Source organism: Leucoraja erinacea, chromosome 9, assembly GCF_028641065.1.
Source record: "Leucoraja erinacea ecotype New England chromosome 9, Leri_hhj_1, whole genome shotgun sequence".
Classification (NCBI taxonomy): Eukaryota; Metazoa; Chordata; class Chondrichthyes; order Rajiformes; family Rajidae; genus Leucoraja; species Leucoraja erinaceus.
This window is the reverse complement of record NC_073385.1, coordinates 20,608,973-20,679,465: the sequence shown is the minus strand read 5'-3', so window position 1 is coordinate 20,679,465 and position 70,493 is coordinate 20,608,973. Positions and strand designations below refer to the sequence as shown.

The window sequence follows — 70,493 nt, the reverse complement described above, 5'->3', positions numbered from 1 at the left end:
TAACATCAACCAGGTTATATAAATAACACATAAAGCTGGAATAACTCAGCGGGTCAGGCAGCGGGTCTTGAGAGAAGCAATAGGTAACATTTCAAGTCGAGATCCTTCTACAGACCCGAACGTCACCCATTCCTTCTCTCCAGAGATGCTGCCTGCCCCGCTTAGTTACTCCAGCCTTTTGTGTCTGCCTTCGGTTTAAACCAGCATCTGCAGTTCCTTCCTACACACGCAAATGACACCCGCGCCGGACCCAGACGGGTTATATTTATAAACCAGCGCAAGTACGACACATTAACGTCGCCTTCCCAAGCTGGGATCAATGAATAAATAACTACCCCCCTCACCCCAAACCAAGTTATAGAAATTAAAAAGATGCTGCCTGACCCGCTGTTACCCCCCCGCAATTACATTTTAAAATATATAAACCCTTCTCCACACCTCGTTCCGAACCTAGCCCGGATTAAATGATTAAAGAGCGCAGGTACGAGAAATAAACGCCGCCTACCCAGAACAGGACAGCACGGGAACAAGCCCTTCATCCCGTAATGTCTGCGCCAAATATAATCCATCTCTCCCCATTCCCTGCATAACCGTGTGATTGTCTAAAAATAGAACTATAAATGCTCGTTTATACCCAGGAATGACACAAAATGCTGGTAATTGCACATTATATTTGTATGTTCATGATTTGGACGAGGGGATTGAAGGCTTTTTGGCCAAGTTTGCGGATGATATGAAAGTAGGTGGAAGGGCAGGTAGTGTAGAGAAAGCAGGGACTCTGCAGAAGGACTTGGACAGGTTGGGAGTGGACAGAGACGCAGGACGTAGGAATAAAGGCATAGACGACTTTCTAAATGGGGAGAGAATCCAGAAATCGGAGGTGCAAAGGGGTTTGGGAGTGCTGGTGTAGGATTCCCCAAAAGTTAATCTGCAAGTCGAATCAGTAGTAAAGAAAGCAAACTCAATGCTAGCATTTATTTCAAGAGGGCTTGGCATTTGGAATATTGTGAGCAATTTTGGGCGCCATATCTGAGGAATAATGTGCTGGCTCTGGAGAGGGCCCATAGAAACATAGCAATATAAAAATAATAGGTGCAGGAGTAGGCCATTCGGCCCTTCAAGCCAGCACCACCATTAAATATGATCATGGCTGATCATTAAAAATCAGTACCCCGTTCTGGCTGTTTCCCCAAATTCCTTGATTCCCTTAGCCCTAAGAGCTAAATCTAACTCTCTTGAAAGAGGAGGTTTACAAGAATGATCCCAGGAATTATTAGGTTAACCTATGATGAGCGTTTGTCGGCACTAGGCCTGTACTCGATGAAGTTTAGAAGAGTGAGAGGGGACCTCATTGAAACATACAGAATAGTGAAAGGCCTGGATAGAGTGGATGTGGAGGGGATGTTTCCATTAGTGGGAGAGTCTAGGACTAGAGGTCACAACCTCAGAATTAAAGGACATTCTTTCAGGAAGGAGATGAGGAGAAATGTATTTAGTCAAAGGTTGGTGAATCTGTGAAATTCTTTGCCTCAGACTGCTGCAGAGGCCAAGTTATTGGCTATTTTTAAGGTAGAGATAGATTTTTGATTAATACAGGTGTCAGGGGTTATGTGGAGAAGGCAGGAGAATGGGGTTAGGAGGGAGAGATAGATCAGCCCTGATTGAATGGCAGAGTAGACTTGCTGGGCTGAATGACCTTGTGTAACTCAGCGGATCTGGCAACATCCCAGGAGACCCTAAACATCACCTATCCATGTTCTCCACAGATGCTGCCTGACCTGCTGAGTTACTCCAGCACTCTGTGAAATGTCACCTACCCATGTTTTCCACGGATGCTGCCTGACCCGCTGAGTTACTCCAGCACTGTGCTTTTCATTGCCTGTCTAAACGTCTCACAAATGCGGCTGTAGTAGCTGCCCCATTCACCACCCTGCTCAGCTTTAAACTGCTCTTCTGACCTCAAACTTATGCCCACTAGTTTTTGACAATTCCAGTGGGGACTGACCCTATGGTCAGAGGGTCATTAGGCAACTGGTCCCAGGGTCAAGGGGCTGACTTGGTACAGACACTGGGATCAGGCGTTATTGGACACTGACCCTGGGTTAAGTAATCCATGAGGCATCTCTACCTCTGACACTCTCTGACATTCAATGTTGCTCTCACTGTAAACATTCTGCTCCAAATTGGTGACAATATCCTCAGACAACAGCAGTCTACTTCCTCTTCTTGCCCACAGCCTAAAGTTGCAGGACAACTCGTTCAATTTGATCTTATTTGATTGTGCACGCCGGGTTGATTGCATTCGTCGAAACAGTGCGGACCACGTGAAGGTTGCAATCCCTCACCCCAACAACAGCAGTGATCCAATCTCTTTGGAGTTGATTGTCACTATGGTGTGTGTTGGTATCCTATGTGGTAGCTACACCGGGCTTATAAAAATGGACAGTGTCGGACCCCCAGTATATTTTTGCACAGTTTGACCCTCAGCCACACATGCATTAACTGATCTCACCAACAGGACCGATGTTCCTCTCCCCAACCTGTAGCAATAACCCCTCCCTTCTGAGTCAGACAGTCTGCAGCCAAAACTCTGACTCTATCCTGGAGCACGACACTCTCCAGGTGCTTCAGCTCACGTCTCCGATTCCTCACAAACTCCATGTTCTGCAGTCCTGTCTGTCTGAAGCAGGATCCCGACCCGAAAGGTCATCTGTCCATTCCCTCCGCAGGTGCTGCCTGACCTGCTGAGTTCCTCCAGCACTCTGGACTTATTTTCCATGCCGACAAACATCAGCTCTAAAACCGAGAATAGCCATCAATTTTCGTCCGTATACCAACAATTAACGACAGACTCCAGAATCTCCACACCTTTGGTACCGATTTCCCCACCACCTCAGATTTCCAGACATTCCATAGCACTATCTACAGCCACACTGTACAGAAGCACAGAGCATTTCCTTTCTGGAGCCACACCCTAGTTACAAGTGCTGACTTTGCTCTCTGGATAGACTGACGAGCTCCCATGAACTGCTCCCAGTGTCTGAGTGAATACTGCGCACCAATTGTACAGATGCCACACCCATAGAACAAATGTACTGGAGTGAACACACACTCCATGTTGTCATACCCCCCCCCACCCCAGGTCAATGTCTCCGATTGTGTGTTCTACTGATAACAGTTCAGCAAGTGTATGCACACTCCCAGTGCCCAGGGCATGTGGTTGTTATACTCCAAGGAAGTATATTTCCCAAATAAGTACATCTTCCTTCAGTGTACACTGTGTATATTCTCACTGAGGGTGTACTCCGATAGTTTTCATTACAATCCAACAGAAATTGGCAATAAGTAGCACTACCGTCGAGCACAATGTCCTGTTGAGTATATTCCTATTACGTGTATATGCTCGATAACTGTGAGGACACAAAGTGCTGGAGTAACTCAGCGGGTCAGGCAGCATCTGTGGAGAACATTGATAGGTGACATTTGGTCGCAAGCTGAAACATCACCTATCCATGTTCTCTACAGATGCTGCCTGACCCGCTGAGTTACTCCAGTACTCTGTCTCTTTTTGTGTATTAACCAGCATCTGCAGTTCCTTGTTTCTACATACTGCCTGATAACTGTATTGCTCCCACCGCACATGTACTCCCAGTGCGTACATGTTCTGAATATACATGATGAGTGTGTACCACTGTGCACACACCTCCCCTGGTACACCCCACAGGAAATCCTCACTCTCAGTGTACACACTCATCACCCATTTTAATTGCATTTGACATACTCTGCCACAGCACAGGCCCCTTAGTGTGTATCCCACTGGTACTCCTACACTAATGCTGCCCGGCCTGCTGAGTTATCCAGCGCTTTGTGCCTTATTTTGTAAACCAGCACCTGCTGTTCCTTGTGTCCACACAGAAGGCTGTGGAGCCAAAGTCATTGGGTATTTTTAAGGCGGATATTGGCAGGTTCTTGATTAATAAGTGTGTTAAAAGAAATGGGGGGAAGGCAGGAGAGTGGAGTTGAGGGGGAAAGATGGATCAGCCACGATTGAATGGCTGAGTAGACTTGATGGGCCGAATGGTCTGATTCCGCAGAGACAGGGAAATAGAGGATGGGTAGGGGATGGGGGGACACTGGGACAATGGGCGGAGAGGGGGGGGGGGGGGGGGAGATGGGTAGGACAGGGGAGGGAGGGGGAGGGGGAGGGATGAAACATCACATCCAGGGGGAAAAGGGGAAGGAGGGGGCTTGGGGGAAGGGGATGGGGAGAGGGGGGTGCATTTCACAGACCATTGTAGGATAGGATCCTTCTGGAACTGGGGGGACGGGGAAAGGGGGGGGGGGGGGGGGGTTGCTTTTGCATGGCTGATTTGCAGAGTTGTGGGTTGCAGTGTGCAGACGTCTGCATTGCATTTGTGTACTGGCTGTCTGGATGTCACGGGGTTCTTTGCCGAATTGATTCCACGCTCTCATCTCACTCCTACCATCGGGCAGGAGGTACAGGAGTCTGAAACCCGTGACCTCCAGGGTCAAGGACAGCTTCTTCACCAGGCCCCTGAACACTGCACAACATGAACTGACTATAAACTCGGCACTGTCTTTGGTTGCCAGAGGACTCTGGGCTTTGGTTCGCAGTGTTGGGGGTAGTAATGTGTTAATGTATTGGATTTGTGGTCATCTGTGTGTGATAGTGTTTACAGGCCTGTTACGCTGCAGCTAGTCACAATCTCATTATTCCATTGTCAGTATTTATGTCAAACACTCCTGGCTATTGAGACTGTCCTCCAAGCTTGCACGTCCACCTTGCACTAATCCACCTTGCACTAATCCACCTGGCACTAATCCACCTGGCACTAGTTCACCTGGCACTAGTTCACCTTGCACCAGTTAATCATACATTAGCTCACCTTGCACTAATTCACTTTGCACTAGTTCTCCTTGCACCAGTTCACCATAACCTTGCACTAATTCACTTTGCACTAATTCGCCTTGCACTAATTTGCCTTGCACTAATTCACTTTGCACTAATCCACTTGCACTAATTCACCTTGCACTAGTACACCATGCACGATTCCACCTTGCACCAGCCCAGCTAGCACGTCCACCTTGCACTAGTGAACCGTGCCCTATTCCACTACACCAGCCAGCTTGTCCACAGGCGAGAGGCAGGGACAGGGCTCTTTAAGGAGTTCCTTGGTCTGGGAAGAGGGTTAGTTCCAGGGAAAGGACGGGGAGGAGGGACCGGGGCTTTGCTGGACAATTGAATGATGCAAGAGTTCCCGTAAAGCGGCCAGTTGCCAGTGTCGGCACTGTGCCTTGGGTTGTGCTGGCTGTTGTTGATTCCAGGGAACAGTCTGGCAGATTGCCAGCCCTCTATCCCAACCAGGGCCTCAGGAACTGCCTTCCCTGACTGACAGCCTTGTGTTTTCTGGGAATCTCTCTCCAGGGGGATCCATAAATAGCCGAGCTGACCACAGAGCTGGCCCTGGTCCCAGGCAGGCGCACACATCAATGCCAACACATTCCAGCACTGTGTTGCTGCTACAAGGCCTGCCTGCCTGCCTGCCTTTTGTCCCGCAGCTGGGAACCATCAGCATTCATCCCACTCGAGCTGGCCACCAGTCCATGCTCACATGTACAGCACTAGCACCAGTTCCGTTTAGTTTATTGTCACGTGTACGGAGCTACAGTAAAAAGCTTTTTTGTAGCATGTTTACCAGTCAACAGCAAGATTATACATGATTACAAGCGAGCTGTCCACAGTGTACAGATACACAATAAGCGGAATAACGTTTAGTGCAAGGTAAACCCAGTACCAGTGAGGTAGCTAGTAGGTCAGGGCTGCTCTCTGGTTGTGGTAGGATGATTCAGTTCCCTGATAACAGCTGGGAAGAAACTGTCTCTGAATCTGGAGGTGTGCGTTTTCACACTTCTATACCTTTTGCCCGATGGGAGAGGGGAAAAGAGGGAGTGGCCGGGGTGCAACTCGTCCTTGATTATGCTGCTGGCCTTGCAGAGGCAGAGCGAGGTATAAATGGAGTTGATGGATAGGAGATTTGTTTGTGTGCTGGTCTGGGCTGCACCACAGACACAACAGGCACCAGGTCAAATCAGTAAATGCTGGACAAGTCACAGTGAAAATGTTCTTCCACTGACAATGAGGCCAGTGTGGTGGGGAAGCAGTCTGTGCCATGCCTCTGATGTGGGCAGCGTGGGCAGTGTGTGTGCACGTGGTATTTACTACAGTGTAGTAGCACTGGAGGGCACAGCCTCTGAATTAAAGGACTTTCCTTTAGGATGAAGAGGAATTTCTTTAGTCAGAGGGGTTATGGGGAGTAAGCAGGAAATGTGATTGAGAGGGAAAGATAGACAAGCCATGATTAAATGGCGGAGTAGACTTGAAGGGCCGAAAGGCCTAAATCTGCTTTTATCACTTATGAACCTATGACACGCTGAGTTACTCTAGCACTTTAAGTACATTTTTTGTATACCAGTACCTGCAGTTACTTGTGTTAGATTATTGTTCATACTGCTGGGTTGTGAGCGACCCAAGCGTAATATGAGGTGCTGTTCCTCCAGTTTGTGTGTGGTCTCACTCAGACTATTCAATCATGTTGACTCGTGTACTGGAGTTTCACTGGTGCAGACCAGGCTGATTCAAAGGTTTCAAAGTTCCTTTATTGTCACGTGTACCAATTAAGGTACAGTGATATGCGAAGTACCATATGGCCATACCAAAAATACACAATACACATTCCTCTCTGTGGATCCAGTGAAGGCCAGACTGATCCAGTGAAGACCAGACTGATCCAGGGAACATCAGACTGACCCAGTGGATGTGGAGGAATTACCAGAGGGTTTTGATAAAGTTTGGCCCCTGCAATTGAGGTGACAGGTTAGCACAGACTGAAAATAAAGAGTAACATTAGATCCCCACCCTCCCCAACACCCTCCTCTCTCTCCTCTCTCCCCCCTCTCCCTCCCCCCTCTCTCTCTCGCTCTCTCCCCTCCCCCCTCTCTCCCCCCCTCTCTCTCTCTCTCCTCTCTCCCCTCTCCTCTCTCTCTCTCTCTCTACCTCTCCTCTCTATCTGTCGCTCTCTCTGCCCTCTCCTCTCTGCTATCTTTCTCTCTCCCTCTCCTCTCTCTCTGTCACCCTCTCTCTCCCTCTCCTGTACTCTATCTCTCCCTCCCTCTCTCTCCCCTCTCTTTCTCTCTGTCCCTCTCTCTCTCTCTCTCCCTCTCTCCCTCTCTCTCTCTCTCTCTCCCTCTCTCTCTCTCTCTCTCTCTCTCCCCCCCTCCCTCTCTCTCCCTCCCTCTCTCTCTCTCCCTCTCTACGCTCTGTCCCCTCTCTCTCTCTCTCTCTGCCCCTCCCCCCCCATGTTTACCGCGCCGTTGCCACGGCGACGGTCAATGCTCGTGATGTTCTCTGACGTCACTCGTTCCCGGACGTCAGCGTTTCCGTGGAAACACGGGGTGACGTCAGCTTCCCCACGTCGGGCGCCCGGTCGCCGTGGCAACGGCGCAGCCGCAGAGCGGCCGCAGGGAGGGGGGCGGAAGCGTCCAGCAATCCCCGCCCCGCCCCGCACCAGGGACCAAAGATGATGGAGCCCAGCTTACCAGGGACAACGTGTACAAACCTGTGGGGTGAAGCAGGAGCGCCCGGAGAGGATGGGAGACAGCTGTATTTCCAAAGGCCTTTGCTGAGCGAGATGTAAACAAGGTTGTAGCACTGTATCTACTGATGGTGAGAGAGGGCCAGATCAACACCTGTCGCTACACCAAAATAGGCGTTCCTGCCTTCTCCCCATATCCCCTGACTCCGCTATCTTTAAGAGCCCTATCTAGCTCTCTCTTGAAAGCATCCAGAGAACCCGCCTCTACTGAGGCAGAGAATTCCACAGACTCACCACTCTCTGTGAGAAAAAGTGTTTCCTCGTCTCCGTTCTAAATGACTTACTCCTTATTCTTAAACTGTGGCCCCTGGTTCTGGACTCCCCCAACATCGGGAACATGTTTCCTGCCTCTAGCGTGTCCAAGCCCTTAACAATCAGGGTACAGGATCTTGGTGAGACCACACCTGGAGTATTACGTACAATTTTGGTCTCCTAATCGGAGGAAAGACATTCTTGCCATAGAGGGAGTACAGATAAGGTTCACCAGACTGATTCCTGGGATGGCAGGACTTTCATATGAAGAAAGACTGGATAGACTCGGCTTGTACACACTAGAATTCAGAAGATTGAGGGGGGAGTCTTATAGAAACTTACAAAATTCTTAAGGGGTTGGACAGGCTAGATGCAGGAAGATTATTCCCGATGTTGGGGAAGTCCAGAACTAGGGGTCACAGTTTAAGGATAAGAGGGAAGTCTTTTAGGACCGAGATGAGAAAATAATTTTTTACACAGAGAGTGGTGAATCTATGGAGTTCTCTGCCACAGAAGGTAGTTGAGGCCAGTTCATTGGCTATATTTAAGAGGGAGTTAGATGTGGCCCTTGTGGCTAAAGGGATCAGGGGGTATGGAGAGGAGGCAGGGATGGGATACTGAGTTGGATGATCAGCCATGATCATATCGAATGGTGGTGTAGGCTCGAAGGGCCGAATGGCCTACTCCTGCACCTATTTTCTATGTTTCTATTATTTTATGTTTCAATAAGATCCCCACTCATCCTTCTAAACTCCAGAGTATACAAGCCCAGCCACTCCATTCTATCAACATATGACAGTCCCGCCAGCTTGGGAATTAACTCCTCCCTCACCTGGCTCCATCCAGGTGAGGCACAGGTCCATGTGCACCTCCATCTGCCTACTCCAAAGACGCTGTCAAGCCTTTTTGTTGTGTGCTATCCAGTCAGCAGAAAGACTGTAGATGGCTACAATCAGGTTGTCCACAGAGTACATGTATAATTTATAACGTTTAGTGAAAGGTCAAGACCAGGGGATTAAGAGGAGCACAGTTCTCATCAACTGTTTCCATTTTCCTCAATGGAGCGAAGGAAATAGGCAACGTAGTTGAGTTTATTGTCACGTGTACCGAGGTACAGTGAAAATCTTTTGTTGCACGCTAACCAGTCAGCGGAAAGACAACACATGATTACTATTGAGCCATTTCCAGTGTAAAGATACATGATTACGGAATAGCGTTTAGTGCAAGGTAAAGCCGGTAAACTGAACCTAGTCCAAAGGGTCACCAAGATAGTGGTTGAGGACCACTCTCTGGTTGCAGTAGGATGATTCAGTTGCCTGTTACCGGTTGGAAGAAACTGTCCCTGAATTTGAAGGTGTGCGTTTTCACTCTTCTGTACCTCTTGCCTGATGGGAGAAGAGGGAGTGGCCAGGGTGACTGGTCCTTGATTATGCTGCTGGCCTTGCCGAGGCAGCATGAGGTATAAATGTGGCCTAATCAAAGTTCTATAAAGCTGCAGCATAACTTCCTGACCCTTGTACTCAATGCCTCCACGTACTCATATGCCTTCTTGGCACTTTGAGGGCGTTATGGACTTGGATCCCACCATCCCTCAGTACATTAATGATCCCTCTGCAGGAAGGTGGACACCTTGGGAGGACAGCGTTGATGACAGAAGGGCCGGGGTGGAAGTGCACATCTCCATGAAAGTGACAAGACGGGTAGACAAGGTGATAAGGGTATTAGTGTGCTTGCCTTCATCAGTCAGGGCACGGTGTTGAAACATTGGAACAGTGTTGCACCTCTGTAAACTGGTCAGGCCACATTTGGAGATTGGCGTGCAGTTCTGGCCGCCCCATTAGAGGAAGGATGTGGAAGGTCTAGAGAGGAGGTTTACCAGGAGATGTGCGGGCAAAGATTTTACACAGTGTGGTGGGTGCCTGGCCAGTGGTGGTGGAGGCAGATACGATAGTGGTGTTTAAGAGACTTTTGGAAAGGTACATGAATATGCAGGGATATGGATCACGTGCAGGCAGAGGAGATTAGTTTAACTTGGCATTATGTTTGGCACAGACATTGTGGGCCGAAAGGTACATGAATATGCACAGGGATATGGATATTCCGTGCTGGGCAGAGGAGATTAGTTCAAACTTGGCGGGGAATGTTTAGATGATCACAGACATTGTGAATGCCGGTGCTGGCCTGTTCCTGTGCTGTGCACCTATTTTTCTATGCTATGGTTAGCACAGACATTGTGGGCCGAAGGGCCTGTTCCTGTGCTGGACTGTTCTGTGTTTATGTCTCAATGACATGGTCACCCATGTAATCATTAAAGCTCTGAGCTCATCTTCCCAGTTGGATTCTTGCAATAGTTTGGCTTTTAATTTGTATTCCCCTCACCTATTTGATATTCGCACTTGGCGAGAAGGTTCTGACTCTACACCTCTTATACTTTTATAAACTTCTATACTTATACTTCCATTCAGATTCTGATGCTCCAGAGATAACAATTCAAGTTTCTACAACCTCGCTCTGTAGCCAATATCCTCTAACCCGGCATCATTCAGGGAAACCTCTTCTGCATCCGCTCCAAAGCCCACACATCCTACTTGTAATCAAAGATCCTATAGCGAGCAAGATAGTCCCATAGCGGAGCAAAGATAACGGTCATGGGCAGATTCGTGGGTAATTTTCGGCCCCATTTCCGTAACTGGCTTCCGTCTCCGCACCAAAGATCCCATAGCGGAGCAAAGATAACCAGTGCGGAGACGGAGACCGGTTACGGACACATCCTCGTAAAAATAAAAGTTATCTGGTAAAAATCGATCATTCTCAGAATTATAATTTATTAACAAAAACTGTTCCCCCGCAACGTTGATTACACCACGAGTCGGGTCGGGTCGGGTCCGGTTACGGAAATGGATGAAAAAAAGGCTCACGTTCTGCTCCGTTGCGTACTACACGTCAGCCCATTGCATTTAGCAGGAGTGGTCTATCTTGCTCCACTATAGGATCTTTGCTTGTAATGTGGTGAACAGAACTGCACGTAATACTCCAAGTACGACCCAACCCAAGTTTCATATGTGTGCAATGTACGTTGCCAACATATCTACTCAACACCGACCGATCAAGACAAACATGTCTCACGTCGCCTTTACCACCCACTCATTCAAGGTGCATCAGCCTGTAATTTGCAAGATTATCGTTATAGTCTTCTTAAACAGAGGATCAACAATGGTTATCACATGGAAACATAGAAAATAGGTGCAGGAGTAGGCCGTTCTGAACCTCAAGCCAGCACCGCCATACAATACAATACAACACAACACAATAATACTTTATTAGCCAAGTATGTTTTGCAACATACGAGGAATTTCATTTGCCAAGTCAGTCATACAAATAAAAAGCAACAGAACATACAAAATACATTTTAACATAAACATCCACCACAGTGACTCCTCCACATTCCTCACTGTGATGGAAGGCGGAAAAAAGGTCAACCTCTTCCCTTCTTTGTTCTCCCGCGATCGGGGGCCTCAAGCCTTCCGTTGACAGGAAGATCTTGAGACTTACCATCAATGGCAGTGCAGTGGAGTCTGTGAAAAGCACCAAGTTCCTGGGAGTGCACATCACAGATGATCAGACATGGTCCACCAACACCATCTCCCTAGTCAAGAAGCCACAGCAACGCCTCCACTTCCTTCGACGGATGAGGAGAGCTGACCCTCCCCCCTTCTGCCCTTACGACTTTTTACAGGGGTGCCATTGAGAGCATTCTTACCAGCAGTCTCTCAGTCTGGTATGGCAGTTGCTCTGCTGCTGACCAGAAGGCCCTACAGAGAGTGGTGAGGACAGCGGAGAAGATCACCAGATCACCCCAACCAGCAATCCAGGACCTATACCCATCTCGCTGTCGCAAGAGAGCAAGCAATATCATCAAAGACATCACCCACCCAGCACACAAACTGTTCACCCTCCTACCTTCCGGTAAGCGCTACCGCAGCATGCGGAGCAATACCACCAGATTCAAAAACAGCTTTTACCCTCAGGCCATCAGACTACTCAACACACTTAAGAAAATTCCATGAACAGTACCCAAACAAAGACAAACAAACTGTGAAAATAACTTTGGCTCAATGTCTCCAGTACGAAATTTGCACTTTTTCTATATTGCACCTTTCATTGTTGCACCCTTTTTAAAATACCTCAAAGTTTTTGCTACATTTTGGCACACTGTGAATATTTTAATATTTTAAATTATGTAATGTCTATTGTCTATTTTTATTGGTATGTTGTCTGTCTGTGTTTTTAATATTACTTGCACATTCGGAGTATGGGGAAACGTAATTTCAATCCTCTGTGTAACTACTGTTGCATAATTGAATTGACAATAAAGTTTACTTTGAACTTTGAACTTGAACTTTGACTCCCATAGCTGATCATCCAAAATCACTATACCGTTCCTGTTTTATCCCCTAATCCCTTCATTCCATTAGCCCTAAGAGCTAAATCTAACTCTCTCTTGAAAACACCCAGTGAATTGGCCTCCACTTCCTACTGTGGCAGAGAATTCCACAGATTCACAACTCTCTGGGTGAAAAGGTTTTTCCTCATCTCAGCCCTAAATGGCCTACACCTTATTTTTAAACTGTGACCCCTGATTCTGGACTCCCCCAACATCAGGAACATTTTTTCAGCACCGACCCTGCCCAATCCTCTAAGAATTTAATATGTTTCTATAAGATCACCTCTCATCTTTCTAAATTCCAGCAAATACAAGCCCAGTCGACCCATTCTTTCATCATACGTCAGTCCTGCTATCATGGGAATTAACCTGGTGAACCTATGCTGCACTCCCTCAATAGCAATAATGTCCTTCATCAATTTACTAAAATTGCACGCAATACCCAGGTGTGGTCTCACCAGGGCCCCGTACAACTGCAGTAGGACCAGCTTGTTCCTAAACTCAAATCCTCTCGCAATGAAGGCCAACATGTCATTAGGTTTCTTCACTGCCTGCTGAATCTACATGCTTACTTTCAGTGACTGATGTACAAGGACACCCAGGTCTCGTTTCGCTTTCCCTTTTCGTAATCTGACATCATTCAGATAATAATCTGCCTTCCTGTTCTTGCCACCAAAGTGGATAACCTCACATTTATCCACATTATACTGCACCTGTCATGCTTCTGCCCACTCACCCAACCTATCCGTCACCCTGCAGCCTCATAGCATCCTCCTTGCAGCTCACACTGCCACCCAGCTTTGTGTCATCCGCAAACTTGGAGATGTTGCATTCCCTCGTCTTAATCGTTAATATATATTGTAAATAACTGGGGTCCCAGCATCGAGTCTTGCGGCACCCCACTAGTCACTGCCTGCCATTCAGAAAATTCTGTTAATTCCTACTCTTTGCTTCCTGTCTGCCAACCAGTTCTCTATCCATGTCCATACCCTACCCCCAATACCATGTGCTCTAATTTTGCACACTAATCTCTTGTGTGGGACCTTGTCAAAGGCTTTTTGAAAGTCCAGATACACCACATCCACTGGCTCTCCCATATCCATTCTACTTGTTACATCCACAAAAAATTCCAGAAGATTAGTCAAGCATGATTTCCCCTTCATAAATCCATGCTGACTTTGACCAATCCCGTAACTACTTTCCAAATGCGCTGCTATAACATCTTTAATAATCAACTCCAGCATCTTCCCCACTACCGATGTAAGGCTAACTGGTCTATAAGTCCCCGTTTTCTTTCTCCCTCCTTTCTTCAAAAGTGGAGTTGCGTTGGATACTCTCCAATCCACAGGAACTGATCCAGAGTCGAGAGAACATTGGAAAATGATCACCAATGCATCCAAGAGTTCTCGGGCCAGTTCCTTGAGTACTCTGGGATGCAGACCATCAGGCCCTGGGGATTTATTTGCCTTCAGTCCCAACAGTTTACCTAACACCATTTTCTGACTAATGTGGATTCCCTTCAGTTCCTCCCTCCCACTAGATCCTCGGTCCCCTAGTATTTCTGGTAGATTGTTTGTGTCTTCCTTAGTGAAGACAGAACCAAAGTACTCGTTTAACTGTTCTGCCATTTCCTTGTTTATCATTATAAATCCACCTGTCTCTGACTGTAAGAGACTTACATTTGTCTTCACTAATCTTTCCCTTTTTACATATCTAAAGAAGCTTTTAGAGTCAGTTTAGATTCCCCACAAGCTTTCTTTCATGCTCTTTTTCTCCCTCTTAATTAACCCCTCTGTCCTCCTCTGTTGAGTTCTAAATTTCTCCCAGTCCTCTGGTTTACTGCTTCCTCTGGCCATTTTATATACCTTTTCCTTGGATTTAACATTATCCTTGATTTCCCTCGTTAGCCACGGTTGAGCCGCCCTCCCCGTTTTATTTTTTGCCAGACAGGGATGAACAATTTTTGGAGTTCATCCAAGTTCAGGACCCTAGTCCCTGAATTAACCATGTCACTCAACATCCTAATGCAGAATTCCACCATATTATGGCCACTGTTGCCCAAGGGGCTTTGCACAACAATCGCTAACTAATCCTTCCTCATTACACAATACTTAGTTTAGGATGGCCTGCCCTCTAGTCGGTTCCTCTACATATTGGTTTAAAAACCCATCCCGTATACATTCCAGGAAATCCTCCTCCTCAGCACAGTTACCAATGTGGTTGGCCCAATCTATATGTAGGTTAAAGTCACCCATGATAACCGCTGTACCTTTGCTACACACATTCCTAATTTCCTACTTGATGCTGTCCCCAACCTCCCTACTGCTGTTTGGTGGTCTGTATACAACGCCAACAAGTGTTTTCTGCCCTTGGCTATTTCGCAGTTCTACCCCTACAGCATCCAAACTAATGTCTCTCCATGCTGTTGCATGAATTTCCTCTTTAACCAGCAATGCAACCCCACCTCCTCTTCCTTTCTGTCTATCCTTCCTGAATATTGAATACCCCTGCATGGTTAGCTCCCAGCCTTGGTCACCCTGGAGCCACATCTCTGTAATTCCAACTATATCATATTCCTTAACTACTAACTGTGCATTCAATTCATCCACCTTATTACAAATGCTCCTCGCATTAAGGCACAAAGCTTTCAGGTTTGTTTTCCTTATCTCCGTTTATACCTTTTACCTCTGTCCTCCTTGTATGACCCTCTGTCTCCCTGCATTGGTTCCCATCCCCTTGTCCTGTTAGTTTAAACATGACCTTTTCCCCGTTATTCTCCAGTCCAGGAACAGAACCATGACTAAGGAGGTCACAGAGATCTCTGCCAAGGTCACAGAGGTCACAGAGATCGCATCTAAGGTCACAGAGATCTCTGCCAAGGCTCCAAGGCTTCATGTCCTGGGACAGATCCCATCCACCAACACCTCCTCCTTCTCAATATCCACCTGCCCTTGAATCTGCCCACACTCAGAGGAATAGATCGGGTAGATGCACAGAGTCTCTTGCCCAGAGTAGGGGAATCGAAGGACCAGAGGACATACATTCAACGTGAAGGGGAAAAGATTTAATAGGAACCTGAGGGGTAACTTTTTCACACAAAGAGTGGTGGGTGTATGGAACAAGCTGCCTGAGGAGGAGGTAGTTGAGGCTGGGACAATCCCATCATTTAAGAAACAGTTAGACAGGTACATGGATAGGACAGGTTTGGAGGGATATGGACCAAGTGCAGGCAGGTGGGACTAGTGTAGCTGGGCATGTTGGCCAGTGTAGGCAAGTAGGGCCAAAGGGCCTGTTTCCACACTGTATCACTCTATGACTGCTCCGTAATGTCACTCTCATCCATTGCTGACCCCCAGCGGGAGAAACGGAGACCGGGCATGGTGAGATGTGGCCCCCGTGCGCGGAGTCAGTGTGGCACTGATGTATGTGGGCAGGCAGCGAGGCCTGGGTGCCGATGTTGCAATTCCCTCTGTGTCCCAGTGCAGGGAGATGAGAGGCGGAAGTGGAAGGCTGGATCGTTGTGCAACTCCCCTGGCACACAGCCACTCGCTGAGGCAATTGTGTAATAAGCTGAAACGCCGCGGGTGGCCGTTCAGAGCCAGCAGAGCGCTGGTGTGGGCACCAGTAATGTGGCTCTCTGATAACCTGCTGGGCAGCGCCCTCCATAAGCTGTGTGTGCAGACACACAGATCACACAACAGTGCTGACACAGAGTGCTGGAGTAACTCAGGGGGTCAGGCAGCATCTGTGGAGAACATGGATAAGTGACCTTTCGGGTCCAGACCCTATCCCTGATCTCCAGATATGCTAACTTGGACTTGCAAGGCAGCGAGTACTCTACCAGCTGCGGCACCGTGCCACAGAGTTGTTCACTAATATTCCAGAGCTTTAGTCACACAGCACGGAAACAGACCCTTTGGCCCAGCTTTCCCACACTAACCAACATGCCCCATCTACACCAGTCTCACCTGCCTGCGTTTGGCCCATATCCCTCTAAACCTTTCTTCTCCACGTACTTGTCCAAGTACCTTTTGAATGTTGTTATAGTCCCTGCCTCAACTACCTCCTCCGGCAGCTCGTTCCACGCACCCATCATCCTCTGTGTGAAGAAGATGGCCCTCAGGTTCCTATTAAATCTTTCCCCTATCACCTTGCAGCTGTGCATTTTCACACTTCTATACATTTTGCCCGATGGGAGAGGGGAGAAGAGGGAGTGGCCAGGGTGCGACTGGTTCTTGATTATGCTGCTGGCCTTGCCGAGGCAGCGTGGTGTGGAGGGGGGAGTCAATGGAAGGGAGGTTGGTTTGTGTGATGGTCTTGGCTGTGTCCACAATTTGCTGCAATTTCTTCAATGGAGCTGTTCTCAAACCAAGCTGTGATGCATCTTGATAAAATGTTTTATTTGGCGCATCTGCATAAGTTGTTGAGAGTTGTTGGGGATATGCTGAACTTCCTGAGGCTTCTAAACAAGTATGTACCTGCACTCCTAGATCCCTCTGCTCTGCCACACTAACCAAGGCCGTGCCGTTCGCTGTGAAGGTCCTGCCCTGGTTTGACTTCCCAAAATACTACAACTTGCACAGAGTTACTTTTGTGCAGTGTTCAAGAGCCTGATGGTTGCTGGGAGGAAGCTGTTCCTGATCTTGGACGTCATGGTTTGCAGGCTCCTATACCTTCTTCCCGATGGTAGCAGCGAGATGAGAGCGTGGCCAGCCAGGGTGGTGTGGGTCCCTGATGATGCTGGCTGCCTTTTTGAGGCAGCGCCTCCTGTAGATCCCTTCGATGGTGGGGAGGTCAGTATCTGTGATGGACCTGCGATTGTGGGGAGGTCAGTATCTGTGATGGACCTTCGATGGTGGGAGGTCAGTATCTGTGATGCACCAGGCAGCGTCCACCACTCTCTGTCATCTCCTTCGTTCCTGGGCGTTCACGTTGCTGAACCAGGCTGTGATGCAACCAGTCAGTGTGCTCTCTACCGTATACCTGCAGAAGTTCAGTAAATTATTTGGTGACATAACAAATCTCCTCAGCCTTCCGAGGAAGAGGAGGTGCCTGAGCTGTGGCTGAGTGCTTCTGGTTCTGATTCTGATTGATTACTGTGCAAACACCTCATCAGTGGTTATGTCGCGCAGGTCAGAGTGAGTAGAGTAGCGATTAAATTTTGAAGTGGGCCTTTTTGACCAAGATGAGGGGATCTAGTTGCTCAATCCCCTTTTTAAATGACTTAACATCAGGAGCAGCGCATGTGTTGGGTGGGAACATATACCATTTTTCCCGATGTTGGGGAGGTCCAGAACACGGGGTCACGGTTTAAGGATAAGGGGGAAGTCTTTTAGGACTGAGATCTGTCACACAGCGAGTGGTGAATCTGTGGAATTCTCTGCCACAGAAGCTTAGTTGAGGCCAGTTCATTGGCTATACTTAAGACGGAGTTAGATGTGGCTCTTGTGGCTAAAGGGATCAGGGGGTATGGAGAGAAGGCAGGTACTGGATACTGAGTTGGATGATCAGCCATGATCATATTGAATGGCGGTGCAAGCTCGCAGGGCCGAATGGCCTACTCCTGCACCTATTTTCTATATTTCTATTCCCTTCTGAACCTTCTGAATGTTGTAGTCGGCAGGGCAGTACTCTACATATCGCCAACTTGGACAATTTAACATTTTATCAAGCCAATTAACCTACAAACCTGTATGGAGTGTGGGAGGAAACCGAAGTTCTCGGAGAAAACCCACGCAGGTCACGGGGAGAACATACAAACTCCAAACAGACAGCACCCGTAGTCGGGATCGAACCCGGGTCTCTGGCGCTGCATTTTGCTGTAAGGCAGCAACTCTACCGCTGTTTCACCGTGACGTCATTGGGCAAAGGGAATATTGCTAGCAAATTTGATTGAAATGTAGCGTTTTTTGTCTTGTTTCTGCTGTGGCTGAGAGACTGCTGTTTGTGTAGGGGCGGTGATGGAGTCACACCCTGTTTACACAGGGACGTGCTTCACGGTAATCTGCTCGATGTGCCAGAGGGGACGTGTGTGAAATGGTGACTGCAGGGAGTGACACAGGCACGGAGTGGAACCACCGCCCTGCCCCACCCCGGGTAACCACTTCCCCCACCCTCCACCCCCCCCAATTGTCCCACACGCTCCCATCCAGGTAACCACCCCGTGTCCACACATGCCCTGCCCCGTGTTCCTCAATAGCCTGCTCCATGTACAACTCCCTCCCACCATGTTACCACCCCGTGTCCCCACACGCCCTGCTCTGCTCCTCAGACGGAGATGCAGGCTGCCTTCACACTGATTGCATCAGGAGCCAGAGACGTATTTCCGGCTGTGGCAGCTGCGTGCATGAGCACATACTGCACAGCAAACATCCTTTAGCTGCACAGGGCAGCATCGCCGTCGGACCGTCACTGCAGCTACGTGCATGAAGACACACTACACAGCAAAGATCCTATAGCGGAGCTCCGCTATTGGATCTTTGCTGCACAGGGCAGTACTGCAGCGAGCACCTCCCGTGCACACCAAAGATCCTATAGCTCTGCTATAGGATCTTTGGTGCACACGGCAGTGTACCCCAAACCTAATCCCCCCCTCCCTGTTCCCTCTCCTGATCCCCGGCAGGCAGACTGTCGCTCTGTGTGAAACCTCACAGCAACTCGCCACTGAACCTCGACCAAAGTTGCAGCCGTCGGAGGAGTCGGCCTCAGCAACATGTGTGGAAAGGAAGCGTAAATCTTCACCAGTGAGACACAGAGGTCGAGGTTAAAAAAGACCTCATAAGATCATAAGTAATAGGAGCAGAATCAGGCCATTCGGCCCATTCAATCGTGGCTGATTTATCTATCCTAACCCCATTCCCCATAACCCCTTACAGTAATCAAGTATCTATCTATCTCTGCTTTTCAGTCTGATTGTAGGATCTCGACCCAAATCGTAACCTATCCATGTTCCCCGGAGATGCTGCCTGGCCCGCTGAGTTACTCCACCACTCTCTGTCTTTTTTGTGTATAAACTAGCATCTGCAGTTCTTTGTGTCTGCAGAGATTTAGGGTCAGCTGTTGCAAACTCCATCTGGTGCCCAGACATAGTAATGACAGTTCACCTCTCTCCCTCCCCCCTCTCCCCATCTGTTTATCTCACGCTCCCCCTCTCTTTTGGGTTAGTCACTTAGTCAAGAGCGTTTTATTGTCATATGTCCCAGGTAGAACAATAACATTCTTACTTGCAGCTATAAACTAGAGAAAAAAAAGTTAAATGTATGTATATATATATATATATACTCACAAATACACACGTGCATATATAGATCATATATATACACACACACATATATATAGATATATATATATATATATATATAAAATATATATATATATATAAATATAGATATATATATAAATATATATATAAATATATATGTGTGTGTGCGTGTGTGTGTATACACACACACACACACACTCTATCCATGTATCCATATCCAAGAGGGAGTTAGACGAGGCCCTTCTGGCTAAGGGGGTCAGGGGGTATGGAGAGAAGGCAGGTACGGGATACTGAGTTGGATGATCAGCCATGATCATATTGAATGGCGGTGCAGGCTCGAAGGGCCGAATGGCCTACTCCTGCACCTAATTTCTATGTGTCTATGTTTCTATGTTCTCCAGAGACCTTATGGCTCCAGTGTTAGTGCGGTCGGCGCTCCTCCGGCCGGCAGGGGGCGGTGCAGGGTCAGGGTGCTGCTGCTCCTCCTCCCCGCCGCGGGCGGGCTCCCGGTGTCGAGGCCGCGCCGGCGGACGGAGTCGGGCCTCGGACTGTAGGCGGAGCGGAGTCGGGAGTAGGGGAGCGCTGGACCGGGGAGCGGGAGCCATGGAGCTGCGTGAGTTCGAGCGGCACCTGGACTCGCTGAGCTCGGAGCTGGGCGGCGAGGACGCGGCGGCTGCGGGCCCGGGGGCGGCGGGGGCGGTCGGAGAGGCTGAGGAGCTGCACTACATCCCGGTGCGGGTGCTGGGCCGCGGCGCCTTCGGGGAAGCCACGCTGTACCGGCGGACCGAGGTCAGTGCGGCGCTCCCTCATTGACCCCCACCCCCACAGTGCGGCGCTCCCTCATTGACCCCCCACCCCACCACAGTGCGGCGCTCCCTCACCCCCCCCCCCCCCCCCCCCCCACAGTGCGGCGCTCCCTCATTGACCCCCCCCCCCCCCACACACAGTGCGGCGCTCCCTCATTGACCCCCCCCCCCCCCCCACAGTGCGGCGCTCCCTTATTGACCCCCCCCCCACCACAGTGCGGCGCTCCCTCATTGACCCCGCCCCCTCAGTGCGGCGCTCCCCCCCCCACACACACAGTGCGGCGCTCCCTCATTGCCCCCCCCCCCCCCACAGTGCGCTCGCCCGCCCCCTCATTGACCCCCCCTGACCCCCCCACAGTGCGGCGCTCCCTCATTGACCCCCCCCCCCTCACAGTGCGGCGCTCCCTCATTGACCCCCCCCCACAGTGCGGCGCTCCCTCATTACCCCCCCCCCCCCCCCCCCCCCCACACACAGTGCGGCGCTCCCTCATTAACCCCCCCACCCCCCCCCACACAATGGGTGTATGGTGTGAGGTGGCATGGAAACAGACCCTTCAGCCCAGACTGGCCAACATGCCCCTTCTACACTGGTAGTCCCAATTTCCTGTCCTGGAGAAACTCAGCGGGTGCAGCAGCATCTTTTAAATGTTGTTATTGTCCCTGCCCCAACAACCTCCTCTGACAGCTTGTTCCATACACCCGCCACACTGTGTGGAAAAGTTACCACTTAGGTTCCTATTAAATCTTGCCCCTCTCACCTTAAACCTACATTTCAGTATTCAGTATTTACTTTAATGTCATTTTAACTGATTACTTACATACACAGAAGAAACGAAAAATTGTTTCTCAATCAGTTCCCGTTAGTGCAGTTAATAAAAACAGAATAAATACATATAGCTTTAAATTAAAAATGAACATATCTAAAATAGGCCTAAAAATTAAATTGAAATAAAAACAGACATTCAGACTGAATAGTGGCTTTGCTTTGTCAGGTGCCTAGCTGTCAAAGTATGGGCGAGGTTAGATGTGTTGGTGTATGATGTATGGGGAGGGGACATAGTTCGTTAACCACTTATTGCCTGTGGAAAGTAGCTGTGGAGCATCCTGCTGGTTTTGCAGCTGATGCTCCTGTACCTCTTCCCAGATGGCAGAATGGAGAAGATGGGGTGTGATGGATGATAGGGGTCCTTAATAATGGAGATGGCTCTGGTTCTTGGTTCCCCTACTCTGGACAGGAGACTGCATTTGCCCGATCTATTCCTCTCATGATTTTATACACCTCTATAAGATCACCCCTCATTCTCCTGCACTCCAAGGAATAGAGTCTCAGCCAGTCTAACCTCCCCCAATAACTCATACCTTCGAGTCCCCAGGGTCCCGGTTTGACTTCCCAAACGCAACACCCTGGATCATCTGCTTTAAACCCCATTAACTATTTATTCTTCTGCCCAGCTGATGAAGATCCTGCAATTTTAGCTGTAATTTTTGACAACCATCTTTAGTATCTACACCACCCACTTTAGTGTCATCTGCAAACTTGCTAATCATGCCTTGTACATTCTTACCTAAATCATTCACATAAACCACAACCAACAATGGTCCCAGCACCGAACCCTGAGGCACAACACTAGCCTCAGGCCTCCAGTCCGAAAAGCAACCTTCACCCTCTTCACTTCCTTCCATGAATACAAACTTAAAGTACACGGCATTGGGGGTTCAGTATTGATGTGGATAGAGAACTGGCTGGCAAACAGGAAGCAAAAAGTAGGAGTAAACGGGTCCTTTTCACAATGGCAGGCAGTGACTAGTGGGGTACCGCAATCTCAGTGCTGGGACCCCAGCTATTTACAATATATATTAATGATCTGGATGAGGGAATTGAAGGCAATATCTCCAAGTTTGCGGATGACACTAAGCTGGGGGGCAGTGTTAGCTGTGAGGAGGATGCTAGGAGACTGCAAGGTGACTTGGATAGGGTGGGTGAGTGGGCAAATGTTTGGCAGATGCAGTATAATGTGGATAAATGTGAGGTTATCCATTTTGGTGGAAAAAACAGGAAAGCAGACTATTATCTAAATGGTGGCCGACTAGGAAAAGGGGAGATGCAGCGAGACCTGGGTGTCATGGTACACCAGTCATTGAAAGTAGGCATGCAGGTGCAGCAGGCAGTGAAGAAAGCGAATGGTATGTTAGCTTTCATAGCAAAAGGATTTGAGTATAGGAGCAGGGAGGTTCTACTGCAGTTGTACAGGGTCTTGGTGAGACCACACCTGGAGTATTGCGTACAGTTTTGGTCTCCAAATCTGAGGAATGACATTATTGCCATAGAGGGAGTGCAGAAAAGGTTCACCAGACTGATTCTTGGGATGTCAGGACTGTCTTATGAAGAAAGACTGGATAGACTTGGTTTATACTCTCTAGAATTTAGGAGATTGGGAGGGGATCTTATAGAAACTTACAAAATTCTTAAGGGGTTGGACAGGCTAGATGCAGGAAGATTGTTCCCGATGTTGGGGAAGTCCAGGACAAGGGGTCACAGCTTAAGGATAAGGGGGAAATCCTTTAAAACCGAGATGAGAAGAACGTTTTTCACACAGAGAGTGGTGAGTCTCTGGAACTCTCTGCCGCAGAGGGTAGTCGAGGCCAGTTCATTGGCTATATTTAAGAGGGAGTTAGATGTGGCCCTTGTGGCTAATGGGATCAGAGGGTATGGAGAGAAGGCAGGTACGGGATACTGAGTTGGATGATCAGCCATGATCATATTGAATGGCGGTGCAGGCTCGAAGGGCCGAATGGCCTACTCCTGCACCTAATTTCTATGTTTCTATGAAGCCAATTTTCTATCCATTCGGCTATCTCCCCTTGGATCCCATGCGATCTAACCTTCCAGAGCAGCCTACCATACAGAGCTTTGTCGAATGCCTAGCTGAAGTCCATATTTTTAACATCTACAGTTCTGCCCTCATCAACCTTCTTGGTTACTTCTTAAAAATACTCAATCAGCTTCGTGAGACACGACCTCCCATGTACAAAACCATGCTGACCATCCCTAATCAGCGCTTGTTGAGAAGCTGCTGGAACTGGGACTGAGCACCGCCTTGTGTGCCTGGGTCATGGACTTTCTTACTGCCAGACACCAGGTGGTCAATATGGGGAGACATACGTCCAACCGCATCACCCTGAACACAGGATCCTTCCAGGGTTATGTCCTCAGCCTCCTACTGTACTCCGTGTACACACATGACTGTGTGACCAGGTTCAGCTCCAACTCCATCATCAAGTTTGCTGATGACACTGTGGTGGTGGGCCTGATCTCCGATAACGATGTAAAGGCCTAACTGCAGGAGGTGGCTGATCTGGCACTCTGGTGTCAGGACATCAGCCTCCTCTTGAATGTCACTAAAACTAAGGAGCTGATTGTGGACTTTAGAAGGGCTCAACATCCGAGGAAGTACACGCCACCGAGGATAAATGGGACTATTGTGGATAGGGTGGATTGCTTTAAATACCTGGGAGTCCACATCACAGAGGATCAGACATGGACAACACACGCTGCTACACTGGTGAGTACGGCAAGGCAGCGCCTTTACCACCTCAGGCAGCTGAGGATATTCAGAGTCTCTCTGAGGATCCTTCAGTGCTTCTACTCTGGGGCAGTAGAAAGTATCTTGTCCAGTAACATCTCGGTCTGGTTTGGCAACAGCTCTGCTCAGGACAGGAAGGCTCTGCAGAGACGCACGAATGGCCGAACGCACCACAGGAACTACACTCACCTCCCTGCAGGACCTATACTCCAGGAGGTGCAGATCCAGAGCCAGCAAGATCATGAAGGACCCCTACCACCCCAGCAACGGACTATTCCAGCTGCTACGGTCAGGCAAGCGCTTCCGCTGTCACGCTGCGAAAACAGAGAGGATGAGACGGCGTTTCTTCCCACAGGCCGTCAGGACTGTAAACTCTGATCTCACCAGGGACTAATTTACTGTTGTATCTTTAAAAAAAATGTAAATACTGGTTCTGTTCTGTTGTTTTGCACAATCCCGCAGGCATTGCCACTTTCATTTCACTGTACATCTTGTATATGTATGTGACAAATAAAGTTGACTTGACTTGTCCATCTAAATGCCTGTATTTCGTTTCCCTCAGAATACTCTCGAGTAACTTTTCGTTCACTGGCCTGGAGTTCGCAGCCTTTTCCCTGCAGCCCTTCTTGAACATTTGCCACCCTCTAGTTTTCCGGTATCTCACCCGACAACTCATAAATCTCAGCCAGGGTTCCTGCAATTTCCTGCCCAGCTTCTCAGCGTCCTCAGATATGTCTGATCAGCCCCGTGCCCTCCTTGTTATTCTCGACCAGAGAGAGCGTCAATGGCTTTTGCATTCCAGGTTTCTTTACGCCCACCTATCTGACTATGCCGCCCCCCCCCCACAGGACAACTGCCTGGTGGTGTGGAAGGAGATCGACCTGGCTCGGCTGTCTGAACGGGAGCGCCGCGACACGCAGAACGAGATCCTGATCCTGTCGGTGCTGCAGCACCACAACATCATCGCCTACTACAATCACTTCCTGGACTGCAGCAAGCTACTTATCGAGGTCGAGTACTGCAATGGTGGGGGGGGGGGGGTGGGGGGGGGGGGGGCAGGGGAAAGGAGAGGGGGGGGGGAGGGGAGGGGAAGGGGAGGGGGAGTGGGGGGAGCACAGGGTCGGGGGTGGGGTGGGGAGCAGAGGCAGAGGCAGTCGGGTGTGGGATGATGGGGGTGCTGGTGCCAGCAGGCTGAGAGGTGTGAGGGGAGGCGTTGGGGGAGGGAGGGGTGCGGTGAGTGACAGGAGGAGAGGGGGCGAGGAGTGAGTGAGTGTAGTGGGAGGGAGGGGTGCAGTGTGTGACGGGAGGGAAGGGGGGGGGGTGCCAGGGGGGGTGAGTGGTGCGGCTGGGGGTGACGGTGTCCCTGACTTGCAGGGGGGAACCTGTACGACAAGATCCTGCAGCAGGGAGGCAAGCTGTTCCTCGAGGAGGTAGGAGGGGAGGGGTAGGGTGGGGGGGGATGGTGGGGGGTGGGGGGGGGAGGGATGAAGGGTGGGGGGTGGAGGATGGGTTGGGGGGGGGAGGGATGAAGGGTGGGAGGGATGAAGGATGGGGGGGGGGGGGGAATGGGGGATGAGGGGTGGGGGGATGAAGGATGGGGTTGGGGTGGGGGGGGGTGGAGGGATGAAGGGTGGGGGGGGGGGGAGGGATGAAGGGTGGTTGGGGGGGAGGGATGAAGGGGATGGGGGGGGGGGGGGATGAAGGGTGGGGGGGGGGGGGGGAGGGATGAAGGGTGGGTTGGGGGGGGGGGGGAGGGAAGGGGTGGGTTGGGGGGGGGGGAGGGATGAAGGGTGGGTTGGGGGGGGGAGGGAGGGAGGTTACCCCGTGCTGCCCCTGTACTGATGTCGCTGCCTCCACAGACGGTACTGTGGTACCTTTACCAGATTCTGTCAGCCGTCGCTCACATTCACAGCTATGGGATCCTGCACAGGTCAGTCACTGCTCCACACACACTCCCCCGCTCCTGCCCTGCCTCTCCCTGTCCCCCCCTCTATCCCCCCACCCCCACCCCCCCCCCCCCACCTCGTCCCCCTGATTCCCAGCGTTTCCTCCATCCCTGTCTTCCCCTTTCCCTCACCCAGTCTCTCTCCCCCCATCTCTCTGCTGATCACATCTATCACCCACTTCCCCCTCGCTGGGTCCCATCTGCCCCCCTTGTTGCCCCTACCCACCCCCCCCCCCCCCCCCCCCCGCCCCATCCTACCTGTTAACCCTCGCACTCCCACCCTGTCTACCTCCCCTCGTGTTGCCCCCCATCACACTGACCCCCCCACCTCACTGACCTCTGACCTGCCCCTCCCCCAGAGACATAAAGACGCTGAACATATTCTTGACTAAGTCGGACCTGCTGAAGCTGGGTGACTACGGACTGGCCAAGCAGCTCAACTCCCCCCAATCCATGGCCGAGACGGTGAGTGTGGCCTGGGTCACCGCCTGGGGTGGGTGGGGTCAGGGCTCACGGGGTGACCGTGTGTGTGCACTCTCCGTAGTGCGTGTTGCTGTGTTTCCATATCACATGTTGCAGTGGTGGTTCTGTGGCGTTTGTCAGAGCGTGCGGAGCTTCAGTTGCGTGTGCAACGTTTCTGTTATGTCGGTGCATGTTGCTGCGGCAGTTCTGCGTGTGTGGTGGTTCGATCCGTGTTACGGCAGTGTTTCTGTTGCGTGTGCGTGTTTGTGTTGCTGCTGTTTCCATTGCATGTGACGGTGTTTATGTTGCGTGTATCGGTGCTTGTAGCTGTGGGGGCTTCATGGCTTGTGGCTGCGGTGGTTCTGTGGCGTGTATCGGTGCATGTTGAGGCGGTGTTTCCGTTGCTGCGGTGGTTCTGTGGCGTGTGTCGGTGCGTGTTGCCACGGTGGTTCTGTGGCGTGTGTCAGTGCGTGTTGCCACGGTGGTTCTGTGGCGTGTGTTGGTGCGTGTTGCCGCGGTGGTTCTGTGGCGTGTGTTGGTGCGTGTTTCCGTTGCGTGTCGGTGCAAGTTGCTGAGTGTTTACGTTGGGTGTGACGCTGCGTCTGTTCTCCCCGCAGTGTGTGGGCACCCCGTACTACATGTCCCCAGAGCTGTGCCAGGGCGAGCGATACAACTTCAAGTCAGACATCTGGGCCCTGGGCTGTGTGTTGTGTGAGCTGCTCACACTCACGCGCACCTTCGACGCCACGGTCAGTCCCCCCCCTCCTCCCCTCCCCCCCCCCCCCCCCCCCCCCCCCCCCCCCCTTCCCCAACCCCTCGCTGTGCCACACCGGGCCCTGGGCTGTGTGAGCACCCCCCCCCCCCCTTCTCTCATCTGTTCTCTCACCCCACTTCTTTTCCCCCACCGTCTCTCTCCCTCTCTCCTCCCCTGACCACTGTGTCCGTGTGTGCAGAACCCGCTGAACCTGTGTGTCAAGATCGTGAAGGGGACACACGCACCATGGAGGTGGACGCCAGCGTGTACAGCGAGGAGGCGAGGGCCGTGGTCGTCCAGTGCCTGCACCTGGTACGTACCCCCTCACTCTGGCTCCCGTATGCCCACATCCACATCGCATCCCCTCCAGTAACCTGCCTGTTTTCCAGGACCCTGAGAAGAGGCCGACGGCCGAGGACATCCTGAACCAGCCGCTCATCAGCAGCCGCCGCACGTGAGCAACTCCCCTCCCCCCCATCACTCCCCCTGCCAGCTCCTCCACTCCCTCCCCCCCTCATCTCTGCTCCCACCCCTCCCCCCATCACCCCAACCCCCCCTCCCCCGTGGTATTGCCCCTCAATGAGCTTGATTTGTTCCACAGGCTGATGGAGGACAGAGTGAACCTGCTCAACGCTCCGGCCCGCAAGACCAGGTCAGTGCCTCCCACCACCCAGGGGTCAAGGGTTGGGGTGTGGAGAGGTCAGGGTCGGGGATGGTGACGGGTGTTCCTGGGTCGGGGCAGGGATAGTGGCGGCTTCACTGCAGCTTGAATGTGGCGGTAGACCTGTCCATCGTGGTGAAGACCAGTCCTTACAGTTATGTCTATTGCTGGTGAGGGGGTCGGTGGGACGGGTGTGAGGGGGCGGGGGGTCAGGTGTGAGGGGGCGGGGGGGGGGGGTGTCGGGGTGAGGGGGCGGGGGGGGGTCGGGTGTGAGGGGGGGGGTCGGGTGTGAGGGGGGGGGTCGGGTGTGAGGGGGGGGGAGGCGGGGTGTGAGGGGGCGGGGGGGGGGGGGGGGGTGTGGGGGGGGGGTCGGGTGTGGGGGGGGTGTGAGGGGGGGGTCGGGTGTGAGGGGGGGGAGGACGGGTGTGAGGGGGCGGGGGGTCGGGTGTGTGTGAGGGGGCGGGAGGACGGGTGAGGGGGCGGGTGTGAGGGGGCGGGGGGATGGGGGCAGGTGTGAGGGGGGGGGTCGGGTCTGAGGGGCGGGGGGTCGGGTGTGAGGGGGGGTGGGGGGGGGGGGGGGGGTCGGGTTGAGGGGGCGGGAGGACGGGTGTGAGGGGGCGGGGGGATGGGGTCGGGTGTGAGGGGGGGGTCGGGTGTGAGGGGGGGGTCGGGTGTGTGAGGGGGGGGTCGGGTGTGGGGGGTGGGGGCGGGGGTGGGGGTGTGAGGGGCGGGGGGACGGGGTGTGAGGGGGCGGGTGTGTGAGGGGGCGGGGGGGTCGGGTATGAGGGGGCGGGGGGGTCGGGTGTGAGGTCACGGGGGTTTGGGCATATGGGGTCGGGGTGGACACTAACTCGGTGCTGTGGGCAGGCTGAATGCGGCGGCAGACCCGTCCATCGCGGTGGTGACGAGTCGTTACAGTGATGTGTATTACTGGGGCGGGGGCAAGGCCACCCCACAGAAGCTGGACCTGTTCAAGAGCGGCCGCAGTGGGCAGCAGGTCTGTGCCAGCAACACACACTTCGCAGTCGTGTCCGTCGAGAAGGAGCTCTACACCTGGGCTGTGAGTGTTGGGGTCCGCACCGCGTCACCCACCCCCTCCTCACACCCCGGTCACCTACCCCTCTCCTCACCCACTGGTCACCTCCCCCTCTCCTCACCCACTGGTCACCTCCCCCTCTCCTTACCCCCACTCCCCCCTCCGTGGGATAAGTGTCTCTACCCCTGGGCTGTGAGTGTTGGCATGCGTGGCATGGACCACGGCGGTGGGCAGGGGTGCAGACACTGACTTGCGTGATTGCAGAACGTACAGGGGGGGCACGATGATTGTGGGGGGTGAGATAGAGGGGGGTGATGGGGGGGGTTGCACCAAACGTACAGCGGGGCACAAAGATGATGGGGCAGGGAGGAGGTGGAGGGGTGCCTGGGGTGAAGGGGGGTAAGGTGGGGCTAGGTGAGCTGGGGGGGAGGGATGTGGGAGGGTGAGGTGGAGGGAGGGGGGGGGAGAGGGGCGCCGTGGGCAGGCACTGAGCTCCCTGTGTTGTACAGAACGTGCAGGGGGGCACGAAGATGGTGGGACAGCTGGGTCACGGTGACCGGGCCTCGTACCGACAGCCACGCTGGGTGGAGAAGCTGCAGGGCAAGGCCATCAATCAGGCTGCCTGTGGAGACGAGTTCACCGTCTGCCTCACCGGTGGGTGCCGGCCAGGAGCGGGGTAACGGTACGGTGTGGGTGGAAGGAAGGAGCTCCTGTGTCTGTCGCTGACGAGGGGGGCTCGGACTATGGGCTGCTGTGGGACTGGCCGGGGGGATGCTGGATGCAGAGTGGGGGGGTCTAGTGTGGACATTGCTGACCCCTCTCTCCTGCGGACAAAGGGCTCAGACTACTGCAGCTGGGGGGGATGTGTGACAGGACGATGTGGGGTGGGGGTGACGATGGTGGGGTCTCGTGGACATTGTTAACCCCTCTCTCTCCCATAGATGAGAGCACCTGTATGCGTTTGGCTCAGACTACTACGACTGGGGCAGTGTGACGGGGGGGGGGATGCAGTGGGGAGGGTGGGGGAGACGGGGGTGTGTGGCGGGGGGGGGGTGACGGGGATGGGGGTAGGGGATGAAGTGTGGCAGGGGTGACGGGGGTGGGGTGGGGGGATGCAGTGGTGGGGGTGGGGGATGCAGTGTAGCGGGGGTGGGGGTGACGGGGGATGGGGGTGGGGGATGCAGTGTGGCGGGGTGGGGGTGACGGGGGGTGGGGGTGACGGGGGTGGGGGGATGCAGTGGGGGGGGGGTGACGGGGGGTGAAGGATGCAGTGTGGTGTGATGGTGGTGGGGGTGACGGTGATGGGGGTCTCGTGTGGACATTGCTGACTCTCTCTCTCTCTCCCCACAGATGAGGGGCACCTGTATGCGTTTGGCTCGGACTACTACGGCTGTATGGGCTGCGGGGGGCAACACGGGCAGGAGGTGCTGGCGCCTGTGCTGGTGGAGTTCTCCCTCGACCACGCGGTGCATCAGGTGTCCTGTGGAGACAACCACGTGGTGGCTCTCACCCGCAACCGGGAGGTGTTTGCCTGGGGCTGTGGGGAGCACGGTCAGTACTGCCGCAGCAGGGGGCACCAAGGGCCAAGGGGCACTGCAAGGGGATGGTGTTTGCCCGAGGCTGTGGGGGGGATCAAGGGCAAAGTTCACCATGAGGACAGGGGAAGGGCAAATACTAAATTTGAGTGAACGGAGACAAGGAAACACTTTTTCGCAGAGAATGGTGAGTCTGTGGAATACTCTGCCTCAGAGGGCGGTGGAGGCCGGTTCTCTGGATACTTTCAAGAGAGAGCTAGATAGGGCTCTTAAAGATGGCGGAGTCAGGGGATATGGGGAGAAGGCAGGAAAGGAGCACTGATTGGGGATGGTCGGCCATGATCACATTGAATGGCGGTGCTGGCTCGAAGGGCTGAATGGCCTACTCCTGCACCTATTGTCTATTGAGTGAGACAATCTAGATGTTGGTTGGGAGGGAGCACTGGAAGTAGATGTTGGGACACGTCGGAGTTGTTTAAAGGGCAGTTAATGAAAGTTGACAACAAGGTTCCAGTGAGGAGGGGGGGCAGGGGGGATAATGCTGGCAGAGTGTGGGAACCACTAGCACTCACTGTGTTTGTTGTTTGCAGGGCGCCTGGGCCTGGACTCAGAGGAGGATTACCCGTACCCCGAGAGGGTGAGTGTGACACGGGAGGTGTGACCCACGTGCATTAAGGTAGTTGTCCCTAGGTGGACCTGCCGGTGAGGCTGAGCGTGGTGTTGGTGCAGTGACGGGGTCGGGCGGTGACCCTGTTGTGGTTAGTGTGTGTTGTGACTGGGTGGGGGTGGAGGGGTTGTTCAGTGACGGGGTGAGGAGGAGTGACTGGGCCGGGGGGAGGGGGGGGGTTGTGGTTAGTGCGGCCAGTGACGGGGTGTGCGGACATCCACAGGTGGATCTGCCGGTGAGCCTGAGCGTGGTGTCAGTGCAGTGCGGCTCGGACGGCACCTTCCTGATCACCCAAAGCGGCAAAGTGCTGGCGTGTGGCAGCAACGAGTACAACAAGCTGGGCCTCAACCACTACCTGCGGGGACTGCGCACGCACCACACCAAGGTCAGTCACCCCTTCCCCGCACCTCCCCAGTCTCCACACCTCACACCCATCTAATACATGGGGGGGTCAATAGACAATAGGTGCACGAGTAGGCTATTTGGCCCTTCAAGCCAGCACCGCCATTCAACGTGATCATGGCTGATCATCCACAATCAGTACCCCGTTCCTGCCTTCTCCCCATATCCCCTGACTCCGCTATTTTTAAGAGCCCTATCTAGCTCCCGCTTGAAAGCATGCAGAGAACCTGCCTCCACCGCCCTTTGAGGCAGAGAATTCCACAGACTCACCACTCTCTGTGAGAAAAAGTGTTTCCTCGTCTCCGTTCTAAATTGTGTTTTAGATCTAAATCTAAATCAATAAAATTTGTGGATGCATTGGTGATAATTTTCTAATGTTCTATAAACTTAGGATCAGTTCCTGTGGATTGGAGGGTAGCTAATGTTATCCCACTTTTTAAGAAAAGCGGGAGAGAGAAAACAAGGAATTATAGACCAGTCAGCCTGACGTCGGTGGTGGGGAAGATGCTGGAGTCAATTATAAAAGATGAGATAGCCGCACATTTGGATAGCAGTAACAGGATCGGTCCGAGTTAGCGTGGATTTACGAAGGGGAAATCATGCTTGACTTATCTTCTGTAATTTTTTGAAGATGTAACTAGGAAAATGGGAGAGCCAGTGGATGTAGTGTACCTGGACTTTCAGAAAGCATTTGATAAGGTCCCACATAGGAGATTAGGGGGCAAAATTAGGGCACATGGTAGATTGCTGACATGGATAGAGAAGTCGTTGGCAGACAGGAAATGACAGGCAGTGACTAGTGGGGTACCGCAAGGCTCGGTACTGGGACCGCAGCTATATATAATATACATCAATGATTTGGATGAAAGGATTCAAAGTAACATTAGCAAATTTGTAGATGACACAAAGCTGGGTGGCAGTGTGAACTGTGAGGAGGATGCTATGAGAATGCAGGGTGACTTGGACAGGTTGGGGGAGTGGGCAGATGCATGGCAGATGAAGTTTAATGCGGATAAATGTGTGGTTATCTACTTTGGTAGCAAAAACAGGAAGGCAGATTACTATCTAAATGGCGTCTAGTTGGAAAAAGGGAAGTACAATGGGATCTGGGGGTCCTTGTACATCAGTCTATGAAAGTAAGCATGCAGGTACAGCAGGCAGTGAAGAAAGCGAATGGCATGTTGGCCTTTATAACAAGTGGAATAGAATATAGGAGCAAAGAGGTCCTTCTGCAGTTGTACAGAGCCTTAGTGAGACCACACCTGGATTATTGTGTGCAATTTTGGTCCCCTAATTTGAGGAAGGACATTCTTGCTATTGAGGGAGTGCAGCGCAGGTTTACAAAGTTAATTCCCAGGATGGCGGGACTGTCATATGCTGAGAGAATGGAGCGGCTGGGCTTGTACACTCTGGCGTTTAGAAGATTGAGAGGAAATCTCATTGAAACATATAAGAATGTTAAGGGCTTGGACACGCTAGAGGCAGGAAACATGTTCCCGATGTTGGGGGAGTCCAGAACCAGGGGCCACAGTTTAAGAATGAGTAAGCCATTTAGAACGGAGTCGAGGAATCACTTTTTCTCACAGAGAGTGGTGAGTGTGGAATTCTCTGCCTCAGAGGGCAGTGGAGGCGGGTTCTCTGGATGCTTTCAAGAGAGAGCTAGATAGGGCTCTTAAAAATAGCGAAGTCAGGGGATATGGGGAGAAGGCAGGAACGGGGTACTGATTGTGGATGATCAGCCATGATCACATTGAATGGTGGTGCTGGCTCGAAGGGCCGAATGGTCTACTCCTGCATCTTTTGTCTATTGTAAATGGCTTACTCCTTATTCTTAAAGGAGTGGGCTGTGAACTAGAAATTAGTGTGGAGTGTGGCCACCCCAGACTACACCCCATCCGAGTCCCACTACCCCCTCGCCCCCCCCGTTGAATGTCACCATGAGGGGCAAATACAAGGGGCCTGGGGTGGCCGGGGGGGGTAGTTGGTGAGCCGGGCAGTGGGGGTGGGGTAAGCATGGGAGTGTTAGCGTGTCAGGGGGGGATCTGCCCGTCTCTTTTGTCCACCCCCATGGTGGAGCAGGAGAGGGAGGGTCTGCCCGTTTCTCAGCCTGTGTTCCCCCCCTCCAGGTGGAACAGGAGGTTCCCTACATGACCACACTGACCCTGTCCAAACAGCTGGCCATCTACAAGGTGAAAACCGTGGCCCCCGGCAAGACCCACACCGCGGCCATCGACGGTGAGCTGGGGGGGGGGAACAACCGGCACCAATTAGCCGCACAAGGAGATGTACGGGGCAGGATTTTTACACGTGAGCGTGGTGGGGGCCTGGAACGTGCTGCCTGGGAGGGGGGAGGCGGGTGGGGGGGGGGTGGGGCAGAGAGAATAGTGGCTTGTGGTTGGCAGTGTCATAGGGGAGGGTGTTGGGCAGGCGGGCTGGCTGGTGGAGAGATATAGTGCCAGTTGTGAGCTCCCCCTCTCCCCTCCCACAGAGCGGGAGTGGTGAGCGATGTGATCCACTCACAGAGAGAGGCTGGTGAAGGGATGGGCACCATGAGGGGTGAGTTCAGGGCCGGTGTGATCCCTGTCTCTCCCCCACAGAGCTTGCCCGGCTGGGGGTGGGGGTGAAATATAGGGGGCGCCGTCCTGTGTATGGTTGCCTTGCCAGCAGCTGTCCGTCTTTTTCACTCTTTTTTTAATTTTTAGTGTTTTGTTTTTAGGAGGTCTAGACTTTTTTATGTGGGGGGAGGGGGAAACTTCTTTCTAGGGTCCCTACCTGGTCGGAGAGGCAGCTTTTCTCCGGGCTGCACCATCGACCCGTCCTCGCGGCCTACCAGCGGGCCTGGACTGGCGTTTTCCTGTCGGGGACCGCCCAGAACCTTGGCTTCGGCGGCGGCACAGCGCTGGAGCACTATCGTGGAACGGGCGATGCCCTGCCCGGGTCGCCGCGCTGGAGCTCCGGTGAGCTAAAGAACCGCAGAGAAAAAACATCGCGGAGCTGCGGGACTGTGGAGCGGCCAGCCGCGGGCGGCGGCGCCGAACTTTACACCGGGAGCCTGGGATCTCGCGACGAGATCGCCAGTGGAAATGCTCCAACTGGCGCTGCCTTGTTGGCTTCGGAAGCCGCGGTCTCCGGTAGGGAGGCGGCCGTTCCAGGTGTCCCAAGCCGCTGAGAGGACTCTCCCAACGCCGGAGCAATAGCACCCGGCGAGAACGGCCTGGAACATCGGGCCTCCGTATAGGCAACTGTGGAGGCCTCAATAGGCCCGACTACGGGTGAACTGGGGATGGGGACTGGACATTGTGCCTTCCCTCATAATGGAAACCATTGTGTGGGGATGTTTTCATGTTAAAGATCTTTATTATTGTTATGTTCTAGCTGAAAGGACGCTGCACGGAGAGGACGCTGGCGCTGTTTGTTCGCCGATTCTCTGTCTGCTATTGCCTCTTGTGTTCTTGTTTGTGTTCTGTTTTTGTTTTGTTTTTTGTTTGCCTTGCCTTGTAAAGCGACTGAGTCCTTGAAAAGTGCTATATAAATTCAGTTTATTATTATTATGAGTGGGAGTTGAGGTGGGGTGGGGGGGGGGTGGTGAGGGAGGGGGTGAGGGGTGATGTGCAGAGCGGGGGGGGGGGAGGGGGGTTTGATGTCGGTGGTGAGGGAGGGGGGGTTGAGGTGGGTGCGGGTGGGATGATGATGAGGAGGGGTGGTGAGGGAGGGGGGGGTTGAGGTGGGTGGGGGAGGGGTGGTTGAGGTGGGTGAGGGTGGGATGTTGAGGTGGGTGGGAGAGGGGCAGTGAGGGGAGGGTTGATGTGGGTAGGGGAGGGATGAGGAGGGGTGGTGAGGGCGGGGGGTTGAGGTGGGTGGGGGAGGGATGGTGAGAAGGGGTGGTGAGGGAGGAATGCGGTGTGATCCCCGTCTCTCTCCCCCACAGAGCGTGCCCGCCTTTTGACGTTTGGCTGCAACAAGTATGGGCAGCTGGGGGTGGGCGACTACCGGAAGCGGGATGGCATCAATGTGCTGGTCGGGGCCCTGGGCGGCAAACAGGTCACCCGCGTCTCCTGTGGTGACGGCTTCACCATTGCCTCCACTGACGGTAGGTCAGGGCCCACCTGCCAACCCCTAGCCCCATAACTGACCACAAACCAAATCGACAACCTCCCACACAATCGCCAACTTCTCACCTCCTTGCCCACTGACCCAATGGCCGACCATTTTACCGTCACCAAACTCAGACTCTGTTAGCCCCTCTGAATCTCACTTACACCCTGACTCCCCCTCTCTGCCCGACTATCCCCACCGCCCTCCCCTGATCCACCCCTCCCTGCCCCCCTCTGACCCAACCCCCCTCTGACCCACCTCTCCCTGTCCCCCCCCTCCCCTGACCACCCTCTCTCCCCTGATCACCCCCTCCCTGCCCCCTCTCCCCTCTCCCCACCCCTCCCCTGCCCCCCTCTCTCCCCTGACCCACCTCTCCCTGTCCCGCCTCTCTCCCCGACCCACCCCCTCCCTGCCCCCCTCTCCCCTGACCCACCCCACTCTGCCCCTGTCCCACCACCCCCCTGGGCCCCCCGTGTCTGTGTGGTGTGTGACCCTGCCTGTGTATGTCCACAGATAACCAGATCTTTGCCTGGGGTAACGGGGGTAATGGACGTCTGGGAATGCCCGCCACTGACCGTGGCTTCGGCACCGACATCTGCACCTCCTGGCCCCGGCCCATCTTCGGCTCCCTGCACAACGTGTCCGATCTGTCGTGCCGTGGCTGGCACACCATCCTCATTGCTGGTAAGTACCCCCCCTCTCCACTCCCTCAACAACCCCCCCCCCCCCCCCCCCACACACAGTGCGACGGTACTTTCTCGGAGCTCGGAAAAGCGACACTATCTTGTGGCTTTAAGCATCCTTTGGGACGTCAGAGGAGGTACAGCAATATTTATGAACATCTAGTGTACCACTGCAACTCTGCAGAGAGTTTTGTGAGGAATTTTCTGTGTTTTGGGCTGTGTGCAGTATTAATATCAAACTGCAGCTCCCACCACTGGGGCTGGCAGCCTGCCAAGAAACTGGCAAAGAAAGGGGGTTGAATATAGTTCCTGCACTTTATATGTTTTCGGATCTACCCAACCCTCCACTTACTGTCTCGCTGTTACTGTCCGGTCTGGTTTTGTGTGGTGTGGGAGAATTTCTGCACTGTCGAGACTCTCGGCGGCCTTGCAACCTGGAGCTGGCGGAGCCTCCATTCTCTCAGCAAGACCAGCGGAGATAAGGGGATTCCAGCAACTACGACTGCACAAATCCCTTTTGTTGCTGCAGGAGCAGCAAAGACCAGCTGAGGTTATCTGCAATTGACTTTGGGGAACTGCGCAGGTGCAATGGCCAGGGTGGTCAAGCCTGTAGGTGTTCTATATGCCGTCAACATGTTTGGGAAGGCCCTGTTCTTACCAGTGAGGGGGCGAGTAAAGGGATCTCAGTGGGGGGAACATTCCTGCAGGTTGAGCCCATAGTGTCCAACGTTAGGCCCGGCTTCCCCACCTTCCGTGTCCATGTAGATGAGTGAGATTTCACCATCCACTGGACATCAGAGCATCAAGGTGCCATGCCTGCAAGGAAGTGGGGCATATTCGGTATTGCCCCAAATCCCGGGCCTCCGGTGCCATTAACAGCCCCCCCCCCCCCCACTGTAGTTGAGTCGGGGGAACCCTGGGGTTGTGCAGAGCGGTGGGGAGAGTCAAAAGAGAGGTGGGGGCGGCAAGGTGGCCAAGAAGATGAGACACCTGGAGAACCAGACCACTGAGGACAAGAAGGTTCCACCTGTCCCTTCAACTCCGAATAGGGAGTCCGCAAGCCCCATAATCCAACCCCGAAGCCTGCAAGCTCCTCAAATCAGAAACAAAAGTATTTTTGGGGGAGAGAGGAAAGGGGACAAACAGGAAGCCCATAGGCTCCTTTGACTTGGTGGATACCTGGAAGAACCTCCACCCTGACTCTAGTGTCTTCTCAAGGAGGTCAGGGCGGTGGATCTCACATTTACTGCTTGTACATTTCACGGGCGTACGTTTCCTGCGTCTCGGCAGCCTCCATGCAGCCGGTGCCGTGTTCAGACCAACACCTGGTGTGGGCGGAATTCATACCGCTGCACACACAGGGAGGGTCCATGTACTGGCACTTTAACAACCGGCTGCTGGAGGATCGCCGATTCCGGGACTCATTCAAAAGGATCATCGAGACGGGAAAACGGGGTGGATTTCACTCCCTGCGGCTATTGTGGGATGTCCACAAGGCCCACATCCGCTGATTTGGCAGGAGTCAAAACATAGAAAAATAGGTACGGGAGTAGGCCATTCGACCCTTTGAGCCAGCACTGCCATTCAATATGATCATGGCTGATCATCTAAAATCAATACTGCAATCCTGTTTTTTCCCCATATCCTTTGATTCCTTTAGCCCCAAGAGTTAAATCTATCTTATCTCTTGAAAACATCCAGTGAATTGGCCTTCACTGCCTTCTGTGGCAGAGAATTCCACAGATTCACAACTATGTTGGTGAAAAAGTTTTTCCTCATTTCAGTCCTACATGGCTTACCCCTTATTCTTAAACTGTGACCCCTGGTTCTGGACTCCCCCAACATCGGGAACATTTTTCCTGCATCTATCTAGCCTGTCCAATCCTTTAAGAATTTTATATGTGCATTTGCACCCAGGTGCTGGTTTTGCACCCAGGCGCAGCACCTTGAGGTACGTGGCTACCGGTGGGCGTTAGCTGTGCTGTCCTGCAGAAGATGCCTGGCTTCTCCAGGGACCTGCTGAGTCTGGAACTTGGTTGCCATCGATCGGGGCCCCCTTTCTCTGTTGGTGGGCGAAGGCCCGGTCACGAGAGCGGCAGGCCCTTGTCCCACCCCACCGGGTGTCATGGAGGTTTGAAGGAGTGGAGTACTCGCGGCTGAGCAAACCCCTGCTTAACTGGAAGTATTTGTCAGACCCAGGCGCCGACAACTCGGGAGCCGGTCCCACAGATGAGCCGCCGTTCCTCAACACCCTTCATCTTCTGGAGACGTAGGGAGGCATCTCCTGTAAGGGCTACACCTCCACTTCCTCACCCTCGTTCACCATCCAGACGCAAAGGGCGGTCGGCGTTGCCCTTTGGTCGCTAGTTCTCTCCAGTGGGGGTCCCTCTATGCAGGGATTCTCCTCCTCTACATCGGGGACCTGGGGTGGAGGGTACTGCACCGAGTAGTCCCCTGCAACCTGTTTCTCTCCCAGTTCACAGACTCACCAGCCGCCTGCCTCTTTTGCGGGCTGGAAGTCTGTGTACCACGTGTATATGGATTGTGTGAGGTTGCAGCCTCTGTTCCAATATCTAAAGCCATTGCTCCTTGCCTTCTGGCTGCACTTCACTCCCACCAGCCTCGGGAGTCGTCAGGGGAGAGGGTTGGGCTGAAGATGTCCTGGTTGGGTTGCTCATAGGCCTGGGCAAGCTGGCCATCCGTGAGTCATTGCGCCAGGCAGAAGAGGGCTCTGCCCGAGCCGGCTGCCTGTCCTTTTCCGGGGTTACGTCCGCACCCGGGTGGTCTTAGAGAGGGACTACGCGCGGTGCACGGGCTCATTAGGGTTAGGGGATTATAGTTGGGTAATAGTTTAATGAAAATTTGTTTTACTTGTATTGTGATGGTGGGTTTGTTTTCCATAATTTAGTATTGTACATATTTGTGTAAATAGTTGAATAAATTATTTTTGGTATATTAAAAAAAAGTGTGTTGTTCCCATAGTACTGAGCTTGTGCCCGGTGTGTGCCGTAAAGCTCTCTCCAATAACCTGTCCTGTGCCGTTACGTTACAGAAATCGTGTTTGTTTCGAAAACCCTTCGCTCAAACAGCAGCGGCCTGTCTATCGGAGCTGGTGAGTACGGCTCAGCTATGGGTAGTAACCAGCTGGGCAGTGTGGTTCAGTGTGTGTCCAGTCGGCCCCCGTGTAACATGGAGTACCGTGTCCCCTACAACGTGTGCACCATGGAGTGTCACATACGATCAGTCATACAGCATGGAAACAGGCCCTTCGGCCCAACGTGCCCACACCAACCTACACTAGTACCACCTGTCTGGGTTTGGCCCGTATCCCTCTAAACCTTTCCTGTCCATGTGCCTGTACAAATGTTAAACGTTACAATAGTACCTACCTCTACTAACTCCCCCAGCAACCTGTTGCAAATAGCCACCACTCTCAGCGTGAGAAATGGCCCTGTATATCTTACTGTTCCACTAACCTTAAAGCTATGCCCTCTAGTCTGGCTGGCCACCATATCTTTGCCTCTCATCATTTCATAAACTTCCATCAGGTCTCCCCTCAGTTTCTGAAGGTCCAGAAAAAACAATCCAACTGTCCAACTTCTCCCTTAAGCTAATTCCCCCTAATCCAGGCATCAATCTGGCAAACCTCCTCCGCACCCTCTCCTGGCACGTAATATCACATGTCATCTCACAACATACAGGGTTTGGCTGTGTGAACATAGTTCTCAATGCACCGAGTGACATACTCTGGTGAATGTGTGCAGAGGTACATCATTCACAGGTAGCTGTTGTGTCCAATCCCTACTTCGCTCTGTGTGTGAGCCATGTTGTGTAATCCCTGACTCTGTGAGGCATGTTGTGCAGTCCCTCACTCCATGTGTGTGGTGTGTTGTACAGCCCATGTCCCATGTGTGTGGTGTGTTGTACACCCCCTGGCCCCGTGTGTGAGGCGTGTTGTACTGGCCCCGTGTGTGAGGCGTGTTGTACTGGCCCCGTGTGTGAGGCGTGCTGTACAGCTCCACAGGGCTCTCCGGAGGAGGAGGGCGGCGCTGAGACGGACGATGAGCGGATGAAGCGAACGGCGGAGGATCGGAGGGGCATTGGCATCCTCAACCCCCTGCCGTCTGCCAGCCAGCTGGGAGAAAGCTCGTGCCCCGAGTGGCTGCGCCAGGTACGGGGGGGGGGGGGGGGGTGAGGAGATAGGGAAGAGAGAACGGGGAGGACACCAGTCAGCTATGCGAGAGCTGGGGGCAAGGGGAGAGGCGGGGCGTGAGGTCATGGGGAAAGGCACCAGTGAATGAGTGCCTATTGCTACCCCATGTAGCTGCAGCAAATACCGGTTTGGGGCGGTGGGTGCGGGGGAGAGAAGGGTGGTGTGAGGAGGGGGGAGCATGAACGGGGGGTGGCATTGCGAGGGGGAGTGGTGAGAACATTGTAGGTGGGGGAGAGGGGAGGATGCACAGGGTGAAGATATGGGTGAAACAGGGCGGAGGGAGGGGGAGTCGCTGTGTCTGGTCACGCGTACTCCATTCCACACGCGGTGTGATGGCGTGTCCTGTCCCCACAGGAGCTGGAGAACGCGGAGTTTATCCCGATGCCGGGGAATGCAGGGGAGGTGGATGGGAGCCCTGCTAGTGCTGACACCCTCCCCTACGGGCAGCTCCCGCCCGGGGTACAGGAACCTGGACCCACCGGCACGACCTCAACACCCACGGTAAGCAGGCGGGGCAACACCCACCCATCTACATGCCACGTGCTCTGGTCTCAGTGTCACATGCGATCCGTCACTGTGACACACCTGGGTCCACACTTCATGCCTGCGGCCTGTGTCTGGTCACGCGTGCTCCATTCCACACGCGGTGTGATGGCGTGTCATGTTCCCACAGGAGATGGACAACGCGGAGTTTATCTCGATGTCGGAGAAGCTGGATGGGAGCCGTGCCAGTGCTGACACCCTCCCCTACGGGCAGCCCCCGCCCGGGGTACAGGCACCTGCACCCACCGGGACGGCCCCAACACCCATGGTAAGCAGGGGGGGGCAACACCCACCAGATCAGTCATTATCAGTAACCAGACCATAATAGGTGCAAGACCAAGGTCCGTAGTGCAATTAGAGACTAGTGTTCAGGATGGTGCTTGACAAGAAGCTGTTCCTGATCCTGGAGGTCACGGTTCGCAGGCTCCTTCCTGTACCTTTTTCCCGATGGTGGCAGCGTGATGAGAGCGTGGCCAGGGTGGTGTGGGTCTCTGATGAAGCTGGCTGCCTTTTTGAGGCAGTGCCTCCTATAGATCCTTTTGATGGTGGGAGGTCAGTATTTGTGATGGACCTGCAATGGTGGGGAGGTCAGTATGTGTGATGGACCTGCAATGGTGGGGAGGTCAGTATGTGTGATGGACCAGGCAGCGTCCACCACTCTGTAATCTCCTTCATTCCTGGGCGTTCACGTTGCTGAACCAGGCCGTGATACAGCCAGTCAGTGTGCTCTCTACCGTATACCTGCTGTTCAAGAGTATTCATCAATGTACTGAATCTCCTCAATCTCCCCCTCTGCCCTCCCCATCTCCCCCTCCCATCCCTTCCCTGTACCCCTCCATTTCCCTCCCCTCCCTACCTCTCTCCTCCGTATCTCTTCCACCTCCACCAGGTGAGCAGCGTTGAGTTGGGAGCAGCGCAGGCATCGTGTGCATGCGGCGAGCTGCAGTTGGAGCTGCGGGTGCTGCAGCAGACAGTGGTACAGTGCGTGGAGCAGCAAAGGAGTGTGCAGGAGGACGGACGGCAGACCGCAGCCCAGCTGCACGGGGGGCTCGCTGGGGTGAGTGACCCACTGGGAGGGGGGGGGGGGCAAGGGGTGTAGGGATGAGAAAGGGGGGAGTGGGGCAGAGGAAAGGGGACAAGAGGTGTTTGGGATGAGAGAGGGAGAAGAGATGGGGACAAGGGGTGTAGGAATGAGAAGGAAAGGGTACGGAGGGGGGGGGGCGCAGGAGAACGGGAAGGGTTAGATGTACCGCGACTCAGCACTGTCCGTCGGGGTGTGTGGGAGACAGGTTGAGGGGTGCGGAGGGGGGGGGGGGGGGGCAGCAGCTCAGTGAGGGGGCCTGATCCTTTGACCTGACCCACCGCCCATGTGTTTCCCAACAGTTGGAGCAGCGGCTGAAGGTGAAGGAGGAGCTCATCGATCGGCTGGAGCAGCAGGTCAGTGGCAACCCTCCCTCCTCCTCTCCCAGGCAGGATTAATAAGTCTAAAGATGACATAGAAATATAGGGGCATGAGTAGGCCATTTGGCCCTTTGAGCCAGAAACGCCATTCAATATGATCATGGCTGATCATCCAAAATCACTACCCCGTTCCTGCTTTTTCCCCATATCCCTTGATTCCTTTAACCCTAAGAGCTAAAGCTAACTCTCTCTTGAAAACATCCGGTGAATTGGCCTCCACTGCCTTCTGTGGCAGAGAATTCCACAGATTCACAACTCTCTGAGTGGAAAAGGTTTTCCTCATCTCAGTCCTAAATGGCCGCCCACTTATTCTTAAACTGTGACCCCTGGTTCTGGACTCCCCCAACATCGGGAACATTTTTCCTGCATCAAGGCTGTCCAATGCCTTAAGAATTTTATATGTTTCTAGAAGATTCCCTCTCATCCTTCTAAATTCCAGTGAATACTATATAAGCCCAGTCGACTCATTCTTTCATCATAAGACACTGAGGTGGGTAGTATCGTCAATAGCAAAGATGGTTGTTGCAAAGATGATAGCCTTCAGCCCAATTTGCCCACACCGGTCAACATTTGTCCCACCTGCCCGCATTTGGCCCATATCCCTCCAAACCTGTCCTAACCATGTACCCGTCTTAACTGTTTCTTAAACGTTGGGAGAGTCAAGAGTGTTTTATTGTCATGTGTCCCAGATAGAACAATGAAATTCATACTTGCTGCAGCACAACAGAATATTTATCTTGTTTAAGAAGGAACTGCAGATGCTGGAAGATCGAAGGTACACAAAAAAGCTGGAGAAACTCAGCGGGTGCAGCAGCATCTATGGAGCGAAGGAAATAGGCAACGTTTCGGGCCGAAACTTATTGTTTGCATTAAACAAAAAGATAAACAAGATAAAATAAAAGTTCAGTGTGTATGTATGTATGTGTATATATATATATATATATACACACACATACTCAAAAACAAACAATAGTAGTGCAATAATAATAAGTTTATTGTAGTTCAGAGCTTATTTGAGGTTGTCGTGTTTTAAACCTGATGGCTGTCGGGAAGATGTTCCTGAACCTGGATGTTACAGTTTTCAGGCTCCTGTACCTTCTTCCCGATGGCAGTGGTGAAATGAGTGTGTGGCCAGGATGGTGTGGGTCTTTGATGATGCTGGCTGCCTTTTTGAGGCAGCGACTGCGATTAATCCCTTTGATGGTGGGGGTGAGGGGAGGGGGTCAGAGCCGGTGATGGACTGGGCAGTGTTAACAAATCCCTGCCTCAACTACCTCCTCTGGCAGCTTGTTCCATACACCCACCACCCTTTGTGTGAAAAGGTTATACCTCAGATTCCTATTAAACCTTTTCCTTCACCTTAAATCTATGTCCTCTGGTCCTTGATTCACCTACTCTGGGCACCAGACTTGATCTATTCCTCTCATGATGTTATACACCTCTATAAAATCACCCCCCATACTCCTGCGCTCCAAGGAATTGTGTCCCAGCCTACCCAATCTCTCCCCATAGCTCACACCCTCTAGCTATGGCAACATCCTTGTAAATCTTCTCAGTACCCTTTCCAGCTTGACATCTTTCGTACAACATGGTGCCCAGAACTGAACCCAATACTATAAATGCGGCCTCACCAGCGTTTTATACAACTGCAACATGACCACCCAACTTCTATACTCAAAACTCTGCTAACTGATGAAGGCCAAAGACTAAACACCTTTTGACCACCCGATCTACCTGCGAGACCACCTTCAAGAACTATGCACCTGTACTATATCCCTGTTCTACACTCTCCAAAGCCCTACCATTTACTGTGTAGGTCCGTCCCGAAATGCAATACCTCACATTTTTCTGTATTAAATTCAATCAACCATTCCTCAGCCCGCTTGGCCAATCGATCCAGATCCTGCTGCAATTTGTCACGTCCATATTCACTATCTGCAAAACCATCCACTTTTGTATCATCAGTAAACTTGCTAATCTTGCGATGTACATTCTCATCCAAATCATTGATATAGATGACAAACAGTAACGGGTCCAGCACCGAACCCTAAGGCACACCACAAGTCACAGGCCTCCAGTCCAAAAAGCAACCTCCCACCATCACCCTCTGCTTCCTTCCATGGAGCCAATTTCCTATCCATTCAGTTATCTCTCCTTTGAACCCATGGGATCTAACCTTTCAGAGCAGCTTACCATGTGGAACCTTGTTGAACGCCTTACTGAAGCCCATATATACATCTACAGCTCTGCCCTCATCAACCTTCTTGGTCACGTCTTCAAAAAGCTCAATCAGATTTGTGAGACACGACCTCCCACGTACAAAACCATGCTGACTATCCCTAATTAGACCTTGTCCATCTAACTGCATGTATAACCTATCCCTCAGAATACTCTCCAGTAACCTTCCAACTACAGATGTTAAGCTCACCGGACTATAGTTCCCAGCATTTTCCCTGCAGCGCTTCTTGAAAAGAGGTACAACATTTACCACCCTCCAGTCTTCCGGCACCTCTCCTATATTTAAAGGCGACTCGTAAATTTCAACCAGGGCTCCTGTAATTTCCTCTCTAGTTTCCCACAATGTCCTTGGATATATCTGATCAGGCCCTGGAGATTTGTCTACCTTCATACGTGATAGTACCTTCAGCACCTCTTTGACCGTAACACTGACTGCTCCAAGACACTTCTATTGACTGTCCCAATTTCATCCGTTCTACTGTCTTTCTCCTTGGTAAATACAGAGGAGAAATACTCATTGTGGCAATTGGCCAAATGACCAATTGGGCAAGTAGGCTGAGGAATGGATAAATGCGAGGCATTTCATTTTGGAAAGTCAAACCAGGGCAGGACCTTCACAGTGAACGTCAGGGTCATGGGGAGTGTTGTTGAGCAGAGGGATCTAGGAGTGCAGGTACAGATTTCCCTGAAAGTGGCATCACAGGTACATATGTCTTTCAGTACATTGGGCTTCGTCAGTCAGGGTATTGAATGTAGAGGTTTTAGTAGTTATGTGACAGTTGTATAAGACATTGGTGAGGCTGCACTTAAGAGTAGAGACAAATAGATACAATCAGCATCTCTGGAGAGAAGGAATAGGTGACGTTTCGGGTCAGTGATGGGTATATGGAATGAGCTGCAAGAGGAGGTAGTTGAGGCAGGTGCTATAACATTTTAAACACATATGAACATGTTCATGGATAGGAAAGATTTAGAGTGATATGAGCCAAACATGATCTGGCATGGACAAGTTGGGCCTGTTTCCATGCTGTACAACTCGGTTGACTGTGCTTTCTGACTGTGACCACAGGTGCAAACTCAGCAGGAGGAGAACCAGAGACTCTGGGCTGCCATCCACGCCCTCACCGACCGGGCACAGCCAGCAGCCCAGCCCAGCAACGAGCAGGGACCTGCGGTGACCAGCGCCCAACACGGAACCCACTCAGCCCAACACGGACCGCCCTTGTCCAACCCCTCTCTGGACCCCTGCCTCTTCTCACTGCCAGACTACACAACCCCCACACCCATCCACGGTCTTCCCTCACCCCAGGGGTCTGACCCCCCCTCACCTCCGGACCCCAACACCCCCTCGCCCAGTCTCAGGCCGGAACCGCCTCCCCCCTCGCCCCAGCTCCCCCTCCCCTCGGTCCACGACTCCCTCCCCTCACCCCAGCATGACCCCCGCTCATCTCCAGATTTTGGTGCACCTTCACCCCAGCCCCCCCTCCCCTCGGCCCACGATTCCCTCCCCTCACCCCCGAGTCCCAATGCCCCCTCACCCCAGCCCCTCCCCTCGCCCCAACACCTGGCCTCCTGCCAGATCGAGTAGTTGAGTTTGTATAGGTCTGCATCGTCCCATTACCTGCGGCCTGCTTCGAGTAACGTAGACAGGGGAGGAGTGGGGGTACCCTCCCCCCAACCGGTGTATATGGGGAGGGTGGGGCGTGTTTACAGGTGGTCCCCGCGCTGAGCTTGCCTCGAAGGGGATCCGGCCCAGTGCCTCCATGCTGCCTATCGTACAGTGCCTTATAGTCCGAATGCACCTCACACCACAGCCCCTATCCCACCCAACAGGGTGCCCAATACACTGCCCATCTCTGCCACTGCCAATACCCCATGCATGCTGAGACTGGCACCTCCACCCCTCCCCCGTCACTGGCACGTAGCCTCCATGCCTCTGACATTGACAGTCCCTGCCACCGTTGCCCCTGCTCCCCTGTCCTTGGCACCGCACCCTATGTGCCTCCACTGCATATTAGCCCGGGGTGCCTCTCCCTGCCTACTGTACCCGTCCTTCGCCCCAGCTGAGCCCACCTCCTCTCTCCCCCCCCCTCCCAGTCCTGGATTGCTCCAGTTGTGATGGACAGTGTTGGGAGCCTTTCCCAGAGGCCCCCTCCCAAAGCCCCATGACCGCTCCCTCACAACCCCCTCCCTCTCACACCCCTCTATCCATTACATACACCTCCCCCACATCCCTCCCCCACACCCCTCCCCATTACCCCTACCCCATACCCCCATGACCCCCCCCACACCCCTTTCCCCACGACCCCTCACCAAAACCCCCTCTCCCATGACCCGTCCCCCACTGTCTCCCCCCAATACCCCCTCCACGACCCTTCACCCACAACGGGAGTTGTGTGACTACACACCACATGGTCTGAACACTAGACAATGCTGATTGTCGAGTAGAGGAAGGGACAGAGATGGCTGCAGGAGGGGAGGTGATGGAGGGAAGGCCTGCCCTGGGGGGGACGTAATGTTCCACCAGCAGAAACCGAACTGGCCAATGCTTCAGGTCCACAGCGATTAACCCTCCACCGGAGCCAGAGACAAGCTGGTTTCAGGCTGCAGAGGGTGTGAGAGGGATGGAGAGGGCAAGGGGAGCTCTGCCAGAGGGCGGAGAGATGGGGACAGGGAGGGAGGCACGGAGGATGGAGAGGGAGCTAGAGAGAGCAGAGGGACAGGGATGGAGAGGGCGGAGGGATCTCTGCCAGAGGGCGAGGTGCGTTTACTGGGGTGACCCCAGTGGTGTGGAGCCGGCAGACTGATGGGTTAGTGAGGGGGGAAAGTGTTTGGATATTTGCTGGCCACACGTGCGGTGAGAGACTGGAGGGCAACAAGCATGGTCCCTGGGCTGCAGACAGCCGCTGGGCTGGGGCTACACCACCCCTGCGCGGTTCCACGTGAGAGGAGGGCTCGGGGAAAGGTGGATGCAGGGTTGGCGGTAGGGCTGGAGGGCGATGGCGACATTGTTGTGAGTGAGTGTCCCACAGGGATCCGTGACACAGTAGCGGAGCCTGGGGCAGCTTTACCAAGGGTGCAGATGCCACAGAGACAGGTGAGGTGCAGGCAGTGAGAAGTCTTTGGCTTTCATATGATCAGTTGGGCAGAGCAGTGACAAATGGACTTGAACCCAGAATGTGATGAGTGGTGATTGGGGGAGAGGCAGACTCTGAATCTGTGGCAACATGTCAACCACCTGCCTTATGGAAATCCCACCACCCACACCTGTACATTTATAAAGCATTTATCAAATAATAATAAACTGTTTCATACTGTTTACTAATATCAGGCTACAGTAAATGTTCTGTTGGTTTAGCTCTGGGGAGTGTGGGGTGAATATTCTGCAAGATGGGAGTTACACAGATATGCCGTGAGTATAGACTTTTTAATCGGGGAGAGAATCCAGAAATCGGAGGTGGAAAGGGACTTAGGAGTGCTGGTGTAGGATTTCCAAAAAGTTAATCTGCAAGTCGAATTGGTAGTAAAGAAGCCAAACGCAATGCTAGCATTTATTTCAAGAGGGCTTGTATACAAAAACGGGTATATAATGCTGAGGCTCTATAAGGCGCTGGTCAGGCCGCATCTGGAATATTGTGAGCAGTTTCGGGCACCATAACTGAGGATGTGCCGGCTCTGGAGAGGGTCCAGAGGAGGTTTACAAGAATGAGTGGGTTAACATATGATGAGCGTTTGTTGGCACTGGGCCTGTACTCGCTGGAGTTTAAAATGAGAGGAGACCTCATTTAAACGTACAGAATAGTGAAAGGCCTGGATAGAGTGGATGTGGAGGGGATGTTTACACTAGATTCAGATTCAGATTCAATTTTAATTGTCATTGTCAGTGTACAGTACAGAGACAACGAAATGCATTTAGCATCTCACTTGAAGAGCGACATAGCAAACGATTTGAATAAAAAATAATAATAATAATAAGTGTCCGGGGGGGGGGGGGGTGATTGGCAGTCACCGAGGTACGTTGTTTAGTAGAGTGACAGCGGCCGGAAAGAAGCTGTTCCTCGACCTGCTGGTTCGGCAACGGAGAGACCTGTAGCGCCTCCCGGATGGTAGGAGGGTAAACAGTCCATGGTTGGGGTGAGAGCAGTCCTTGGCGATGCTGAGCGCCCTCCGCAGACAGCGCTTGCTTTGGACAGACTCAATGGAGGGGAGCGTGGAACCGGTGATGCGTTGGGCAATTTTCACCACCCTCTGCAATGCCTTCCGGTCGGAGACAGAGCAGTTGCCATACCATACTGTGATGCAGTTGGTAAGGATGCTCTCGATGGTGCAGCGGTAGAAGTTCACCAGGATCTGAGGAGACAGATGGACCTTCTTCAGTCTCCTCAGGAAGAAGAGACGCTGATGAGCCTTCTTGATCAGAGTAGAGGTATTGTGGGTCCAAGAGAGGTCATCGGAGATGTTGACTCCCAGGAACCTGAAGCTAGAAACACGTTCCACCTCCGTCCCGTTAATGTGGATGGGGGTGTGCGTGCCGCCTCTGGACTTCCTGAAGTCTACAATGAGCTCCTTGGTCTTCTTGGAGTTAAGGGCCAGGTTGTTGTCAGCGCACCATGCTGCTAAGTGCTGGACCTCCTCCCTGTAAGCCAGCTCATCGTTGTTGCTGATGAGGCCAATCACCGTTGTATCATCTGCATACTTGATGATGGTGTTAGTACCATGTACAGGTGTGCAGTCATAGGTGAAGAGGGAGTAGAGGAGGGGGCTCAGCACACAGCCCTGAGGAACGCCGGTGTTCAGGGTGAGGGTTGAAGAGGTGTGCTTGTCTAACCTCACAGACTGGGGTCTGTTGGTTAGAAAGTCCAGTATCCAGTTGCAGAGGGAGGGGTCGATGCCCAGGTTACCGAGTTTGGTGATCAGTTTTGATGGAATAATGGTGTTGAATGCTGAGCTGTAATCGATGAACAGCATTCTTACATAAGTGTCTCTGTTGTCAAGGTGGGAGAGGGCGGAGTGAAGTGCCGTTGAGATGGCATCCTCCGTACTCCTGTTCTTGCGGTAGGCAAACTGATAGGGATCCAGTGTGGGGGGTAGGCAGCTTTTGAGGTGTGCCAGGACCAGCCTCTCGAAGCACTTGGTGATGATGGGGGTAAGTGCAACTGGGCGGAAGTCGTTGAGGCTTGCCGCAGTGGAGTGTTTTGGCACTGGCACGAGGGAGGTGGCTTTAAGGCAAGTGGGGACAACTGCTTGGGCAAGTGACAGGTTGAAGATGTCAGTCCAGACGTCTGTCAGCTGTGCAGCACAGGCACTGAGCACGCGCCCGGGGATGCCGTCAGGGCCAGCAGCCTTACGTGCATTAGTCCTACTCAGTGCCACGTACACGTCGTAGGGGGTGAGTGTGAGGGGTTGGTGATCGGCAGGTAGCACAGCCTTGATGGCTGTCTCTAGATTGTCCCTGTCGAAGCGGCCATAGAAGTGATTAAGCTCCTCAAGGAAGGAGGCGTCGCTGGATGTGGGGGTGATGTTGGAGGGTCTGTAGTCCGTGATGGCCTGGATGCCTTGCCACATGCGTCAGGGGTCGGAGTTGTTGTTGAAGTGCTCCTCAATCCTGAGCTTATGGCAGTGCTTGGCCTTCCTGATGCCCCTCTTCAGGTTAGCCCTGGATGAACTGTAGGCTCGAGCATCGCCTGACCTGAAAGCGGTGTCCCGTGCTTTCAGCAGTAGCCTGACCTCACTGTTCATCCATGGCTTCTGATTCGGGTATATGGTCACCTGTTTGAGGGAGGTGACACTATTGATGGTGGAGTTTATAAAGTCCAGAACAGAGGATGTATAGGAATCAATGTCCGTGTGAGAGTCAAGGGTGGCCTGGGCTGCAAACGCCTTCCAGTCAGTGTTTCCAAAACACTGCTGAAGTGTGAAGTCCGCTTCCTCTGACCAGACTTTAACTGTCCTTACAGTTGGTTTAACCCGTCTGATGAGTGGGGAGTACTTAGGGAGCAGGAACAATGAGACGTGATCAGACTGACCAAGGTGGGGGAGGGGGATGGCTTTGTAAGCTTTAGCCATATTGGTGTAGACTTTGTCCAGTGTCTTGTCTACTCTAGTGGGGAAGGATACATGTTGGTGGAATTTGGGGAGTACAGTCTTCAGGTTGGAGTGATTGAAGTCACCCGCAACAATGAAGGCTGCCTCCGGGTTGTGCGTCTGTTGTTTGCTAATGGCAGTATGCAGCTCTTTCATTGCAAGCTTGGCATTAGCATCAGGAGGGATATAGGCTGCAGTCACAACAGTGGAGGTGAACTCTCTGGGCAGATAGAACGGTCTGCATCTAACCAAGAGGAATTCAAGGTTAGCTGAGCAGTGACTCTCGATGATGGTGGAGTCCGTGCACCATGCTTTGTTTACATAAATGCACAGACCCCCCCCTCTGGTCTTACCAGAGTCTGATGTCCTGTCCGCTCGGAGTAAATGATGCCCCGATAGCTGGATGGCGCTGTCAGGAACGTCAGTGTTGAGCCAAGTTTCAGTGAAGATCAAGATGTTGCAGTCCTTGATCCGGTTGTGGGAGGTGATCCTTAGCCGGAGTTCATCCATTTTGTTTGCCAGTGAGCGCACGTTGGCGAGGAAAAGGCTAGGAATCGCTAGTGAGAGAGTCTGGGACCAGAGGTCACAGACTCAGAATTAAAGGACATTCCTTTAGCATGGAGATGAGGAGAAATGTCTTTAGTCAGAGGGTGGTGAATCTGTGGAATTCTTTGCCACAGAAGGCTGTGGAGGCTACAAGTCAGTGGATATTTTTAAGGCAGCGATAGATTCTTGATTAGTACGCGTGTCAGAGGTTATGGGGAGAAGGCAGGAAAATGGGGTTAGGAGGGAGAGATAGATCAGCCCTGATTGATTGAAAGGCGGAATAGACTTGATGGGCTGAATGACCTAATCCTGCTCCTATCACTTTTGAACCTTCAGCCCATCAAGTCCATGCCGACCAGTGATCCGGGCACACGAGTGCTATTTCACACACAACGGACAATTTACACGTTTTTCGGGAGCCAATAAATCTACAAACCTGCATATCTTTGGAGTGTGGGAATAAACCCACGCAGGATAGAACAAACTCCGTACAGACAGCACCTGTGGTCGGGATCGAACCCGGGTCTCCGGCGCTGTGAGGCAGCAACTCTACCCGCTGCACCACCGTGTATCTGATCCCCGTACCTCACTGTACCCTCTCCCCCACTCACCGTCCCTCACTCCCCCCCTCCCTCATTCCCCCCCTCCCTCCCTCCCCTCTCCCTCACCCCTCTCCCTCCTTCCCCACTCCCTCCTTCCCCACTTCCTCCTTCCCCCTCCCTCCCTCCCTCCCCGCTCCCTCCCTCTCTCCCTCCCTCCCTCTTTCCCCTCACTCACTCCCTCCCTTCCCTCCCCTCTCACTCACTCCTCTTCCCCCCGTGGGCCGGGATTTGGCGCGGAGCAGCTCGACGCCCCATTGGACGGGACGGGAGCGGACGACCCGGGGCCGCGCTGCCATTGGCCGCGCCTCCGCCCGTGGGCTCGCGTCTGATTGGCCGCAGACTCCCAGCCCGCGCTCTGATTGGCTGTTTCCGCGCAGCCGCACCGCCGCTCGCACGGCCGGCCAATGGGGAGCCGCCGCCGCCCAGCGCTGAGAGTGAAGGGAGGGAGAAGCTGAGCTGTCAGTGAGAGTAGAGATGACGGGGCAGTGACACTGGGTGGAGCATCTGCTGGCCATGTAGGGGGTAGAGAGTGAGGGGCGGGGAGAGGATGAGGGGGCAGAGAGTGGTGAGAGGACAGTGAGTGGGGAGAGGACAGTGAGGGAGAGAGGACAGTGAGTGGGGAGAGGGGACAGTGAGTGGTGAGAGGACAGTGAGTGGTGAGAGAGGACAGTGAGTGGGGAGAGAGGACAGTGAGTGGGGAGAGGACAGTGAGTGGGGAGTGGAAAATGAGTAGTGAGAGAGGACAGTGAGTGGTGAGAGAGGACAGTGAGTGAGAGAGAGGACAGTGAGTGGGGAGAGGGGACAGTGAGTGGTGAGAGAGGACAGTGAGTGGTGAGAGAGAGGACAGTGAGTGAGGACAGTGAGTGGGGAGAGGACAGTGAGTGGGAGAGAGGGCAGTGAGTGGGGAGAGGGGACAGTGAGTGGGGAGAGGGGACAGTGAGTGGGGGAGGACAGTGAGTGGGGAGAGAGGACAGTGAGGGGGGAGAGGACAGTGAGTGGGAGAGAGGACAGTGAGTGGGGAGAGAGGACAGTGAGTTGGGAGAGAGGACAGTGAGTGGGGAGGACAGTGAGTGGAGAGAGAGGACAGTGAGTGGGGGAGGGACAGTGAGTGGGGAGAGGGACAGGGAGTGGGGAGAGGGGGACAGTGAGTGGGGAGAGGACAGTGAATGGGGAGAGAGGACAGTGAATGGGGAGAGAGGACAGTGAGTGGGAGAGAGGACAGGGAGGGGAGAGAGGACAGTGAGTGGGGGGAGAGGACAGGGAGTGGGAGAGAGGACAGTGAGTGGGGAGAGGGAGGGAGGGAGTGAGATGTGAGAAAGAGATGCCGAGGGAGCGGGGAGAGACGGGGTGAGCCCACGGGGGGGGGGGGGGGAGGGGGGGGGTCATTGAAGAGTCATTGGAGGAGACCCATGAGGGGATCGGGGAGGTAAGGGAGGGAAGTGGTGCTCCCGGGGGGAAGTCCGGGAGAGGAGTTATATGTTAAGTGAAACTGTTAAAGTTCAATTTGCTTCAAACAGATAACAAAGGAAAAGTTAGTGATACAGTAACGTCTTTATTTCGCCAAGCGGGTGTAGGAGTACAGCTCTCACAGTGTGTAAAATACAGACTACAGAGTCCCTCTTTCTCCACACACAGAGGTAATGTTCAATCAGAGATATTTATACCCTAATATTCAGCAATTCCGCGATTCTTTATCTTACAGAGGATTGCAGAGGCCGCGGGGGTTTTTTGAAGGTGAAGTGGGGGGGGGGGGGGGGGGGGGGGGGGCTGAGCGATCACTGGTCACCGGCCTGGGGTAGGGAGGGAGTCCCACAGTATAGCAATGTTACAAAATTTTGAGATTAAAAAAATCAAGTCTGTAATTTATCCCATCAGATAAAGCATAAAAAAACGTTTAATTTGACACCTAATTCACTTTCAGATTTCAAGTATTTAAAAAGTTATGGCCATTTTCATACTCGGAAATTAGCATCTTGTTCCCTATTGATTTTCTATGGACATAACAAAAAAAGCTGTGATCGTGTGCTGTCAAAAGGCCATAACCTTCTTAAAAATTAAGAGAACTGAATGAAATTTTCAGTTATCATAGATTGAATCATTCTGAAACAAATATAAAATAATCTTACTTGGATGACCTGAAATTAAAACATATAATTAGTTAGTTACCCAAGTGTGGCTAATTTCAAACTTCAATTACTAGATCTAAACATCTATCCATTTCTTAATAAATGATTAACATTTTTAAATAGCCCAAGTGTCCAAATAATATTCATAAATAATTCACAATAAAACATGATTTTGAAATCTCATTTACATTAATTTATAGGCCAAATGGAAGGAATTTAGTGTTCAATTGCTGTAAATTAAAGTCCATTTTAAATCAGCTTTCCAGTGGGTTCCTGTGAACGCGCTGGTTTAGAACGTTCACATTGCGGTGGATTTGTGTCCTCAAATGCCCAGAAAAATACTGCGGGTTATAGAGCCCAAAATTAGCTACTCGCAGCATTAAACTTTGTATAAAGGGTTCTTAAAAAGCCCTTTTTAATGTAAAAATAAGCTACATACCTTCTGTATACAGCTCCATGCGGCCCTGTGGTTGCGTGAGGTCGCGGGTTTAGAGAGTGATTTTTAAACTATTATAACTATTATACAAGGCCATAAAAACTAATAATACCTTTTGTGACGGGGTCTTTCAGTGATTTTTCGTTAATGATTTACTAGGCTGAACATCTTCGATTGGAACAACCTAGTGAAAATCGCGTTTTAAACCCGCCCCCCTCTAAACGGCGCCAAAATCGCGCACACCCGCAGCGCCAGATTTTCAGCGACGCTTCAGGTAGGCTTTGCACCATACCTACACAGTAGGGACTTTTTGAAATTTGATGTATTAATCATGTTTTGGTGCATTCTCCCCAAGTCGGACGTGAAGCTCACTGTTTAACCTGTTTTTACAAAATGTTAAATGGTCAGCTCGATATCTATATCTATTATGTATTAAAACTGTGTGTGTGTGTGTGTGTGTTTGTGGTTGCCAGATTCGGCCTTTGATTCCGTGGTCCGCCAGCACTCCGTCATGAAACTCCGTCATTTTTTCCATTTCACTAGCTCATCCACTTTTTCATTCAATTTTGCACTCCTCAAAACATTTTTACTTTTTTATGTACCCACTTTTTAATAAAATCCTCCCCCCCCCCCTCACTCACTCATTTTGTTGCCTCCTGCTGGCCAGCGACCATAACGGCTGATGACGCCCACCTCTGCTCAGGAAGCGCCAACATTTTTCCCTGCCGCTGGTGCCCGTCCCAGCTCTGTCACGCTGCCTCAAGCCAAACATCGCATCTTCAACTGCTGCTTTTCCAGCTCTCTGTCTCTGCCCCTCTCTCTCTCTTTATCTGCCCCTTCTCTCTCTGCCCTCTCTCTCTCTACCCCCCCCCACTCTCTAGACGTGCCTGCGAGTTGGGGGCTATGCATCAGTAGATAAGGCCGTTATGGGGTAAAAGGGCAAATTAGTAATAATATATCAAGGGGGGTAGTTAGTGTGTGCGCTGTGGGGGGGGGGGGGGGGGGGTAGGTAGTGTGTGTGACGCCGCCTGCTGCCCCCCCCCCTTCCCGCAACCGCACGTTGGTCTACACTTCTGCACTTGGTCTAGTAGATTACAAAACCTACATCAAACCCAAACCTATTAGGAGCAGACGAGAGCATTCGATCCAATTTGTGATACCAGCTACCAAGACAGATGTGTACAGCAATTCGTTCTTCCTCCGCACAATTAAAGCATAGAATAATCTTCACCCTACCATAATGAAGGCAGAGCCAGCCAGGACTTACCAACAATAGGCTAGCCGTCTTCGGGGCAAAGGCAGCGGTGGCCCGACTTGCTGGTGCGGCATTCTGGCTTTCGGCGGTGGCCTGGAGCTGATGCAGCAGGGCTCGGAGCTGAGACTGCAGGACCCGGAGCTGGGGCAGCGGCCTGGAGCGGAGACTGCGGGACCCGGAGCTGGGGTGGCGGCCTGGAGTTGGGGCGGCGGCCTGGAGCGGAGACTGCGGGACCGGGGGCGGTGGCCCGGAGCTGATGCTGTGGCGGGCCGTCTCGGAGTGGAGACGGCGTTCCGGCTTTTGGCGGCGGCGACATCACCACGGAAGGCCGCTGGACTGGAGAGCGGCATCTTCGGCCTGGATCAATCGCCTCAGCGCAGAGGGAGAACAAGGAGGGAAGAGACGGAGACGTAAGACTTTGCCTCCATCACAGTGAGGATGTGCTTGGTGAACTCACTGTGGTGGATGTTTAATTTGTGTTTATTGTATGTTTTGTTATTATTGATTCTGTGTATGACTGCAGGCAACATAATTTCGTTCAGACCGTAAGGTCTGAATGACAATAAAGGATCTATCTATCTATCTATCTATCTAGTTACCCAACCAGATGCAACTAAATTTAAGCTAGCTCTTTCTTCCCAAAAACCCTTTCTGGCTTAAGCCCTCCCTCCACCACCTCCAGTTCAAATTCCATTTGGAATATTTTGGAGGACCAAGAAACCAAGAAACCATTGTAGAAGTATGATTTCAATGTTTTTTTAAGATGTCGAGCTTACATGAGAAATAGGAGCAGGTGATTATTTTTTTATTGCTCGACCCCCAAAAACTGGGGGATAATAATACAGGCCACCACCCACCTCAAAAAATGGGGGGATATATCTCCCCAAAAGTGGGGGGGCATGTCCCCCCCTACCTGGGACACCGGGTACCAGGTATCAAGGGAACCGGTTACCGGAGGATCTAGGCGACAGGTCACTGAGGTACTGGTTACCGGGCACCGGCGCCCGCTCCGTTTATCGTTGTGTTTCCATGCGTGTAGATGGACGGCGGGATTGCCCCGGGAGCAGTGCTCAGGGTCAGGGAGACGGGGTGGCAAACGAAAGTGTTTGGGAACCACTGGTCTATACTAATTTACCAGACTCCTATCCAGTCCAATCTATGGCTGTTGTGACGGTCTCAGCCCCTAAACGGTGCATTCAGATACACTCTAAACTTCTGCCTCAGAGATAGTTCCTTCCCGCTCACCCCATCGACAAGGCACCGTGCTCGCCCAGGTCAGGTCCCACAACCGCCTCCGGTCTAGGGGGACAGGCCCGGAGGCTGCCCGTAACCAAAGCACCATTCATCCCACGGCAATACCTGGGAAATCTTCCCCTTTGCCCACACCTCCATCCCATGGTGGTGACCCCACACATGGTGCTCGGACAAGCTGGGGTGTCTCTCTCTCCTCCACCCCGGGGCGTCTCTGTCCCCCACCCCGGGGCGCCTGTCTCCCCCACCCCGGGGCTTCTCTCTCCCCCACCCCGGGGCTTTCTCTCTCTCCCCCACCCCTGGGCGCCTGTCTCCCCCACCCTGGGGCGTCTCTCTCCCCCACCCCGGGGTGTCTCTGTCCCCCACCCCGGGGCTTCTGTCTCCCCCACCCCCCCCCCACCCCGGGTGTCTCTGTCCCCCACCCTGGGGCGTCTCTCTCCCCCACCCCCGGGGTGTCTCTCTCCCCCACCCCGGGGCTTCTCTCTCTCCCCCACCCCTGGGCGCCTGTCTCCCCCACCCCGGGGCTTCTCTCCCCCACCCCGGGCTTCTCTCTCTCCCCCACCCCGGGGTCTCTCTCCCCCACCCCGGGGCTTCTCCCCCCCACCCCGGGGCGTCTCTCTCCCCCACCCCGGGCGCTTCTCTCTCCCCCACCCCGGGGCGCCTCTCTCTCCCCCACCCCGGGCGTCTCTGCCCCCACCCCGGGCGTCTCTCTCCCCCACCCCGGGGCTTCTCTCTCCCCCACCCCTGGGTGCCTGTCTCTCCCACCCCAGGGCGCCTGTCTCCCCCACCCCGGGGCGCCTGTCTTTGGCGACTCTCTGTTGAATCCAAAATGCAACATGTCCGGTGACATCACCGCGGTCTCCGGGCAACCGAATAAACAGCAGGAAACGGACAGAAAGACCGGAGCAACCGGATCACTCACGGGATCCGGACCAGACTAGGGAACCGGATCACACACGGGATCCGGACCAGACTAGGGAACCGGATCACACACGGGATCCTTATCAGTGAAACCGGATCAGTGTTAGGTTTGTGGCCGGAGCCGATGTAGTGGCAGCAGGAGCTGGTCCCGGGTGAGTGAAATCAGATCAACGCATCCCGTGAGGGATGGAGGGGGGAGTGAGTGAGGGGAGGGGGTGTGAGTGAGGGGAGGGGGTGTGAGTGAGGGAGGGGGAGTGAGGGGGGGGGGGGGGGTGTTTCTTCTCCCCATTTCTGGATCCCTTACTCGCGTCACCTCGGTCTGGTCTCACTGCTCCTCCCCCCCCCCCCCCCCCCCCCCCCCAAGGACAGGGCTTCCCTGCTCCTCACCTTTCACCCCGCCAGCCTCCACATCCAACAAATCATCCTCCTAGATTTCTGTCAACATGATCCCACCAATAATTACATCTTACCATCTCCACCGCTCTTTGCCTCCTGCAGAAACTGCTCCTTCCAGAACTCCTATGGTTCCTATCCCTTCCTCAGGTATTTTACCCTGCAAACACAGAGAAGCAACACCTGTCCCTATAGCTCCTGTCTCGACTCCATCCAGAGACCCCAGCAGCCCAGAAACGGGCTTCTAAATATCGTCAACACCAAGTGTAGACTGCGGCCATTTCAATTAACATTTGCGCTTGGTCTGCCAAGGCCTAATGGATTTCACGTTGCTAATCATTTTAACTCCCCTTCCCATTACCACATTACCTTTCTGTCCATGGCCTCCTCCATTGCCAGAGTGAGGTTACAAGTAAACTGGAGGAACTTATCTCAGTACCTCAGTACCTTGGGTAGTTTAAGAACCAGCGGTATAAACATTGAAATCTCCAACTTTAGCTAACTAACCAACAAACAATCTCCCTTCTCTCCAAGTCGGGATGAAAATGGCAACACAAATAGAATGGTAAAGAAGGCTTATGGTATGCTTGCCTTCATTGGTCAGAGCATTGAGCGTAAGAGTCAGGAAATCATGTTTCAGCTTTATAGGACTTTATTCAGGCTGCATTTAGAGCATTGGGTGGTTGTTTTGGATAGTTACATGGATATGCAGGGAGTTGGCTTGGCATCATGTTTGACATAGTGTGCGCCAAAAGGCCTGTTCCTGTGTTGCATGCACTGTTATAGAGTCATAGAGTGACACAGTGTGGAAACAGGCCCTTCGGCCCAACTTGCCCACAACGGCCAACATGTCCCAGCTACACTAGTCCCACTTGTTCCATATCCCTCCAAACCTATCATATCCATGTACCTGTCTAACTGTTTCTTCAACACTGGGATAGTCCCAGCCTCAACTACCTCCTCTGGCAGCTTGTTCCATACACCTACCACCTCTGTGTGAAAAAGTTACCTCTCAGATTCCTATTAAATCTTTTCCGCTTCACCTTGAACCTATGTCCTCTGGTTCTCGATTCTCCTACTGTGGGCAAGAGACTCTGTGTATCTACCCGATCTATTCCTCTCATGATTCTGTTCTATATCTCTGATTCTACTAAGGACTGGGCTTTTTTTGCAGTAGTATTGGGTTTATAAATTAATTATGTTTTAAATTTGTTTATTATATTATCTATTAGTATTGTGTTGACAGCCTGTTAAGCTGTAGTAAGAGTGTCCTTGTTGTGTTGTCAGTACAGATGCCAATGAACCATTCTTGGACAGGTTTAGAGCGATGTGGGACTGCTGGAGATGGGCATGGGGCTTGGCCAAAGCAAAGGGTCTGTTCCTGTGCCGCCTGTGACTTGATGCTGTGTCTGTTTGCCCGCAGGTCACTGGGACAGTGAATGGCCAGTCAGCCCATGGGTCCCTACCTACAGATCAACCCCCTGTCCCCGTACGGGAAGGGGAAGGGCTCGGGGAAGCTGCCACCCATTGGCCAGGGGGGAGGGGAGTCTGCGGCCCCCTCCCACAGCAAGCTGGAGATGCTGCAGGAGCGGCTGCGGTCCAAGCTGGATTGGGAGCGGGAAGCCAAGCTGGCAGCCATCTACCGGCAGCAGTACCAGCAGTCCCTGCGGCGACTACAAGCCGCCTGCCAGCCCTCTGACCACCCGGGCCGCCCACCCTGCCCACGCTCCAGGCGGGGCCCCGGCATCGACCGTGCCCATCCCCTGAGGCCCATCGAGCCACCCGCCACGGATGGCCCCGCCTGGGACCTGAACAGCCTCGCCCCCCTGTGGCCTGGCCTCCCTCTCCGGCCCTCTCCCCCCAAAGCCCCCAACGAGAGGGGCCAGAGCAGCACCAGGGCCCGCGACAGGGGCAAGGGGAAGGGGCGGGAGAGGGACAGTGAGAGGGAGGGTGAGAAGGACAGGGAGAAAGCCAGGCCCAGAGAGAGGGGGAGAGACGGGGAGAGGGAGGGGACGAGGGAGAAGGAGAGGGAGAGTGAGTGGGAGAGGGATGGGGTCCCCGTGCATGCCGACAGTACGCTTCCTCTGCCCCTCCCTCGGAAGGAGCCCCATGAGTCGGCAGCTGGGGGGGGGCAGGAGCAGGGCTGCCGGGCACCCCCTGGACAGAGGCTGGAGCAGTTGGCCAGGAGCGAGAGTATGATTCAGCAACGGCTGCGGGTAATCGAGGAGGAGCTGCGTCACATCCAGAAGCAGCGCGAGGAGGTGGAGGGAGGGAGGGCAGAGGGGGAGGGATCAGAGGGGGAGAGTTCAGAGGGTGAGAGTTCAGAGGGGGAGCAGTCAGAGGGTGAGAGGTCATGGAGGTCAGGTAAGGAGAGGTCAAGGAATGCAGAGGGGCAGAGGTCAGAATGGGAGAGGTCACGGAGGTCAGAAGGGGAGAAGTCATGGAGAGAGTCAGACAGATCAGAGGAAGTGAGGTCAGAAGTGGAGAGGTCACGAAGGTCAGATGGGAAGTGGTCAGGGAGGTCAGAGGGGGAAAGAGCAGGGAGGTCAGAGGTGGAAAAGTCACGGAGGTCAGCAGGGGAAAGGTCAGGGAGATTAGAGGAGGAGAGGCCAGGGAGGTTAGAGGAGAGGTCAAGGAGGTCAGCAGGGGAAAGGTCAGGGAGATTAGAGGAGGAGAGGCCAGGGAGGTTAGAGGAGAGGTCAAGGAGGTCAGCAGGGGAAAGGTCAGGGAGATTAGAGGAGGAGAGGCCAGGGAGGTTAGAGGAGAGGTCAAGGAGGTCAGCAGGGGAACGGTCAGGGAGATTAGAGGAGGAAAAGTCAGGAAGATCAGAGGGGGACAGGTCACGGAGGTCAGCAGGGGAAAGGTCAGGGCTGTCAGCAGGGGAGAGGTCAGGAAGGTCAGAGGAGAAGTCACGGAGGTCAGAGGGAGAAAGGTCACGGAGGTCAGAGGGAGAAAGGTCAGGAAGAGCAGAGGGGGAAAGGAGATCAGAGGAGGAAAGGTCACGGAAGTCAGACTGGGAGAGGTCACAGAGGGAGAGGTTGGAGGGAGAGAGGTCAGACAGGAGGGGCCGAACACAAAGGGAGACAGAACGAGGGAAGGAAGAGAGAGAGCGGACAAATAGAGAAAGGGTCAAAAGAGAGAAGGAGGAGTGGGAGAGCGAGAGATTGGATGAGCTGGAGAGAGTGAATGAGAGAGAGAGGGAGAGTGGGCGGGAGAGCAGTGAGTGGGAGTGTGAGAAGGAGGGAGAACGAGGGGAGGGAGCAGAGAGTTGCCAGTCCAACCCGTTTGCCACAGAGGGTGAGGAGCACGACCGGAATGGGCAGGGGGCAGAGTCCCAGGAGGAGCAGGGTGCGGAGGAGGAGAGAACAGACTGGAATGGACACTACTCTCCTGAGGAGAAGGCACACTGCACGCACTGCGGCCGGCGCTTTGTCCTGGACCGCCTCGCCACCCACACGGAGATCTGCAAGAGGGTCTACAAACGCACACGCAAGGTATACGACTCCGCACAGAAGAGAGCCAAGGGGACTGACCTGGAGAACTATCAATGCAGCCACAAGGTTCACCCCATACCGGTGAGGAGACTGCCGTGGGAGGGTGGGGTCTGCACAACACTGCGCCAGGACAGGGGGTGACAACAGGGCATCTGAGTGTGGGGCAGGGGTGGCAAAGAGGGGCAATATTGGTGAGGGGCATGGGTGGCAGGAGGGTTAGAGAGAGGAACGGTGGGGGGAGGGTTAGAGAGAGGAGGGGGTTAGAGAGAGAAGGGGGGGCGTTAGAAGAGGGGGGGGGTTGAGAGAGAGCAGGGAAGGTTAGAGAGAGAAGGGGAGGGTGAGAGAGAGAAGGGGGGGTTAGAGAGAAGAGGGGGTTAGAGAGAAAGGGAGTTAGAGAGAGAGAAAGGGAGGGGGTTAGAGAGAGGAGGGGGGTTAGAGAGAGGAGGGGGGTTAGAGAGAGGAGGGGGTTAGAGAGAGGAGGGGGGTTAGAGAGAGGGAGGGGGTTAGAGAGAGGAGGGGGGTTAGAGAGAGGAGGGGGGGATTAAAGAGATGGGGGGGAGGTTGAGAGAGGGGGGTTGGAGTGAGGGGCAAAGGATTGGCCGTTCCGGGTGGGACAGAGGTTCTTGTGCACCTCCTCCCACCCATCTCCTGCCCCTGCGATTGCTGGCGTGGCCTCCTGTGCATCGGCGAGACCAAGCCTAAACTCAGCGTCCATTCCACCGAACACTTGCGCTCAGACGGCCAAGGTCCACTGGATCTCCCGGCTAACATAGAACAGGAACAGGCCATTCGGCCCACAATGTCTGTGCCAAACATCATGCAAAGACCAACTCTATGTACCTGTGCACATTCCAGATCTACACGCCATTCCCAAAGTCCCTTCCCTGCGGCAGGGAGACGGGGAATAGGGTAAGGAGGGATGGTGGTGGCGTGCGGTGTGTAGGTAAGTGGGTGAGTATGGGGGGGTGTGGTATGAGGGGGGGTGGGTGTGTGGGTATGAGGATGAGGGAGGCGTGGGGGGTATGTGGGGGGAGGGGTGTGGGGGGTATGAGGGGAGGGGGTGGGGGGTTATGAGGGGAGGGGTGTGTGGGGGGTATGAGGGGAGGGGTGTGGGGGGGGTTATATGAGGGTAGGGATGAGGGGAGGGGTGGGGGTATGAGGGGAGGGGTGTGGGGAGGGTTCTCTGTTTAAAGCTGACCCTTCTGCAGCGTGTGACTGGGGGGTAAGGGAAGAAGGGGTATGATGGGCGTGTGCAGGGAGATGTGATTTGTGCGGTGGGGTGTGATTTGTGGGGGGGTGTGATTAGGGGGGGGGGGGGGTGTGATTAGGGGGTGTGGGGGGCTGTGATTGGGGGGGGGGGGGGGGTTGTGATTGAGGGGATGGGGGGAGCTGTGATTGGGGGGCAGGGGGCTGTCCACCGGCACTGACCCTCCCTTCCTCTCCTGCAGCGTGGTGACTGGAAGAGGAAGCACGAGAGCTTCATGCGGATGCTGCATGCGGCGCAGCAGGCCGAGCTGGCCGTGTACCGCCGCAGGAAGGCAGCACAGCCCGCCCCCCCGCCTGACGGGCTGCCCCTCGACCTGCGCCAATGCCCCCACTGCAGCCGTCGCTTCCCCCCCACGATCGCCCTGTCCCATGTTCCCAAGTGTGCCATCCTGCGGGGCCGACCCGGGCCCTCCTACAGGTAGCCCCCCCCGCTTGGGGAATAACCACCCACTGTGGAATATCCCCCCCCCCCCCCCCCGGGGAAATAACCCCCCTCCACCTCCCTCCCCCCCCCCCCCCCAGGAATAACCACCCCCCCTCCAGGCCCCACCTATAGGTAGCCCTCCCACAAGTTATAGGTAACACACAAGGTAGCCCCCCCCCCCCCATCCAGGGGCTCTCCAACAGGCAGTGCCCCCGGGGAAACACCCCATAAGCCCGTCCCATAAGTAGCCCCCCTCCCCCCCAATCCAAACCTGCTTTCCAAACTGTGGAGTTTCCCCCACAACCACCAACTCCCTCCCCCACTAACCCCCCTCTCTTTAAACCCGCAGGTGCCCCCCTCCCCCATGGCGCACCTTCCTGGTGGGGTGTGTCCGAGTTTCCCCCCAGCCCAGCAGATTGTATCGCATCATCTATTTACTGAATAAAGAGAGAATTATCATGTGAGTGGCGACACCTCCCTCCTCAGTCTGTGGCAAGTGGGGCGGCAGCATTCTTGCCCCCAGCACCGACACCTCCACCCCCGGCTCCACACCTGGAGTATTGTGTGCTGTTTTGGTCTCGTAATTTGAGGAAGGACATTCTTGCTATTGAAGGAGTGCAGCGTAGGTTCACCAGGTTAATTCCCGGGATGGCGGGACTGTCATATGATGAAAGAATGGGTCGACTGGTCTTGTATTCACTGGAATTTAGAAGGATGAGAGAAGCTCTTACATAAAAATATATAAGATTATTAAGGGAATCATGTTCCCGATGTTGGGGGAGTCCGGAACCAGGGGTCACAATTTAAGAATAAGGGCTAGGCCATTTAGGACTGAGATGAGGAAAAAACTTTTCAACCAGAGAGTTGTGAATCTGGAATTCTGTCACAGAAGGCAGTGGAGGCCAATTCACTAATGTTTTCAAGAAAGAGGCAGATTTAGCTCTTGGGGCTAAAGGAATCATGGGATATGGGGGGAAAGCAGGAATGGGGTACTGATTTTGGGTGATCAGCCATGATCACATTGAATGGTGCTGCCTACTCCTACACCCATTTTCCATGTCCCACACCAGCCAATTTGGCATTGTCACCTTCCCATAGGCCTCAAAACCATTCCTATCCATACATCTGTCTAAATGTATTTTAAACAACATCATTGTATCAGCTTCTGCAGCTTATTCCAGACAGACTACCTTCTTAGTGAAAAGGACCCTCTTAAATCTCTCCCCTCAACTTAAGTGTGGTTTCACAATCCTCGACCCTGGGAAAAGAACTGTGAGCTTTCACATTGTCCATGACCTCTGCACAACAAACTCAGCCTATCCACTCTCTCCACAGCACTGAAACTCTGCCCTGTAGCCGCTCCACTGCCACGTGCTGCAGTGCAGTGCAGTGAGCAGAACTGCACACAGTACTGTGACCAGGTGGCGCAGCGGTAGAGTTGCAGCCTTACATCAATTGCAGCGCCAGAGACTGAGTTCGATCCTGACTACGGGTGCCGTCTGTACGGAGTTTGTACGTTCTCCCCGTGACCTGCGTTGGTTTTCTCCGAGATCTTCAGTTTCTTCCCACACGACAAGGACGTCCAGGTTTGCAGGCAAATTGACTTGGTAAAACATAAAAATTGTCCCTAGTGTGTGTAGGATAGTGTTAATATGCGGGGATCGCTGGTCGACCTGTTTCCGCGCCATATCTCTAAACTAAACCATACAGCCCCCTCAGCGCACCTCGTCAATGCCAACCAACGTGCCCATCTACACTCGTCCCACCTGCCCGCTTTTGATCCGCATCCCTCTAAACCTTTCCCATCCATGTACCTGTCCAGGTGTTGTTAGCAACTACCTCCTCTGGCAGCTTGCTCCATATACCCACCACCCTCTGTGTGAAAACTTTGTCCCTCAGGTTCCTATTAAATCATTCGCCTCTAAGTTCAAAAGTGATAGTACAATTAGGCCATTCGGCCCATCAAGTCTACTCTGCCATTCCCTCTCAACCCCATTCTCCTGCCTTCTCCCCATAACCCCTGACACCCGTACTAATCAAGATTATCTCTGCCTTAAAAATATCCATTGAAGGCCTCCACAATAAATTCCACAGATTCACCCCCCACTAACTAATAAAATTCCTCCTCTACTTTCTAAAGGAACATCCTTTTAATCTGAGGCTGTGCCATCTGGTCTTGGACTCTCCCACTAGTGGAAACATCCTCTCCGCATCCACTCTATCCAAGCCTTTCACTATTCTGTATGTTTCAATGAGGTCCCCCCCTCACCCTTCTCGATTCCTTATTCTGGGTAAAAGTGTGCATTCACATTGTCTATGTCCTTTATGATTTGACACACCCCTACAAGAGATCGCCCCTCAGCCTCCTGTGCTCCATGTTGCCCGCCACCCCCTTAACCCTGCAGACAAGCGAGCACCCACTGAAGTTCTCTCGCTCGCTCTCCCTCAGCGATCACCATAAGCACATCTCCCTCAGGACCCCGTCCACCACGACACACATTCACACAATTCACCACACATTTTATCAGAGCTGGGAAATATCAAAATATTTTAATTTAAAAATGTCTCTAAAACCTTACTCGGGGCATTAGAAATTGCAGAGACAGAGGGAGAAAGGGCTGTCCAGAAGCACGGGTTACTTGTGGAGATGAAGATAAAACCGCACGCGATGAAAAGGCAGAATATTAAAACCAGGGCAGGTAACAGAGAAGGTACCGACAATGATCTAAATGGAGATATTGATCACACTCTGACACTGGGAACATTAGTACATTTATATTAGTAAAGGTGTCACCCCCTCCTGTGTATTACAAAATGCATGAATGACAATAGCAGCCCTCTATGTAACTACTGTACACATGTAGTAAGCCCAGTGTTACTGGTGTAACATGCCAATAACACACATGTAACCACAGTCCATTACACAAGCATTTATAACAACATGCGTTGCTATGTTCGACGCGGTGACACGCGTGTTGCTGGAGTAATGGGCGGCATGTTGGTGCAGCGGGTAGAGCCGCTACCTCACAGCGCCAGAGACCCGGGCTCAATCCTAACCTCGGGCGCTGTTTGCGTGGAGTTTGAACGCTCCCCCTGTGACCGCGAGGGTTTCCTCCGACATCCCAAAGACTTGCGGGTTTGTAGGTTAATTGGCCCTCTGTAAATTGCCCCTAGTATGTACGGAGTGGATGAGGAACTGGGAGTGTACGTGCGATTGATGGGCGCCGTGGACTCAGTGGGCCGAAGGGGCCTGTTTCCAACGATAGACTGGAGTAACTCAGTGGGTCAGGCAGCATCTCTGCAGTAAAGGATGGGTGATGTTTTGGGTCAGGACCTTTCTTCAGACTCGATGGGTGACGTTTCAGGTCGGGCTGTGTCTTTCAGTCAGTCCATCCATGCTGCCGTCCCTGAGCCTTGCCAGGGTGGGGTGAATCAATCGGGCAGGAATCTGAGCATCCGTCAGGAATGTTTTCAACGAGACTTCTGCCAATCCCATCCCCGCCAGTCCTGGTCTGCACGACACCACAGGAGGATGGTCAGCAGATGAAGTAGCCAGAGTTCTGCCCTTGTTGGACTTCTGCCAGGGCGGGGGCAGGGAGAAACTGGCCGCCCCACGGTCAGTACCACGTTCACACCCTCCGTCCTGCCTCCTCACAGCTGGGCAGCCACCACCGGGGGCACAGGCACCAGAGTGTTCACCGGCTCAGCAAGCTCGGTGCCCTGAGTGCCCTCGCCCGCCCTGCCCTCACCCTCCGCCCACTCCATGCAGGCTGAGCTCTTGCTGCTCGCTTGCTCAGGACTCCGGCCCTCTTCCTCTCCATGGTGGCACGATGCAGCTGCCAGGAAGAGAGCAGACATTGAACCAAACCGCAGCCTGGACACACTCCCCCCAACACCCCAGCACACGAGACATCCAGGCACAGCTCCCGAGCACAGCGGGCCCTGCACACGCCCAGCATCAACCCCACACTGCTCCCCCACAACCCTGTACCCACCCCACTGATCCCCCCAGCACACGAGATCCAGGCACAGCTCCCGAGCACATAGCGGCCTGCCCTGTTCACTGCGCTCCCCCACCCCACTGATCCCCCCCCCCCCAGCCACGAGATCCAGGCACAGCTCCCGAGCATAGCGGGCCCTGTACACGCCCAGTATCAACCCCACACTGCTCCCACCGCCCCGCTCTCTCCCCACGGCCCTGTAACCACCCCACAGTCAGGGGGAGGGGCGTTGGTACCTGAGGCGGTGGCGGTGGGCAGGGCTGCCGTCTTGCGCCTGCGTTTGACGTCTCCGGTACACAGCGAGCCCAGGTGTACACTCGTCTGTCTGGGGGCAGAAACATTGGCCGTCACGCATTACGCTACGCCACACACAACACACACGTCACGCAAACGCCACACAACGCACATACGTCACGCAAACGCCACACAACACGCCACACTCAACGCATACACATCACTTACACGCCACACTCACACATCAAGCTACGCACACATTACACACACACATCGCGCTCCACACCACACTTCACGCCCACATACAGCGTCACACGTCTGTGGGTGGAGACACGCTCCACATCACAGGTCACGGGCACACCCAGGGATCAGAGGTTTGGGGTCAGGCAGACACTGCTGGTTGGGGGGGGGGGTCTCACCGTGACTTGTTCGGGGGGGTGGAGCACCTCCTGTCAGCCAACGCCTCCAGTGGGTAGAGGGGCATCAGGGGAGAGAACTGGGGATGAGGAGAGAAAGAGAGAGAGAGAGAGGCAGTCAGAGCATAGCAAGGGGCCCGCAACCCCCACCCTCTCCTGTTGCTCAATCCCACTCCAGCAGCCCGCATCCAGGCCAGTACCAACCCAATTACCCTCCTCCCCCCCGCCCCCACCCTCCCCCCCCCCACCCCCCCCCCCCCCCCCCCCCCCTCCCACACCCCCCCCCCCCCCAAGTGCCCCCCCGTCGTGTGTACGCAGTGTGTTGGGGGGGGGGGGGGGGGGGGGGGGGAGACACTTACCCCAACACGCAGGGGCTGCAGCCGGCTCAGCACCCCCAGTTCCCGGCACTGCCCCGCCCCGTACACACACCACTCCTGCGGGCCCTGGGGGAGAGAAAAGGGGGGGTGAGAGTCAGTCGAGGGCGACCCCCGCCCCTCACCCTGGACCACCGCCATAGACCCCCACCCACACTGCCCCCGCAGGACCACTGGGGGTGGGTTAGGGGCGACTGAGAAGGGAGGGGACATGCTAGAGGAGGGCTGGCTCTGTGTTGTGGAGGGGTGCAAAACGGCGGCTCGCGTGCTGGGAAACTTGCGTCCTTCTGGTAGGGCTCGTACCGCCACTGACACACAAGGGGATGCGCGCTATCTCCGCCGCCCGGCGGCCATCCCACGACGGAGAGGCCCCGATCCTGTGGGCACAAGACACGGGGACGTACCACGTCTCCCGCCATCGGCACCCTTGCCTAGCCCACTGCCTCAGAATAGCGCGCACGGCCTACACGGCTGCTTCACCCGCATCGTAAAAAAGGATCCCCCAATCCAGAGGGCCAAAAAATCCTCATCCTTCCATGAACTCGGCCCCGGGCGTTGAACGGCCCCCCACAACGGCGGCGGGGGGGTGGTGAGACACCCGCTTGGCCGGGCGACATCTCGTTGGAGAGTCGAACGCAGCCCCACCGTCCAACGCAGCCCCCAGTCGACAACTACACAAACCAAACCCCCCCGCCCCCCGCAGGCCTAGAACCATAGTCTCTATTACACATCCCTTAGTGTGATGGGGACAAAACAATTGGATGGAGCCACAGGGTGAAACAAGAATCTTCATCAGAATGGATGGAGATTTACTGGACAGAGCATACTGAAGCCAACACCGGTGGATCAAAATGGGCCAAGATAACTAAGCACGTGGATGCGCGGTTGGACTGCGTGCACGCACAACAAACTGCCCACCAGCGAGTGGCAATACAGGGGCTATCCAGATTTCGAACATAGTACGTAGTTTGGCCTGCTCGGTCAGGGGCTGCAAGAGCCGAGGGCCTGGAACAAAAACACAGCGACGTCAGACCCCAGCGTACATACATAATGGCATTCATGAATTTTGACGGAGGAGGGATTGAAGACTTTGTGGCCGAAGTTTGCGGGAGGACAATTACACACGACAACAAATAGTTGGAGTGCAGGTAGTGACTAGACAGCAAAAAGCAGGGACTCTGCATACGCTTTTGAGGGCAGGTTGGGAGAGTCGGGTGGCAGAACTAATCGCAGGCAGCGTAGGATAAAGGCAGATTAGACGCTTGTCTAAAATGGGGAGAGAAATCCAGAAATCGGAGGTGCAAGGTGTTTTGGGGAGATACTTGGTGTAGGATTCCCCAAAAGTATTAATCTGCAAGTCGCAGTCAAGATAGAAAGACAGCAAACTCCATGCCTAGCATTTTTTTCACACAAGGGCTTGTTCTACAAAAACGTATGTAATGCTGATGCTCTTTAAGGCGCTGGTTAGGCCACAATTTGGATGATAGTTGTGAGCAAATTTGCGGGCCAACGCCAAAACACGTGATACACTCGTAAGGATTGCTGGCTCTGGAGAGGTCAAGAGGAGTTTAGCCAGGAATGCTCCCAGGAATAGTATGTTAGCATAAGATTGAGGATAGTGTTGTCGGCAACATGAGGCCTTACTCACTCTCTGAGTTTAGAAGAAAAAGGTATAAGACCTTCGAAATTAGATTCAGGATTCTAAGCTTCGATAGGACCGCAAGGTGTAGACAACAATGTAGGGAATAGGAGTGAGAGATCAGAGTAACAAGACGTGGCCACCGACCACCAGTCTGAATGCATGACATAAACTTGATCGTGGCCAATGCTAAGCTTTCATACATATATAAGCTAACACTGTGGACCTTCGTCAGCAGGACAGCTCTCACGCATCTGCCCCATCCGGTGTCCATACATGCGCTCTACCCTAGCATAGCTAACCCGAATCGCGTAAA

At 53.5% G+C, this 70,493-nt stretch overlaps 2 protein-coding genes across 4 annotated transcripts; both read left to right on the top strand.

The window, feature by feature from the left end:
• The first annotated feature begins 20,117 nt into the window (after positions 1-20,117).
• Positions 20,118-48,034, top strand: LOC129700095 (serine/threonine-protein kinase Nek9). The gene is given in 25 exon segments (XM_055640292.1): positions 20,118-20,419; positions 24,869-25,046; positions 25,395-25,450; positions 25,880-25,950; positions 26,325-26,430; positions 27,045-27,176; positions 27,381-27,416; positions 27,419-27,493; positions 27,571-27,635; positions 27,783-27,833; positions 28,710-28,902; positions 29,388-29,532; positions 30,229-30,429; positions 31,004-31,050; positions 31,304-31,465; positions 33,609-33,717; positions 35,411-35,572; positions 36,091-36,261; positions 39,313-39,372; positions 40,277-40,431; positions 40,828-40,974; positions 41,147-41,284; positions 41,906-42,073; positions 42,400-42,453; positions 45,785-48,034. Coding segments are annotated over 25 exon segments (3,387 nt in total). The 5' UTR covers positions 20,118-20,233; the 3' UTR covers positions 46,304-48,034.
• Positions 48,035-53,434: 5,400 nt separating this feature from the next.
• Positions 53,435-63,544, top strand: LOC129700094 (trichohyalin-like). Of its 3 annotated transcripts, XM_055640290.1 has the most exons (4): positions 53,435-53,584; positions 54,669-54,783; positions 59,753-61,904; positions 63,272-63,544. In XM_055640290.1, the coding sequence occupies exons 3-4, from the start codon at positions 59,769-59,771 to the stop codon at positions 63,509-63,511; spliced, it is 2,376 nt and encodes a 791-aa protein (XP_055496265.1). In that variant the 5' UTR covers positions 53,435-53,584; positions 54,669-54,783; positions 59,753-59,768; the 3' UTR covers positions 63,512-63,544. The 3 variants fall into 3 exon arrangements, with proteins under 3 accessions (XP_055496265.1, XP_055496266.1, XP_055496263.1); XM_055640291.1 differs by lacking the exon at positions 53,435-53,584 and having other exon boundaries at positions 54,272-54,783; XM_055640288.1 differs by lacking the exons at positions 53,435-53,584; positions 54,669-54,783 and adding an exon at positions 57,906-58,088.
• Positions 63,545-70,493: the final 6,949 nt, after the last annotated feature.

Coding starts and splice junctions, on each gene's coding strand:
- LOC129700094 (XM_055640290.1), top strand. CDS start 59,769: ATGGCCAGTCAGCCCATGGGTCCCTACCTACAGATCAACCCCCTGTCC. Junction 61,905..63,271: donor ACAAGGTTCACCCCATACCG/GTGAGGAGACTG, acceptor CCTCTCCTGCAG/CGTGGTGACTGGAAGAGGAA.